General features: G+C 33.6%; 1 protein-coding gene across 2 annotated transcripts; it reads right to left on the reverse strand.

Annotated features, from left to right (window-relative positions):
* Positions 1–8972: 8972 nt before the first annotated feature.
* MAPK15_1 (Mitogen-activated protein kinase 15) lies at positions 8973–52307 on the reverse strand. Of its 2 annotated transcripts, XM_051210672.1 has the most exons (14): positions 52136–52307; positions 52004–52102; positions 51852–51972; positions 51016–51818; positions 46547–49319; positions 44335–44680; positions 35780–35837; positions 34298–34435; positions 33788–33893; positions 32749–32838; positions 31746–31851; positions 29805–30034; positions 28879–29139; positions 8973–9928 (listed from the first exon to the last, which is right to left on the reverse strand). In XM_051210672.1, the coding sequence occupies exons 6-14, from the start codon at positions 44579–44581 to the stop codon at positions 9740–9742; spliced, it is 1425 nt and encodes a 474-aa protein (XP_051070687.1). In that variant the 5' UTR covers positions 44582–44680; positions 46547–49319; positions 51016–51818; positions 51852–51972; positions 52004–52102; positions 52136–52307; the 3' UTR covers positions 8973–9739. The 2 variants fall into 2 exon arrangements, with proteins under 2 accessions (XP_051070687.1, XP_035586779.2); XM_035730601.2 differs by lacking the exon at positions 46547–49319 and having other exon boundaries at positions 51688–51818.
* Between the last annotated feature and the right edge of the window lie 6749 nt (positions 52308–59056).

The following is a 59056-nucleotide window of genomic DNA, read 5'->3' on the forward strand; positions in this document are numbered from 1 at the left end:
GCTGAAAGTTCTGGATTAGACCTCAGGTGAGGTCATGAGTGCTAATTACTGAGGTGTCCTAGGATATGATAACAATATGATGTTGACATAAAAAGTAAAGAAATCAAGGAATAAGTTGCATTCCAATCTGTCTATATGATGTTTACGAACTGTGAAAATTACGCAATAACTTTTTAGCAGTAGTTATTGGTGATAAATGTCTTGATAGGACTGGATTGTTTAGCTATATTTCTATGGTTTCGGTATTTTACTGGCTGGTACACAGTTCCAATAAAAACTATTCATAAATCATGTAGTGCATAAGTCTCGTCGCACACTACACTTATTCACTCAATTTTCATTTTAAAACAAACGACCGTCAATTATGTTAGGTAGTTAGAGGCAGTTAGGAGGAAAATCTAGACCTAAATTTCGTGCTATATAGCACTCGTCAGTAAAGTGTACCTTTAATCTCAAGAGAATAGATTCTCCCATAGGGATTCATACCCGCATCAACCAACTTCACGATTTGAGAAGTTACCACTGAACTGTTCGGGTCGTGACTGAACTCCTGTAGGACAGAAACATTCACGTTGATTGTTCATTGAGTAGTAATCAGTGTCATGTTTGTCTAGTCCCTATTTCTAGTGGTTTTTTGGTTATGCGTCATATAAATTAATTTATACTCCGAACACTGAGCACTAAGCAAACGTTAAACGATTTCCTATTGAATGTATAACGTTATAACTACAAATGTTTACTGATGTATAAACATTTACCCACCATTATTGTAATGAAGAATGTGGGTGAGCAAAAGAGAAGGATTTTCATTTTTATCCTTGAATAATTATCTAACTAAATATTCTACCCTGACTGATTAGTGTGCTCATAAATGGTGACTCTCATCCCCTGACAACATATTCCATTTGTTCATCCGTTTCTATTTCTTGTAATCAATTAGGTTAGTTCCATGAGTAAATTATTTTGACCACAACCGTTATTGTAGTAATGTCAACAGGATCATCGTGATACAAGATAAGCTGATAAGCAATAAAACATATAGGTAAAAACAATGTATATGAATTAATTGTGAATACTGAAATATTTTTAAAAAAAGGATTAGATGAAGATTTGTATTACTAATACTCTTCTTTTAATTTTGACAACTTCCAGTTTAGTACATGAAAAATTAACTCAACCAAAGAAACTTATTGATTTATTAGAAAAAAGGAAGACGTTACAGAGAAATTCTTTCGACGATATTATTTTCATGAGCTGTACAGTAGTATTCATGGCTAACATTTTTATATGCGATAGTCTTTGGTAAAACAGAAGGGTGTTACATCATGATACAAAGCTATGAAATATGGTTAAATATACCAAAGTATCTAATGTGAAAGGCTGTAAAAATAACATAGTGTTGGACTGTTCAATAAAGTAATTAACGATTATTGAAAGCTTTCGAGTAATCAGTTAAAAAGGTACCACATCATTTAGCATTGATCAAAAGTTATCGAGGAATTGAGTTATATGATATTTACAGAAGTTTTAAGAAATTATAATTTTAACTGTTTAAAAATCCCCATCAAAATCAAATAGTGTTACACAACAAATGTAAAAGACAACCAACCGCTATACAAAGAAGAAGGCGAAGAATAAGATTATTATTAGCACTTACAGTTCGTAAAATTGAGAGGGGTCCTAAGATCATTGAAGAATAGGAGAATGAACATGAATCTTGTGCACAGATAACCGAATTGAAATTTCTATAGCTTCAGGTGAGAACGAGTTCCTCTCCCAAATCTTCGAGCCAATTCTTTCACTTTAGTATATAATCTTGGTGGCATATGACTAGAATTGACGATATGTTCAAGGGCTGAACAAGTTTGTATTCGAAATCATTTATCAACTACCTAAAACAGAATGAAAATATCTTTCATTACACGAATTCGTACATAATGTCCTTACATCAAACTCTGCCTGTAGCTCTTCTAGAGTTACTGCCGGTCCCAAGCCCGGGTAAAGGAGGAGGGTTGGGTATGGGGTTAGCGACTCCATCCCGTAGAAAACTAACTCGCTAAAAAAACGCTAATCAGAAAAAATAATTCAAACCACTTAAACACTGCCCTGGGAGTTAGAGGGCTTTCATTTAGAAAAACTATGACGCCTCATGGTGAAACCCGAGTTCCTTCGAAAGCCACGAGGCCGATGCCCCTTCTAACAACCAGAGCAACAATTTTTATAGGTACATGGAACGTCCGAACAATGTGGGAGACCTGGAGGACCAGTCAAATAGCAACGGAAATGAGGAGATACAACTTGGCAGTACTGATAATCAGCGAAACTCATTGGACCCAAGCTGGAAAACAAAGGCTAAATGCGGGAGAGATGCTGTTATACTCCGGTCATGAATAGTAAAATGCTCCACACACTCAGGGAGTTGCTCTAATGCTGTCCAAAGTAGCACAAAATGCACTTGTAGGATGGGAATCTCACGGATCCAGAATCATCAAAGCATCATTCAAAACAAAGAGGGAGGGGATCACAATGAATATTATCCAGTGTTACGCACCCACCAATGATAGCAACGACGACATTAAAGATCAATTCTACGAGCGGCTGCAGTCAATCATAGAGAAATGCCCAAGAAAGGACCTCACCATTCTGATGGGAGATCTAAATGCCAAAGATGGAATAGACAACACCGGATATGAAGATAACATGGACTGGGAGAGAAAAACGGAAATGGGGAAAGATTTGCAAATCTGTGTGAGTTCAACAAATTGGTCATAGGAGGCACAATATTTCCACACAAACGTATACACAAAGCTACATGGATCTCACCGGACCACACCACAGAGAACCAGATAGATCATAATTACATCAATAAAAAGTTCCAAAGGACAACGGAAGATGTGAGAGCCAGGAGAGGTGCTGACGTAGCTTCAGATCACCACCTAGTTGTAGCCAATTTAAAACTGAAGCTAAAAAAGAACTGGACAAGTGGACAAACAGCACTACAAAGGTTCAATACAGCCTTCCTTCGAGATACTGACAAACTCAATGAATTCAAGATAGCTCTCAACAACAGGTTCCAAGCCTTACAAGATCTACTGAAAGAAGAAGAAACTAGTATGGAGGACAACTGGAAAGGCATCAAGGAAGCATTAACTTCAACGTGTCAAGAGGTTCTGGGCCTCAAGAAACATCATCATAAGGAGTGGATCTCTGTAGAGACACTGGGCAAGATCAAAGAAAGGAAGAACAAGAAGATAGCAATTAACAACAGCCGATCACGAGCAGAGAAGGTCAAAGCAAAAGCTGAGTACACAGAAGTAAACAAGCAAGTGAAGAGGGGCATTAGAGCCGACAAGCAGAAATACGTGGGAGAACTAGCAAGGACGGCGGAAAAAAACTGCGTGAGAATGAAATATGAAACAGCTTTACGATACAACGAAGAAACTAGCAGGGAAATATAATAAATCAGAGAGACCGGTCAAAGACAAAGAAGGCAAGCCAATCACTGAAATTCAACAACAGCGGAACAGATGAGTAGAGTACTTCGAGGAAATCCTGAATAGGTCGGCTCCAATGAATTCATCGGACATCGAAGCAGCACACATAGATCTTCCTATAGATGTCGACCCACCAACTACGGGAGAAATCAGAATGGCCATCCGACAAACCAAGAGTGGGAAAGCAGCAGGAATCGACGACACAGCAGTTGAAGCACTGAAGTCAGACATCGAAGTAACTAGAACCATGCATCACCTTCTATTCAAAAAGATTTGGTAGGAGGAACAAGTGCCGATGGACTGGAAAGAAGAACACCTCATCAAGACTCCAAAGAAAGGAGATCTGAGCAAATGTGAAAACTACAGAGTCATTACACTACTGTCAGTACCAGGGAAAGTCTTTAACAGAGTGTTGCTGAACCGGATGGAAGACACAGTAGACGCCCAACTTCGAGATCAACAAGCTGGATTCCGTAAGGATCGATCGTGCACAGACTAAATCGCAACACTACGGATCATCGTCGAACAATCAGTTGAGTGGAACTCATCACTGTACATCGACTTCATTGATTATGAAAAGGCATTTGACAGTATAGATCGGAGAACGTTATGGAAACTTCTTCTACACTACGGAGTTCCTGAGAAGATTGTCAACATTATCCGGAACTCATACGACGGACTACAGTGCAAGGTCGTGCATGGAGGACAGCTAACAGATGCATTCCAAGTAAGAACCGGAGTCAGACAAGACTGTCTACTCTCTCCCTTCCTCCTTCTTCTGGTGGTCGACTGGATTATGAAGACCTTGACATTTGAGGAAAAACACGGAATACAATGGACAGCTCAGAACCAATTAAACGATTTGGACTTCTCAGATGACCTTGCCCTCCTATCGCATACACACGAACAAATGCAGGCAAAGACAGCCAGTGTAGCAGCAGTCTCTGCATCAGTAGGCCTCAGCATACACAAGGAGAAAATCAAGGTTCTCATATTCAAAACGAAGAACAGCAGTCCAATCTCTCTTGATGGCGAAACTCTGGAAGATATAGAATCCTTCACATATCTGGGAAGCATAATCGGTGAACAAGGAGGTTCAGATGCAGACATAAGGGCGAGGATTGGCAAAGCAAGGGCCGCATTCCTACAGTTGAAGAGCATATGGAACTAAAAACAACTTTCAACCAATATCAAAGTGAGAATCTTCAATACGAATGTCAAAACAGTTCTACTGTATGGAGCTGAAACTTGGAGAATTACAACAACCACCATCAAGAAGGTGCAAGTATTTATACATGGTTGTCTACGCAAGATACTCAACATCTATTGGCCGGATACCATCAGCAACAGCCTTTTGTGTGAGAGAACAAACCAGCTTCCAGCTGAAGAGGAAATTAGGAAAATAGGATGGAAATGGATAGGACATACACTACGCAAATCGTCAAACTGCATCACGAGACAAGCCCTAACTTGGAATCCTGAAGGAAGGCGGAAAAGAGGAAGGCCAAAGAACACATTACGTTGAGAAATAGAAGCAGATATGAAAGGGATGAATAACAACTGGAAAGAGCTGGAAAGGATTTTCCAGGACAGGGTTGGATGGCGAATGCTGGTGAGTGGCCTATGTTCCTTCACGAGGAGTAACAGGCGTAAGTAAGTAAGTAAGTAAGTCCCTATATCAACTAAACCATTTACGTAACCACTTATTGAACTTTATAAACGGTAAAGAGATTTGATTTAGATATTTTGTATAAACATCACACTTCAGTACTGGTTTCATACATTATTTTTCACTGAATTCAGAAATCAATCTTTGTAACATACAGTATAACGTTTACTAGATGTTTATTTTAAACTATACGAATATTACTTCACTTCCCATTTATTCATTGAATTAAAGATGAAGTTTTGTTTCCTTCTAGCCTACTGTCTAGTGACCTAATTATCTTTTTTTCCTTTAAATTCTGTTAATGGCATTCACATATATCGTCAACTGTGGTAAACAAAATATATGCTACCAAAGGTCAATTGGAGTTTACCGCTATATATGGCGTTATTTGAAACAGAAGTACGATGAAAAACTCTTCAAGATAGTCAGATCGACACAAAGGATTAAATCTTAAAATTATTGAATACAGATTTCTGTGACCCGGCAAACTGTAGATTTCTTGATTGATCGAATTCAATAAAATGTTTTCCCTTTTTTCTGTTATTATTCACTTTTTCTCTACAATCACCGATAAGCTTGTGAAAATTTGAGAGGAGTTTTTCTCTGATTGATATCATTTGAAGAGCAAATAAAACCAGAGAGATATTGGGAATCCTTGTATTCTAGATAAGCACTTTTCAGTATCTGTAGTTTTATCAGGATAGAACTCAGAACTGTCACTGATCCTTCAAATGACATTAGTCGGTAATGAATGGTATTTCTAAACTGAGCTAATTTCCACAAAATCCCTTGTGTTGTAAAAAACTTCAAAAAGTTTGAAATAATGTTTCCGTATATGCTGAACAAAAATTTACACATGACATTACGTTTACAAATTATCCTATTTCGTTTGACTGCAAACCTTCACACTAGAGTGTATGTTTTTGTCTCAGTGAAATTAAAATAAATTAATTATTCATTTATTAACATACGTAAATGCTTATTTTTCATCGTGAATTCTGTAACACCTTCACTGGTTTAGTTTACATATTCACATATCTCGGGCGCCTTTGTAATGTGATCGCCAGTTTTTTTTTAATTTTTTGTTGAAACCTTAAGTGTGTAAAAACACATTTCTTATGTAATATGATCTACTAAAAATGTTTGTGACTAATTTTTGATGAAAAATTGAGGTTTGAATTATTCTGAGAAAAAATTGGTAATGTGCTTCCACCTTATTTCAAACATACACTTTTAATCGATGTTGTACTAAAAACAAGATTAGATTGGGTACATTGATTCTTCTTATAAAATGAATTAACTAGATTAAATACTAAGGATTTTTATGTCATACCATTGACAAATTTAATAGTGTCTAAAGGTTTAGATTTACTGGTTACTCATTAATCTTCCTATTTCGGCTTTGACTAAATGGAATGACTCCTTCACTTGTTATCAATTATGAGCTGAGAATTCACTGAGTTCATTCATTTCAAAGGCAGTCTTTTTTTGTACCATAGACTGACTGAAAACTGGGACCAGCTGCTTCCCCCTCTGTAGCAATAAATGTGTATGTGGGAAGAGCACACGTGAGCCCGAAACTGTTCAATGAATAATGCTTTTCAATTGTTCTCCAGTTGAAGTCAGCCTGTGACAAAATCTTTTAAATTAAACGATCTAATCATTTAGGATCCATGTTTTTTACTTCTTGCAAACTTTTTTTCCAGAATTATAAAAAATAATAGAATGTCAGGAATTAAAAATCTACTTTATTGGGTGATTAAGAAATATTTATAAACATTAGAATATATTAGTTTTAATGATTGTAATAACGTAGTTACTAAGATTAAAATTAACATTTATGATAAATTATTTTACTAGAATAGAAGAAATAGTGCGATGAATTGAAGTTTATATCCATTAACAATTGATAGTGAAATGGTTAATTACAGGTTAGTTTATTGTAGTAAACTGTTCGGAGAGAAACCAATAAACAGTAACCAAACGTAAAAGTGTACTTGCTCCAATATTATGATCAGTAAGAGATAAGTATAACGAAACAGCAATTGATGCTTTTTATATGAAATTCGTTGATAACTATGAGATACGTATAATAAAACTAATAACAGTTCATAAAGTTTCCCTTATGAGTAAATTTTTCATAAATTGATTACAACTATTCATAATATCAAGATCACTTGAGTAATGAGAAACAATAATTTTAATACAAACCACCTCGTTACCCATGTTTAAAGACTACGCTACTAATTATAGAGTGACTAACTAAATTAGTTAATAAACAAGAAAATGATATCGTTATAAAGTTTCTGACTTTTATTTCTAAATGGAACTACTTGAAATATTTCAGGGTCGATTTAGTGATAATCCGCTATTCATAAACACCATATTAGTGTAGAAAAACATCATGTCTGATTTAGGTTGACCAATTGATAGCAGTTTTAATAACTAAGTCTCTGTATTAAAACGCTTTCGTGGGTAAGAAAACTTTATTTAGTAATAATAAAATTAAGGCTTGTGAGTTTCAAAAGGAAACAGATTTCATGACTGTACAATCCCTGGAATATAGAAGGGTCTTATAAATATCTGATTACTCATTAATTGAGAGAAATTTGACAAGTTTGTCAACCAAGACTCCTTAAGCCAGACTAACATCTATGAAAGTTTTCGCGGAGAAATTGATAATAACTGCCGATCTAGGTGCTCAGTTAACGGTGATAATTCATTCGTTTCAAATATATGATGTTTGATCACCTGTTTTCATATTACTCCCACTCATGATTTCTCTAGCCTTGTTGAGGTTTAAAAAACCTAACAATGCTTTACAAAATCCAGTATATGAAAATAAATGATTGTCAACAATCATTGGTGAGGTTTTAGGTCAACGAAGTAGTATATATATAACCCTTCTGAATGTATGATTGATTTTTCAACCTTACGGGATAACTACAGTCCCTGTCAGCATATAAAAGTGTTCTGTTAAACAACGAGAGTCCTATTATTAAATATTTTGATTCCTTGAAACCAAAAGTTAATAGTTGGCCTATTCGTTTTGAATTGAAACTTTACGCGTCCATAATCCAATATCTAAACAAATTCAGGTTCTCCACAAAATATGTGATACCTTCAGGCAAATGAGCTCAGTAAGCTATGAGCAATGTACAACGTGGTAATATATTCATTGACCCAATTTGCCTCTTTTACAACAGCACAGCGAAATCAAGTTATCAAGATGGATGTCACAGTAAAAGTTACGGTGACAGGACTAGTGGTGGTAAAAAAGATTAGGCATGAAGAATATGGTTCCCAAAAAAGAATAAACAGTATAAAATGCACCTTCACCATTGCAACTGAATCTAAATCACGGCTTCAACTTTCTCTGACCATTGATTCCGATAGTCGTAAGGCCCTCAACCAGATAGTCTGCGTCTACCTGGACGGGTCAATCCAATAGTCACTGTCTTCATGGACTGATGTCATGTTTTGTTTTACCTATTTCTCACTTTCTTTCAATCAACGGATCATCGATGTAGTCGATGGATGAACATGTATAACGGATGTTTAAACCACCTCGGTTGATGAACTTTCACGATCACTTCAACCAGCACTATTCTAATCCAATGTCACTATCGACTTATTGTCTCACCAAAAACTTGGTTGATCTATTGATTTTGGTTAGAAATATAGTCTTCAAAAAAAAATTATCTACACAACCACTTAATTTTTACCACAATTTTACAAAAAACATTTTCAAAAAAAAATCATAATTGTAATTAGAAATGAGTAAAATACACATCAATAGATTAAGGACTATCTGAACTAAACTACTCAAGAGCATATGAAGTACACTTCCATGTTGAAAGAGACACGATTAACAATAGGAAGAAAAAATCTATTCCAAATTTATTTTACACATTTATTGTAAATAATAATAATAACAGCAACAGTAAACATAATGAACAGATTAGTTATATTTATTCCTCTTTATTTTACTGTCAACATAATCGTCATCGTAAACTATTTCTAGAGATATAACAACATTTAGGACTACAATGAAGTATACAAATATTGAACATAGTTGCACATTATTTATTTATCTATTAGTACTCATAAATAAAGATGGATACAACATATTCCGAATATTAAAAACTATTAGTACAATTTTCTTCATTCTAATGAAATTTATACAACTTCCTTGAATTACTATTTAGTACATGTTTAATGAATTAATGAAAATACATCGATTATCATTAGTTAGAATGAAAAGTAGATTCATAAATTGTAAAAGAAGAACCAGTTCATTGAAGTAGTAAATGTGAAAATTTCATAGAAATGATTTAAAATTTTTAAAAAATGCGAATTTTCCTTTTTCAGAAAATCACGGTAGTGGTGTTAAATTTTAATCATGGTAAAGTACACATTGCAATTTGTAAATACAATGAATGGACATTGTATTATTCATTTGCTAATGATTTATCCCTGATATGAATGTGTATATTTAATGATCTAATGAAAACATGAAGATCAAGAAGAAAAAAAAGATGTTTACAGATTTTCGCAAAAAATTTATTTTATTTCCTTAATTTGCCCATTTACGTGTATGTAATTGGTGTAGTTGAGATAAAGATATTGTACCATATGTTTGATTATAATTACTAAAAGATGGAGAGTATAATTTTGATGGTGTTATTAACGATGATGTAGACGGTGTGTTGACGATCTGTTGTTTGTTATTTGTATGACAATAATTTATTGGTTTCACTGAGTTCTAAAACACAAAAAATGCAAGAAAAATAAAAGTGGATAACTGTAAATTGTTTGATTTTTAATAAATATTATTTAAGTAAATAATGAATCGCTTATATGTAGCATATTAATACCGATTTTAATCTTTTTATCAAATGTCAGATGAATAAGACAAGTAATACATTTTGAGTGTCAGTTAACAATTGTATATTGTAATAATACCAAGTCATCATACTTTTTCGCCAAACCACTCAATACCCAGATTATTGACAAATAAAAAGGGAATAACCGAAGTCTTGAACAAAAATTAATGAAGATTAAGATCAGTATTACAACTTCGTTCTTCCCTCTACTTTTTTCCTCTTGAACTTTTAATTCTCACTATTTATCCATAGTTTTCTCCGGTTAGTTCAGATTGATCATTTTACCTAGTTAGGACGCTTCAGAATGATAAAAATAATGTAACTGATCCACTTTTGTATGCGACTTTACGTCAGTACATTCAATTATTGAGTCAATTATTTAGTCGACTTATTTATTTATTTATCACTGTTTGTCAAAATGTTTGTTACCACTATACTTTTTAAGTTAATCATACTAATATCTAGAATTACAAACTGTTTATAATAACTTCAACGCTTATGCTCACTATCTGAGACGATATTCACCAAGTAAGTTAAGAATGCAGAGGAATGACCTCTGATTATAGTAGTCACATTCTGTGATGAAATTGTTAAAATACAAGAATATGAATCATGAATTCTAAGCATAATGAGTGAATTGAAATATGTTTGATATAGAAAAGCTAAAGGAGTCGAGTTTAATTTGCGCATGAAGTATAGGTATGCTGTAGAGTTACAAAATGAGAGAAGGCACTAATTCAGTCCTTCATGATCTTCAATAGTTGATAACAGGGTACATCAAATGATGAGTTAATCAGAGTGTGTACCATGAAAATGAGACCATAAAAATAAACCACCAAAATTTGCTGACCAATGAAGAAAAAGATCAACCCCATTGTAAAATGAAACATCAATTAACAGAGAAGTAGGCAAACTTTGTCTACAATGAACTTTATTCTTTCATTATAATCAGTTATGTGATGTGTACAACCATTTTGTGTTTGCAAACACCAGTAACGCAACTATAACAAGGACAGAAATAATAATAATAGAAGTAGTATTAGTAGCGATTCTGCTTCTATCTCTATTCGCATAGTAAAATTTAGTTGGAAACTTTCACCGAAATTGAAAACAGTTTAAAATTTAGAACAGTATTACATATCTCAAGTAAAAAAAATAAACTTGCCCTATAATCAATTACTTTGACAGTGACAAAATGTTTTAAAGGTAACTGAGTATCTTTAAAGCAAAATTCCCTGAAGTATAACGATTAAAATTTTCTGTTCTAAAAATCCATCATTTTATGACTCATTATATAAGTAGAAACACTCATTTGTAATCACTAAATAAATTGGTATTGTTTTGTGATAAATGATTACTGAGCTCGATGTCAATTTTCATCACGAACTGAGATCTCTTAGGAAACCATTTTAAAAAATCAAGAAACGCTAGGTAGTCGTCTTGGAGTTCCTACCTTGTATGTACCCAGTAACTTGCCAATAATGAAAATCAGAACCTTTATTTATAATGATGAGTGTGCTAAATTTAGATCATTTAGTTGAAATTAAACGATCCATATTTTTATTTTAAGTAAGGCTGATTCATTTAGCAATCTAAAATACTTCATCTATGAAACATGAGGTGTCTGAATGTTTGTTAATCTTCTCTTTAAATATGTGAAAAAGCTTGTGGAAAGTAGTTTTGGCAGTGATTTCTTTTACAACATCTGTGTGCAATCAACCGAAAACACATACAACACACAGTTAATGTTTTGGTCTGATGATAATACAAAGGGAATTCTCAGATAAACGACACAAGAAGGATAAATAAGAACAAGTAACTGTAAACAGAGCATGTTGACGATCTCGATAGTGAAATAAGGAGATAAATTTTATCGGAAATGTATGATTTATTAGTTAGATATATTTAAAATAATCAGATCAGCGCCATCGTGTGTGTTCGAAATCAGTTTGTACTTTTACATACGATCGACCCTGGTAATACAGATTTTAATTTAATATCCAGAGGGATTTGATTAGTGTTCTTATTATCTTTATTGTTCCTAGTGTTGCCGGTTGTATAGAATAACTTTTTCATTGCTCACATAAATCTATTACGTGATCAAATTACTTGATTTACATTACTCCAATGTAGCCCACTGTCTTAATAAATCTCGTATTCTCATTATACTGTGTCAGTTTACCAAATGGGCTAATTATTTTAAACGTTAATCAAAAACTGAATGGCTTGTAGAAATTAAAAACATTACTTGTTACAAAATTTATAACTCTTCAGCTATGCATAATAAACAATTACGATTAATATCAGACTGGGGGTTTGTGGAGATTGTAATATTGTAATAGTTGAATTTATGAGTCGATTTAAACTAGAGCAGCATCGAAAACCTGGAAGCACTAGACGTGGGTTTCGTCCCAGTACCGGACTCCTCAGCAATGCGCACCCATGATCCCGCACTTGAGGCTCGAACCTAGGACCTTCGGTCTTGCGCGTGAACACTTAATCTCTAGACCACTGAGCCGGCATCTACGCCTTAAGCGAAGCAAGTTGGAAAAACCAGCATAACTTTCCGAATCTTTACTGAGATTTCGTCAGATACCAACCAAGATTTATGAAACTTTCAAAGTGAGTGAAATGACAGACGTGCTCAACTACTTCGCTGTCTATCAATATTCCAGGCGTTGACGCAGATTGGTTATGAAGCTACATTTTGCATTTAAGAGGAGAGAATCGTATCCGAAACATGCCTGCATTTTTGTTCAAGACGTTAAGAAGACGGTATTTTTCTTAGCATCTTCACCAGATAGAACCATATCATTTATCTATTATGAGTCAACAAGTATATCTTATGGCAGGGAATAAATTCCGGAGAATTCAGGCAAAGAAAACGTTATTTCAAGGAGGATATGGGCGAAAAAATTAAATAAAAATAGGGCTAATGTGTAACTATGACGAAGGATAATTCGGGTTGACAGCTCTAATGACAGTTTACTGTAAGCTCTGGCTCGATGAATAGTGTTTGATGAGAGATTCTTCACAAGGTTTATGAAGTACTTTGGTACTCCTTTCAACGACAAATATTGCCACGAAACCTCTCAGTTAACGTGTTCAAATACTGTTTTAGGGCCAAAAAAATACAACTGCAGTTATACGTCGGTAAGTATTCATGAACTCTAAAACCTGGCGAATGGTTGATCAGTCCGTTCACGCTTGCTCCTGAAATCAACGTGACTTTCTCGGAGTTGTTTCTGAGAAGCTGGTAAACGTCAGATTACTATGGAGGCTAGTGTTTTAAATACTATTTTAGTCAAACTGATTTCTCTGTGATTTATTACGAGAGGGTATTTTATTAGACGAGGTCAAATCAACGATAATGTTGGAATCTTGTATGCATATTTTGGAGACAGTATAAATTAATGGCGTCAAATTCTATCGCTTTAGCTAGTGGTATCTATTATTCGATTTGGCTTTGGGTTTGAACATTGAAAGCTTCAACATATAGCTTGGAGCGTGGTTTCAGGAGACCTAGGATGGCATTTCATGAACTCTAGTCGTTTGCACTGGTAAAATAGTAGGGGAATTCGAAGACAGAAGATGATGTTTGATGGTAGGAACAGAAGAAATATTTGTTAATGAAGATGGGATTTGATTGTGAACGAGGTGATCTCACATGCTGTTATAGGTATAAGAGCGGTTTTTACTTTCTGGCTATCTACAGCATAAAATAATAGTTTTTATTGGGACGCGAGTAAAAGGAAATGCATTAGTAGTGGTCTTAGACGCCTAAGAGTGTGACCCCAGATCCAAAGGAGTACATGACCCTTTTTCCAAGAAGTTTTAGATAAGCTATTTCCACACTTTTAAAACCTTACTAATGAAGATGGAAACCTATGGAGTAAGGTGAGGTGTGCTGTTTTTAGAGATGACTTTTTATAACCCATTCGTTTCACTGTAAGATGGTAGAATTGTTGAAGGGTCTGGTTGTCTGAGGGAAACACCTTACTACCACCACACCTCATAACACTTGGCTTTATGGCTGTAACCTCAGACCACGAGTTTGTTGTTTTTAATCTTACCGCTTTCTAGCCAACCTACTTGGGATGGTAGGACCGAATATTTCAGTCAATATAGCTCGGCCGGGTCGTCACAAAAAGCAAACTCAACCACCATGATCTAGTAGCAGCTGAAATCGAGAGCATAAAGGATAACGTATGTGTTAGAACAATTGTTTATCTTGAAATAATAAAGAAAAATTCATATTTTAAGCGTAAGATAATGACTGACATTGTTCACAACGAAAAGAAAAGCTTTAATATTAAATGTTCAACTCAGAGATCTCAACACTGCCAAAAGATTTAGGATTTTTTTTATCTTTAATCAGATATCACAAAATTTTCAAATAATCTATGTTCAGAGTTTTATGATTACTGACAGTTGATTGACTGATTTAAGTTTATGATGAAAAACAATCTTGAATTTAATTTGATTCCTTAGAAAAATAAATTTTTTTGGGATTATGTTCCACCTATACTTATCCAGAAATATATAAGAACAATTATTAATTGACATATGTTCCGTGTGTACACGTGTACAACATGTGTGTAAATATGTAAGAAGATACAAATTACGCAAGTATTTCTTAATTTAGCAACTGGATTATAAATCCCGTTAGTGTATATTAAAAAATAATAAAAAAACTAACTTAACAATCATGCATATAAACACTGCAGTAAGTTCTCAATATAACATTACATAATATGTAATAACAATTTCCTTTGCTTCTGATTCACAAAACATAACATCTGGATAAATCAAATCAGTAAACTAGTTAGTGAGTATGGATGTACGAGTACATTTCAATGAGAAAAGCTTAGGAAAAGTGATCTTTTCATCAGAATCATTATCGTCAACATAATTCCATATTTTCATACTTTATGAAGTAGAACACAGCAGGGATTCTGTTCTTCAAATATCATATATTTATGTGTAAAATTTGTTTGTTTTTTTTTATAAAAAAAATTAATCCACAGACTTTGAATGACTGTTTACATATTATGCTTGTTCTGTCGACAGTTATGATAAAATCATTAAACTATAATGTTTATCGCCCCTGTAGAACATTATTTTCATGTGTATGTATATTTAAAAGCTGTCAATTCTTTAATTTCACTCTCTCTCTTTAAGGTACAAGTTAATCAAAAGTGTGGGAGGGGTTAGCCTACAAGGGATTATTTATAAAACATTTAATGGAAAGATAAACAGCAGACAATAGTACATGTGTCTGTCTACCAATTTAACCAACCTGAAAGACACATCAAACAGGGATAGGATAGATTTGAAACACAACTATTGATTATGTAAAAATAGAATATTTTTTGGTGAAATATGCAGAAAGGAATTAATTAGACAATATATGTACTAATATATTTAGAATGAGTGATTTCGAATAACATCAAAGATGGTTTATATCAGATGGTTGACTTTTTGTGTTCTAATTTATATAGGACATATTATTAATCAAGTGGATTTTTCTACTCTTTCGATTAATGTGTGCACATGAGCTTCACGTTAGGTGTAGTATTCTTGATATAATGAAACGAGAGATAATTGTAGTATTTAGTATCATTTTACTGAACCAACAATCTGATGATATCTGAAAAAAAAACAGTTGTGGTCCCTAAATGAGTCTTTCAAAACACAGAGTAACGACGCGTATTGAAATGACGTGTTAGTTTGACACATAGTAGATTGGAAATTAAGTACATTATTATAGATATATCTAAATGGAGTTATCTTTGTTTCCTGTTTTATTCAATAAATTTGTAACTCGTGTCGTCCATCAATATAATTTTGAGGAGTAAATTCCTTCCCAAACTACCAAACTCAAAGCATGTAGTTCTCAGAATTAGACGATCAAATCATATTTGAAATATTCCGAGACCTTTGTAACTCATCTTTAAAAAAAACTAACATTAAGACTAGTCAATGTTCTTGATTGGAGTAAAAATAATGAAGTTGGTTTGAATCCAGTAACTATTTAATTATCATTGCTCAATTTCAAAGGATTTAATCTCAATGTAACGTTTCATATTTGCTAGTTGACTGATACAGATGCTGAACACTGGAAAATAACAAACTAAGTCAAGATAAATGTAACTGTTAATGCCAAACGTGTACGAGGCTAAAATATCAGATTACCTGCATAGTAGATTCAAATATGTAACAACGAACAAATACACATTGAAATCATGCTCTATTACTTGAGACCAAAGAGTTAGAACAACAATTAGGAGTTGATAATATCAGCGATTATTTCCTGATGAAAGTTCACACTCTCACTTCAGTTAGCTAGGTCTCTTGTATAAGAAATTATTTCACGAATGTAACTTCAAATTTTTCTGAGTAATCAAGGTTAAAACAAAGCATAAAATAGTTAGACATATCATCTATAAGTTAATATGTAATAAGAAGTAAACAAACACGATAACTAGTGGAAACAATACAAGATGTATGTATCATACCTACACACGATTTTGTGCGTTTGGTAATATATATATATATATATATATATATATATATATATATATATATATATATTCCATATCCTAGAAAAATATCTTACAGTTACCAAAAACTAGGACATTCAATGAAATATGAGTAATTACAAAAGAACAAAAGCACTAAGTGGAAAATTAAGTTGACAGATATTTTACTTCTAAATCATTTACATAAACAAAATGTCTATGAGTAAGTGATGAAATGATTAGAAATAGTTGTGGCTATATTGTTGAGACAACATAGCAATGTTTAATATTTTTGAGACTTGATTTTTAGAAAACGAGAGAGATTACTCGAAGAAACTCTTGAAAGCCGATCACCGAAAGCTGAATAATGTACATTTATTATGAACAACATCAGATAGGATGGATAAATCCATCAAAGTAATAGTGAGTATACACAAATTGAACTTATTTCATAGCAGGTAAGGCATATATGTATCAGTGTGAGTTTTCATTTTAAAAAAATAATCGAATGAAGGAATAATTAATTAATTTAGATCAAAATATGAAAATGCTTAACCAAATTTAAGAACTCCATGAATGATTAATGAAAGGTTAGGATATGTGAAGACAAAGTTATTCATTGGGTTTCATGTATAAAATGTCTAAAGACAAAAATATCGATAGTTTGAACGGATTCATTTAATAAACTAATAGTACATATATATATAAACTGGTAGATGTCTATGGATTTTGTTTATAGCCTTTAGAAATACACTCATAGGAGACATTTCCCTAATAATCACTGAGCAATAATTGTAAAATCAACAATTTTCTTCAAAAATACTTAAGCACAAAACATTTGAATTTTCTTTATCAATAACCCTGATGAATCAAATTAATCAGCTGCTATATGTAAGGGAAATTAAAAGTGTAAGTTATTCATAGATCTGTTGGTCATCTCTTAATTTAAAGAAAGGTCGCCTCCAACAGAGTTTTTTTATAAACAGACAAACGTAAACAATATAGAATCTGGTGTAAAGATTTAACGCTTTTTGGTGTCACAGCTCACATCAACATTGAGAAAAAGTGAGAAGGAGAAAATAATTAGAATGTAAACTCAAAGAATTAGAATGACAATAACATAAATGTGCTGGAAAATTGAATAGTAAAGACATTTCAAGATGAATGATTAACATAGTGAATGGAAAGGTGTAGGAATAATACTTGATCTAAGTTTTACATTAAGATAAGTGATGAATGGATCGGTACTTCTGAGACGGATTTCAAGCATTGTTAATTAATGTATCCAAGCATACGTTATGATTTTCACTCTGATTCCACCCAGAAAATCTGCAACTTTTCAGACAACATAGATGAACAGATAATAGTTTTACAGGTTGATACAAAGTCTGATCAAACTTAAGGTTTTCTAAACTTTGTTATACATTATCTGTCACATTGCACTGAGATCACTTGTGGTTAGGCACGACTAACAAACTTTAACCGTTTAATTCAAAGAAATCTTAACCACTTATCTTCTGTAACTGCTACCGAGTAGTAGGTCGAAAAAAGTTAATGAGTGCTCTATCAATTGATGAGATCACGGTGAATGGATTTCACAAGGGATAATTTATTGTGTGAAAAGTTGTTTTTAGATTCCGTTTTTGTTATGTCATATTTGTCATGTAGTCAAGGTTTTTAAAAGTAGATTTGAGATAATCATATCTATTATTGAAATATTTTTTAAGGGTGTAATATGAATCGAGTACATCAGGTTAGTAATAGTATTAAAACAATAATCTGGTATTCACTTTTAACTGATTTTCATAGGCTAAGTTTCAAGATACATATAGAAGTTGCCGGACGTTTGAACGCTTGATTTTTTATTTTTGCATTCAAATTTATTAATAGCTCAAGAATCATCAAAATTTGAAGATTATTAACGATCGACTATTTAGATAGCATTGCCCGTGGCCATGACTGCAGTTCAGGAAGTATATTCATTTAGCACTTACAAACTGGACATACAAGTACAACCCAGTAAGTCTAAGATTTTCCGCTTAGACTCAAACGCTGGATCTCTTACTTCAAATGCCAATTAGTTAACCTTTTAGCTGCTGGGTTATGATAGATACATTGTTAAGCGGTTACTATTTATTATTGAAGCTTGATTGATACTTTCGAGACTGGGTCAACAGGTTTGTTGGTAAGCTCAACCTTAAAATATTAAATCGTCTGTCAGATATAAAACTGGGAAAACCTGATAATTGCTGATTACCAAATTTTAACACTTTTCAATAGTATATCTTTTCATCAGACTGTTTTTTAAAAAAAAATAAATCCAAAAATTTCACAAGCATTTATAACCTTGCTTGAAAATAAATAGAGATACTATATTGTGATAATTCAGCATTTCAAAATTTACTCGTTTGACTTCAGAAACGAGTTTCATTACAAACTGATATCTACTGAAAAACTGTAGGAAACCTGTTGGCACTAGAAAAACGTTTCAATTCAGCTTAGGACAGTCCAATAGTATTTATGTAAAACTACAAAAAAACATGATTCAGTCCCTAAGTCAGAAACCAATAATACAATACAATATAGCTATCACTGATTAATCCAGAAGTAATCCAAACTTTATTTCAAGTCTATTAATCAGAAATCAGTTTGTTGACCAATGCTATTTTCATACAGCACAATTATTAAATAATTATTTATTTATGAATTACAGCCATACAAATATACAAAGATTTACATCGTAACATCACTCATAAACGTAAGTCATAAGTTACATAATATAATTCTGGAAAATAATCCAATTGTATACATCCTTATTATTATTATTTATAAATTAAATAGATTACAGGTGTAAACATTTGCACATATTAACTACAAAGAAAATAAATAGAATAACGAAAATCACATGTATGTGTGTGTATCTGTGTAGTATATGTGTGCTGTTGAAAAATAAGCACCGTAATAAGAATAGAAATGCGCGCACAAAAATAAAAATATTAGAAAAAAAGCAGGAATCAAGATACAAATTGTAGAATTGGAAGTATGGGAAAAATTTATAGGGTATCTAATAGGATGAATTTAGTAAAGAATTTAATGCAGTATAGATCCTAACAGAATATTGAAAATAAGAAAAGTGATTGGATGAACACAGTGATAATCACTGAAGGTAGATTTATTCATGTCGCTAGGGGTGGAAAGTAACATTAGTATCATTACTAGTAATATTAATGATTTGGGTGGAAAGGTAGGTCAGTAAACACCTGTTTGTTTTAAATAAAAACTACAGGTAGAGATATTAGGTATTTAATTGATTCGATGTTTAATAGGTGAACATGGAGTAAAGAATTGTGGATAATTAAATTTCTAAAGAATATTCGGGTATCTTTGTTGTGCAAATATTCTTGTTTTCCCTTATTATATTCAAACAGTTTATTAGAACCAATTTATATAAATGAGTGAATGGGTTTTGATTTAAACATAGCAATACAAATCTATGAACTACCTAGTGATGTGCGTTAAGTATCATAGCTGGTTGACTGGTGTTCGTTATGTTTATTTGCAATTTCTTGCATTTAGATAAATTTCACAACTTACGGGATAGGTAGAATTCAGTGTATCATATTTATTGTCCAAGTTCAGTGGTTTAATTTCTTTCAGGACAAGCAGAACAGAACTTCACACCACTATATCTTTCCAGCTGGCATTTAGTTATCAAGGTTAGTTATATGACTGGGAGCTTCTCTTCACCAAGTTCTAATGTAAAATATGTTTATTGACATAACACCAAATTTTTCAACATATAGTTGCAACCTTAACACTGGTATTGAATGAGTTTTGGTGATATGTGATACACTCTATTGATAGTTACTCTTTAAAATCTGCTTATTCAAATTTTCAATTGAAATGATGATTGTCCTCAGGAACGGTAAATAAGTATCCCCTAATTTATGCGCAAATAAAACAAAGTACGCATGAGGTGACTTACTCAGGAAGTGGTTTTGTACGGGATCCGTTTATTTTAAAGGAAAATCAGTTAATTGTATCATATATGTCTCAGGACCTAAATTTTCTGGATTCAATCTTCAATTTGAATGTAAGTGGAGACTAATGAAAGCTCCAAACAACTACCTAGTGGTATCTGCTTTCTTTTTTTATTTCCATTGATGTCAAATATAATGGTAAAAACAAGCTTCAGATCATATGCCTCTCTGGAAAATCCCAGAACAAACGATATTTTAATATTAGATATAGTTCAAATTTTCTCAAGCTTTTTTACCATTCATTATTCTTCATTTGACATCTTTAGAAACCTAGTTTCGCCATAGCTATACTCTGGTTTAACCTATTACAACTATTAGTAACCTTAGAAAAAAAACGAAATGTTCTTGACTATCCGGTTTCCTGTCGATGATTTTGGTTAAACTTCGACTAATCGTATGCTTTGACATGTTATTATTAGAGTAATTTCACTCGACTACTTATGATAGATTGTTTTACAATAAAAAATTAATCAAATAATTAAACTGACTAGTGGAAATCCATTTAACTGTAAAAAACAACTCGGTCTTAATGAATACCATAGAAATAAGAGTTTATGTGTACTTACTAGAAATCAGCTTTATGGTGTAACAAAGTCCATGAAGTTCTAGCATAGTGTCATAGACTGTATAATTAACCGAGTAGAAAATTCAAATCAGTAGCACCTAATACTTTGGACATTAGATTATCATCTATCCATTATTATCTGTAATTACAGCTGTCAACCGTTTTCATTACACCTAATAGTTGAGGAATTTAAATTATGGTATGAACGGCTTGGGAGTAAATATGGACTTTCCAGTTAATATCCTCATGGTAATCAATAATAACATAACCGGAAGGGGTTTTGTGGAGATTTTAGAAATTTCACTGATTGAAATCATGGGTCAATTGAAGCTAGACCACCATGGAAAACCTGGGAGCACTGGACGGCCGTCTCGTCCTAGCATGGGACTCCTCAGCAGTGCGCATCCACGATCCCACATCCTCAAGATTCAAGCCCAGGGCTTACCAATCTCGCGCCGGGCGCTTAATCAACTAGGCCACTGAGCCGGCATCCAACGGTGTTAATGTCTAACTTCAACCAATCCACAAAGTTGCGCCACCGTACACCATTGTCTTCAGTGAGTTGATTTCTCACAACAGACCTGGTTGAACTCCACTGGTAACGGCTTCTCACTAAAACTCCAGGAGTGTCTCTTGAAGTCAGTCGCTAGTGAGCAGATGATTATTATCAGAAGAGGTTTTGTGGAGATCTCTCGGGGCGCGGGATCGTGGATGCGCACTGCTGAGGAGTCCCATGCTAGGACGAAACGGCTGTCCAGTGCTTCCAGGTTTTCCACGGTGGTCTAGCTTCAATTGACCTATGATTCCAATCAGTGGAATAATAACATAACTCAAAATCTGTTGCGAAGGTAGTAAATTATAATCGGATTATCAAATTCTTTTTCACTAGTCTAAAGGTATTCTGTTCGTCACCAGACCTGATGAATTCTGGCTTTATTCCTGATGCGATTACAGTTGCAGAAATAACTAAAACCTAGTTTTTTTGTAAATTCTATTACGAGATTGTTAAAAGACTGTATTTTTTTCCAATGAATAACAGTAGTTATACTGGTGTCATTTTCAATTATTTGAATATACTTTCAAGGAAATTGATTTACATCACATTCTGGTAACTTGATCTTATTTATTCTTTTCATTTATCAAAGTTCATTTTGTCAATATTTTTAATTTAGTAAAATATAGAGTAAATTAAAAGTGGTGCGTGCTTAAAGTACTGTATAAAGTTGTAAATCTCTTTCCTTTTTTTCTTTTACAAAAAATATCATGTATACTCTGCTAACAACAGTACACTTTCATTTATATGTATACGCATACGTATCATGCATAAACATAGTCATTATTTCGAATTACATTCATACTAAATACTACAACTGAATTTTGTGCAAGCGCGATCATTCGTTCGCATGCGTGCACACAAAACTAAATAGACACAGATGTGTGAAAGTTTACCAACGTTTTTTTTCTTCAGATTCTACTCGAAAGTGCGACAAATCGAATAGCAAAAAGTATTAATCTAAAATAGTATAGACAAATTAGAGAAAATAAAAGAAGAATAACAATTCTTAACAAGGTAAGTAAGAATAATATATATGAAAGGGGAAGGAGACAAATGTTTAATTAAATTATCTGCAAAGTCGGAGAAAAAAAGAGAGATAATGTTTACAAACACTTTTTCAAAAGTTTTATATCACGAATAAAAATCGTACAATTACGTGACAATTATTTACCAGTTTGAACTGACAAATAATAAATAATAATATGTTTAGAAAGAGAAAGATTTGTCATTATTCCCAAGTGTTCGGTTTCTGATAACTTATTTGAATGATCCATCAATCAATCCTTACTTGTTTTTTTGCAGTTTTAGATCGAATATTCATATATGACATAGGTAAACAAGTAAACATATTGAGGGGTGAATAAAATAGAATTTTTTTTTGGAAAATCGTAACTTACAGGAAAAAAGATAAATTTTAAATAAAAATATCTTAGGAAGAATAATTGTAGTTGGCTACTGAAGAATCACTAAAAATTTGACGGAGTTTTTATTCTCTGGGCTGGATGGTTTAATCGTTGAGTTTTCGTCATACTTTCGAGAAGAACGTTTTGAAGATGATGTTGTACAGAAGGATAAGGAAAACTCAATGATTAAGCCATTCAGCCTTGAGAACGAAACACCACTAAAGTTATTCACCTGAGCTACAGTTTATTGCACCTCATGGGAACTTTGGGTAAATACATTAACAGCATTTACTCTTGATCGTTAAGTACAAGAGAAATTTTTCCTCATAACAAAAAATATCACGGTGAACTAAATCTTATAAAAATGAAAGGAAAGTGAGTGACATAATACTATGACCAAGACAACTGAATGTTATTCACTTCTTCATATTAGTAATGGTAAAACTGTAATATAATGTGGGTACAAACCAAATATCATTGGGAACCAAGCATTTAAAATGTTTATCCAAACATCGCTTTATTGAATGATAAATCACTGTTCATAAGTGGCATGTAAAACGTATAATCCTCAAAATTTCCAGTGCTAATGTGAAATTTGTAGAATAATCACTTCAGAAGTGATAATAACAATTAACAATGAGCATTTTATTTCAGTCAGTCAACATCGAGTTTAGACTAGAAGACTGGACGATAAGACCTCCATAGAAAAAATAAATCATGGTTCCGGATTGTGTTTCTCATAGTCTCGAAAGAGAGACTAAAATAACCTCTCAGTGCCTCTTGATTCTTAGTGAATTTTCACCTTATGTCAAGTTAAGAGAAAAATTACATCATTTAGTTTGTCGTTCATATATAATACAGGTGCAAACGTGCATAAGCCCAAGTTGTTTTACTACATCAGTATACTAAATGAAAATAACAGGATATGCATCACATAATTAGGGGTATGAATATGCTTATAATAGAAAAATATACTTCAAAAAGAGAGAGTAAAATAGGGGAATTTAGAAGTAGGAAACACTATTAGGAAAAACGATAAAGGACGAATCCATAGAAAAATTTGAAAAATAGTGTGCCATTCAATATCTGAAACCACTAAGGTTAGAAACGATAGAGACAAAGTTTTGACAGTGAATTTTTGTTATTTATAATGGTCATTAATACAAAATCCGCCTGCAAACTGACAAGAACTTCCAAATTACCCTAGATATTAGATTCCTCATTGGTTTATTTATGTAGCAAAATGGATTGTTGTTTAGTAATCAGTATTATGGAAATGGTTTGCTCAATTTATTAAATAATTTATTTTCGACTTCATACATTCACATAATTAACGACGAAAGGAATTAATACCACTTTTATTCAGCAGAGATCTAAATTGTTTATCTGAAAGATCATAGATAAGCTGCCAACTTGAGCTACCTTAATGTGTATAATTCAATTCACATATTTTTGTAGAAAAGTTTATATTGGCTTCACAAAGTGTGAAGCTTTTGAATGGATTTCTGAGCTCCACCCTCCTTAGCTATCTAAGTTGAACAGAAATCGGTCACTAGCTCAATCCTTGAACGTTTGGTTACCTCTAGTAGCATACCTCTACCTTTATATTTTAATATAGGCTGTGATATGTCAAAGTCAACTACAAATACTATTATTTAGGTTCAGTAAATAACTTCATCGAGCGAAAATTCTATTCTCTGAACAGTCTTTCGTTTGTTTAATTCACTTAGGTGTTATAATTTTAAAATTTATCAGGCAACACTGTTCATTTTTAAAGAATCAATAAAACTTTGGCTTTTTAATGCTATACGTAAAGTTCAGTAAATTACTATAGGATCCTGTTCTCTTCTTTATTAATGCTAGTCATAGCTATTGTGAAATTACTGATTATATTACTGTACGAGGTGGTGACTACATCTAGTGGTTCTGTTATTATTCAAAACCATGTTGAAGTTGCTAATAAACTGTTAACAAATTTCATAGTACACCTCGCCAGAAAAGCTTCCAAATATTGATAAACTAAAGCAGTTATATGATACATGGTAGTTGTTTAAAACTTATCGTTTAGGAGTCACGGTCTTGTGCTGACAGATGGTCACTAAAAAATATCGGAAACATTTGAGGGACTGATAATAGCCGTTGGTTCGAAACCCCACTACTTGGTGTCGCAATTAGAAATCATTTATTCTCTAAGATTCAGATATTCATCCTAATTGATCGTTGTATATTAGACGACTTTATATTGTCTAGTTTTACGTATTGATCCACTTCCAATGATCATGTTTGCAGTATGATGGATAAATTAAATGATTTGATCTGCTGCTTCACTTAGTTTAGAGTGGTGAACGCCTTCAAGATAGTTATTGAGTCTCAGACGTAACAAAACTTAGGTCCACGACTTCCTTCTGACTACTCTCAACCACAAAACATCAAAAAGGCGTGCCTAAATGTCTAGTCACTTTGTCTGTTGACCAAAATTTAAGCTTGATCTGAGAGACTTCGGTAGTAGGCAGTACAGATTTGATCATTTCAAAATCATCAATAAATGTCGTGTTGTCTAGATTCATTTCAAGAGTGATACAGGGAAAGTATGAAGGTTTTTAGCTAAACAATCATTATGTGGTTACAAACAATCAATGAATGTCAGCTAACAGTTTTATAAAATATGTCTATTCATAACGTTTTTTTGTGAAAAATAATTTACAGAAGTTACTCAGATAGTTGCAAATATCACTGATGAAGTTGAATAATATCCACTTGAGTTCTTAAACTATTTATAAACTTCTGTGAGGTTACCGATAAACCCTGATGATTACAAACTAATTTAAAATTTAGGTTTTAGACTTTCTATTAATTGGCACTCACTATTATATACATTCACTGCCTGCTCCAAAACAATACACGTAAAATAATGCTTTGTTCTACATGTAATAATATAATCTATAAATAGTAGGTTATTTTCATTTGTTTAGTTAATTGCCTAGGTTTTTAAGATAAAATCACATCTATTTAGTTGCCTTGCTGCATAATTATTTCTTCAGAAATGTTTGTAAGTATGGATATACTTATTCCTTCTGATAAGGTGATAATGTTACAAGACTCTAATTTGTTTTTTTCTAAAATCTGAAACACAACCTTCCCATTATTATTGCTTATTCTGACTGAAATCAAACAACTATCCATATTTCCCTGCTATTCCCTACTCTGATAATACACACATATATGTGTATATGTAAGCGTGTTTGGAAATAATGTGTACCACCGGTTATTAAATGAACAGTATTGGTTTAAGCACAGTTCAAAATGTAACACTATTTGCAACATATGGTAAATAGTAGTTATTTTATTTGCGTCCGTTCACTAATAGCTAATTGATTCGTTATGAATAAAACATGGCAGTGTTGTTGACTATGATAACGGTGTTGGTAAAGAAAAATAATTATTCTATTCCTTTGGAAATTAAGGCAAATTGTAATTTGTATGAATATTAAATAGTTACATTTGTGTCTATTCGATATATATATATATATATATATATATATATATACTTGTAGTTGTTAATATATTAATTTGTAGAATAAAATAATGCATGATACACAAGACATAGGCCATTGAAAGTTCACATAAACTAATTCAAGTTATGTACCGAATTGTTTTACCCCAATTAGATATTAGATATTCTTCGTTTACGTGAAGTATAATGGACTAGTGTTATAGACATCAGTCAATTACCTTTCCCTTTTTAGGTACTGATGAATCATTATAATTCATTGTCTTTCTTAGATTTCGGTGTTCACAGAAATATATGTGGCTTACTTCAGGGTGCAATTTAGATTTCTGAGATTTTAAATAGTTATTAACCGTCATCATTTTTAATATCAATTATTAAGAGCTAAATTATTAGATTTTCAAAAAAATGGTTACTGTTGTCTATAAGTTTTATGATGAGGGTTTATTTACAATGTTATTTTGTAACGCTTCCAAGTGTACATTGACTAAACACTTTGTATTAACAAATGTTGTATTGTCTCATTCTGGTCGAATCCTGTTTATTTGGGGCCCAAATAATGTGTTAGTAAAGACCCTAGTTACAACATTTTGTCATACAGTTTCAAATCCTGTTGGTATATTCAGCTTTTTGAAGGGCAGGAATAAGTCTAGATTAGGATTGCCAACTGGTACAAAACTTCGGTTTATGATTTCCTGCTAACTACCTTCAATCATGTCTATGAAAACGACCCATTTGGATATCACAAAAAATAAATTTATTAACAACTAAAAAACTTTGTGTAGACTATTTTACACAGCTTTTATGTCAGTACTCTTGGTGGATGTCTGTAGGAAAGTGGGATTAATTTAAATCGTGTAATAAACAAGCTTTCGAAGTAGACTTTTAAAAAATCGCAACAGAATACTGCGATCGTGGATGCGCACTGCTGAGGAGTCCCATACTAGGACGAAACGGCCGTCCAGTGCTTCCAGGTTTTCAATGGTGGTCTAGCTTCAACTGACTCATGAGTTCAATCTGTGAGAATACTGCATTATCAGGTTGTATGCGCTGATGTTTCATAATGAACACGAAATTTAATAGCTGACATTTCGATGCTTTAGTTAAATTATGATTCAATGTGATTAATGATCAGGTATTTTGAATATAATCTACTGATACCTTTAATAATCCTAAATGTATGTCATCCAATCATTATTCATATAGTGACGAATTATCAATATCAATTGAAAGACGTTAAATATATAATTAAATTTACGTAACGTTGAGTAACGTAGGAAATTTAACCACTCTTCATTATTTCACCGTATAATTTCTATTTGTTTCATGGACAGAAATAACTACCTCCTCACAGTTATTATGAGTCAGTAACACAGTTTATCAGCGAAGCTCAATCAGTTATAAAATAACAAAGATGATCCGTTCCATTAGTACTGGGAAAAGTTCACCATAATAACAGTTAGAAGTAAGATTTGTGGTCTATTTTTGTAAACGTAAAACAGTGTAAACAGTAAGTTTGACAACACAGAACAGAACATTCCGAAACAGATCAACCATTTTTATAATTTAAGAGTAATATATATTTTCCAGACTGCATCTACTGCAAACCAGAGATTACTGATCCGCTGTACCATTCTAGTATGGAAACCTTCAGGAGCGTGGATCCGTAGGCCTACTAAGGATCGAACCCAGAGCCCTTGGGTTACATTGAGAACTGTTAGATTTAAGACCACTGACCCAGTATCTAGTAGCTAACGTTGACATTGAAAGACGGTTGAGTAATACTACGAATATATTTAAGTCAAAGATGCTAACCAATAGGTGCCGGGCTAACGGTCTAGTGGTTAAAAGCCCTTCGTGATACCTGAACGTCCTTTGTTCAATCTCCGACGGGGCATTAGATAGGCAATGCTGAGCAGTCTTGTATTACGAAGAAATAAATTACTAGTACTTCCCGGTTCTCATTAGATTAGTACGTGATGTAGTCCACAAAATCCAACAGTCTACACAAGCACCTACAGTAATCAGTAATATCTTTATTTAATTGATATATTTCTAGCATAAATTTCAGTTATGAGCATGTCGTGTATAGAACTACTGAGAAATACGTACCAGGAAACTCAGTATTAGACGTCAAAGATGGATCACTGGATACTTTACATTTCATTTTATACTACTTATTATATTGACAGTAGTTAAAAATAATTGTCCATATAAGTAAAGGAAATGAACTTACGTGCTGAGAATTTCTTCCGAAATTTGTATTCCTGTTTCCCCGAAGGATAATTGGGTTATTTGCCTCCTTACTCATACTGGTTTTCATAATCTGAGTGTTATTTTGGCTCTCTGAGTTTAAAGAAAATTCATGTTTATATTTTTGTGAACTGACAGATGAGGTAGGTATCGTTACTCGTCTACGTAATTCGCCAGATATGTTATTGTTCGTTAGATTGGAGTTTGTGCTCGCCTTAATTATAGAAACAGATGTGGATTTTGGCTACACGTGACAAAAAAGCCATTGAAAAGCGGAGTAAGTTTAGGCATTGCTATTTATTAATATTACCTTTCTATTACTGAAAAGAGTTTCAATAAACATAAAAGTTGTATACAACATTCTCGGGTTTGTTTGTCCAAAACCGGTATTCACTTAATAAAAAAGAAACACATATTCTGTATTTAAGTCTTTTTTCATATCATTTCTTTAGAATGGCACTGTTTTAGCAAAACATAGCTAGACAGATCATGTCGGTGAATGAATTGAGAGAAAAACGCTGTCTTGCGAGCTACTAAATTACGTTTAGTTAAATTGATCATTACCGAATTATTGTGTCAAAATCTTGTAAAGTTGGTTGTAGCTAAATAATATAGTTTCCCTTAAAAACCATCATCACTTGAAGAGAGAGTAAAAGCTGAAGGTTATGTATATGTAGCTTTGGACTTATGGGATTTTCATGAACATATTGCTAAAGAATCATTTGATGAATTGCATATAAAAACAAATAAAAACAATCTAATGAATTAACTTTGACGTCACCATCAATCTCGAATATCGTCCCATGAATTAAAGAGAAAATAATGCCAAATGAATACTAATTTCAATTGATTCATAACATTAATGAAGAATCAGAATGCTCATACACAATATAGAAAATTTGAAATCACCTGATTATATACACTGGATTGAGAAGTGTGTTCATTTTCTAATGTACTGTTGCTGTGTAAATGTTTTATATGATTCACCGGTGATGAGATTGATACATTGTGGTTAATATTTGTGCTACCTTGATTTCGCGAATTATATGAATCTGACAGAGATTTCGTCTCATTTAAATCAGAGCGACATTGATATTGATTTACTGTTTCAGTTGGTTTATATTGTTGGTTGGTATTACCTGATATAAAAATGTAGTCATGAAACATAAAACTTTGAATAGAAGTAAATGAAGACAAGAAATACTAATAACTTGATTAGGTTACAGAGAATTATTGTTATTGGTTAGTTTGACACTGTAAATCCAGCTTAATTGAATTCTATGAGATATTATCTACTTTATTTATTTATTTATTTATTTATTCATTTATTTATTTATTCATTTATTTATTTATTTATTCAGATAATGACTACGCAGTGTTTCCATTAATGATATTAGTTAAGATTTCATCGAGTTGATGAATAACTTCCTCATTTCTATTTTGATTAATTCAATTATTCCAAGTGGTTCTGCAATACTTTTCAACCACAAAACATATGTTAAAATATTCTTCAATTGGAATATAATGGTTCTTGGTTAAAAATAATAATAATCTAGGAAATATTACTTGACACTAGTTTTGATTATAAATCAGTTTGATGACAGGTTTAATGGATATATCTATTATATAGCAATTTATAATAGCAACTTGCTGATCATTTCACTGCATTTAAAGTAGATCTAAAAGAATTAGCTGAAGGTTGACGATTCAGTAACTTCACCGTTAAAAGCAGAGTTACCTCCATTAGTATGTTTATAAGCAAGTTACTACAACTGAATAGGGCAAACTACCTTAGTGACTGCCAGTTCTTACCTTAGGTAATGGTTCTATACAAGCCCTTTAATGAAAAAAAGTGTTTTAAATACGACGTAATATTTGTTAAAGACTCCGTTCAAAGTCAGGTATCAATTAATCGGCATAAATTCCGCCTTTGGGTTAGATAAGTCTGTATAAGGAATCAGGAATATAACTACATCTTCAGGTATGGTGAAAGATGAACATTTGCTCAATACATTACGAAACAAACTTGAAGCACTTCTGGTTTTAATCGCTTTACTGTTCTTGAGTTTCAAAAATTATTGGTCCTTGCAAATGCGTATATTACTAAGAAAAAGGAATAGACTTAATCCACACCTCAATTGCAAAATATTATTTTTATTTGTTGTGCTGTTCTGAGTGTAATTACATGAGACATTTATATGGTTGTATGTACCATTATGCAAAATACTATGTCAGCTTGATCGAACGAACCTCTTACTTTTAGGTTGTGGCTTTCGAAGTTCATTTCAGATCGATACACCAATGCTCCAATTCATGTTCTTCATATAAAGGTATTTGGCCAAACAATCTTTGAAATGTAGAAAGTTTTCAAATCACATAGCATATAGTTCATTTACTATAAAAGTAATTTTAATAACCCACTGTTTAGTGAACAACTTGAGTAAGGTATTCGCCAGCATTTCTACCAGTTTTCATGCTGATGACGGCTTAGTATATTTGAAATAGGAGGACTAATGACGGTATACTATAAATTTCAGAAGAAATTTACGATAAACAATCTCTGTATATATTATGCCCTTACAGTAAAGTTGATTGATAGGTAAAAGGCTCAGCTATAATATTTCTGACTGATTAATCAAACAAATGAAATCCCTGTCTTGTGATTTCCAAGATTTACCATCGGGTTAACAGCGTACCAATAGAGCTTGCCAAAAATTTACAAAGTTTAGATTTCAGTATCTCTTGCTAAACTTAATATACCATTCAGAAACAATTAATATAAATCAATTAAATTTAATTCCAGCAAAATAGTTTCTAATCCTGTTTTTTTTAAAAAAAAACAAAACTCACTTAGTTTTGGATCGTGACAGCCAACTCTATTGATATTTTGATTAATCAGATCGGTTTTGGATTTGTTTTCAGAAGTATTTTCATGATTCAATTCTTTCTTTGAAGCCTAACCAGAGAGTGAAGAATATCAGATTATTTGAAAATTTGCAAAGTATCATGTACAAAATAAAATATAACATGACAATAATGTTGTTCTTATAATTTTAATGTTTTCAAACCTTGAGTAATTATTTATAGGGAATTTAGACTCAGTTTTCTGGTTATTTCCATAAAACAATTCAAGTTTATATAAACAAAATAAATGGATGAGTCATTTTTTAAAGAACTAGAATTACTATACAGGGATTGCCTATTCATCTCTGCTAATCGTACCATAAAATTTGCAAAGGTATTTTCTGGTGAGATCTGCATCAAGTGAATATGTTTTTCGTTGATTAGACCGAAGAAAACCATTGAAAATAAAATAAAAGTGAATAGCTGTTATGTTCCGGATTGGACAGGCACTATTGATGAGTTAGAAATTATGTAACTAGAAAATATTTAGCAATTATAAGCTATTATCTGTTTGAAGTATTAGCGATCTGGTCCATAGTTTATTAGGCTTTATCTGTATAAATTTTAAAATAGCTCGTTCTTCAAGTTCTTCGTTCCTCTATTAAAACTAACTGCTGATATTAATTAAATGTCAGTACTTCTAATGATCAAATCCAGTATTTAAGAGAACGCTTTTATTATCGTCTTTAAGGATTATATAACATGCTCACAGTATTATTAACTAAAAATTTTCATGAGATCACCATGGAAAACCTGGAAGCACTGGATGGCCGTTTCGTCCTAGTATGGGACTCCTCAGCAGTGCGCATCCACGATCCCGTTCGCAGGATTCTGACTCAGGACCTTCGGTCTTACGCAAGAACGCCTAACCTCCAGACCACTGAGCTAATTGTAAGAATAGAAAGGCAACTCGCTTGAGAAAACATTCGGAACCAAAAAACGAACGAACCAATGAATTTCCAGTTGTTTTGTTTTCATTCAGTTCAACTGAACGCAGCATTTTACGCATTTTATGTTGAGCTTTCTTTTCCACTATAATCTACAGAAAATAGAATCGTATTTGAAAAATAAAACTGATTACTAATCTTAACACATAACATAACACATGACTGATTTATCGTCGTTCGGATTACTAAATTTTCTAATGGGCAATTTACCGAATTCATTCATTAGTTGGTTATGCCCAATAAAAATTACAGCTATTAGAAATGAAATCAGTAGAAATGTAAACAAGGATCAGAAGGTTGTAAATATAATGTTAATTCTGATTGCCTCAAGACTCATTATTAGAAATTTCTTTCACGTCGTTTATAAATAACCAAATATTCTCAAATAAAATTACATCGATAAACATTGATAGCATTTGTGATAATAAACGAGAAGAAAAATACCTTAAGGTAAGGAAACAATTAAGAGAAGTCTAGATAATGCGGTTCGATACAATGTAGGTAAGGTTTGAATAATTGACAAATTGTTGTTTTAGGTCTGAATGTAAAATAACTGTAACTGAGTAGATTAAATTCATTTCAACTGGATTCACTTATGTCGTTTAGCCTTCAAGCACCACTGTAACGATATTAATAGCGGGAAATATCTTTTATTTTCCGCATAATGATTATTTTACCATTGGTAGTATGTCTTCACAAACAAATCTGAAGCTTTTTAGTAATAATACCATTTCGAAATCAACTAGATAATACTGAAATTCCATGCTTACTATAAAAACCTCTAAAGCGTTGATTAGGACTCAATTAGCTCAAATTCTCGGTTTAAACACCCAAGTACACAGTTTTTCTTTCATTTGACACAATTTTGATAAGTGATTATTTTGTGACAACTACAGATGGTAATTTAAACAGAAAACAGTTACTCATAAGTATTTCTGAGTACTGTAAAATGTACAACAAATTTTCGATCCAATAAATTAAAAACTCCATGTTAATTATTATTACAGAATAAAGATAAAGAATAATCGTTGTTTGAATTACCTCATATAACTTTTGACGATAATCTGATACGCTTAATTGTTTGTCATCTCTTAGAATTGGAGTAACTGGATGTTTCAATACGATTTCAGATGAAGGATCACGAAAGCTGTTTGATGAAGTTGCATATGTGCAAACATATGTATGGAGAGAGAGAGAGAGAGAGAGAGCATGAAACAAATGAACATTGAATCATCTAATTTGTACATTAATATTTTATAATTTTTACTACTGGAAAACCACTTAAAATTAGGTAGTACCAAACAGATGTTTTATCTTAGTTGGTTTTCACTATAGTCAAATGAAATAAATCAATCTAAACTTTGAATCCTTCCAAATTACATGGATGAATTTAAAAAAATATATAACCCATAGTCTGAAACATTTGGGGGCTATATTACAAAGTCAGATCTGGAACTTTCAAACCTATTAAAAAACAGAGATATAGTAAATTTTTAAAGAATATCAATTAGATGAAGTAGTCAAGAGAATTAATCAATGCCTGATACTTACTTTTCCACGTAACTATGATTTAATGCTTGTTCAACAGTGAAGCGTTTCTCTGGGTTCAACTGAATCATATTTTCAAGTAAATTTAAAGCTTGTTCTTCTGTATTATTTGAAAATAACGTACGTAAGCGACGATATGGTCTATAAAAGAAAACAAAGCAAGAGAAAAATTGTAAACAAATAATAATAATCAATTTACATTTATTATGTATTATGTATTATTACTGATGGTGCCGAAAGCTTCCCTTAAACACGTCTAACTTTTATCATTAATCCCTTGTCTTAAGAAACCTCTCATTTTGCCCTTGTGTTACCAAATTTTCCTGTTGCATAAATATCGTAATTTCGTTAATATACAGGCCTAATAATACTTCACAACGAGAATCAAGTTATTACAAACCATATGTTCGAAAGACAGTTCAATAGCATTTACACTCAATATTCAATAGAGAACAGTTAAAGTTAGAATAAACAGTTAATACCTGATTGATTACATTTTCAAAAAAAACTAATAAACATTATAAGCAAAGATGGATAGTGGTTAGCAGTGGAATCCAGGATGCACGAGCGAGTGACTATCAGGACTCAGTAGCTAAGTGGATAACGCGATGACGTTTGAAGCGAACGGTACTGGGTTCGAGTCCCAGAGTGAACATCAACTCAGATGCAGGTACATCCAGCTGACGAGTCCCAAATAGGACGAAATGCGCGTCCTGGATTCCACTACTAGCCACTATCCACCTTTACTTATAATGCTTGTAAATTAAGGCAAGATCGAGGAAATACTCACTGTATGCACATATACCAATAAAAGACTGATCAATTTCAGTCATAACCATTAATGGGAAGGTTCAAGTAAAACAATACCAAGTGAACTAAACTAATAAACACTTTTTATCAATGGCTTTTTCGGCTATTGACAAGTAATTTAAAACGTTTTATCTCTATAAAACCTGTAACTTTCCAAAGCGAATTACTTAAGATAGAAAAAAAATTAGTCTGTTATATTTTTGCGGTAAATTTGTAGCTCATTGTTAAAAACATTTAATTTAACACCACTAAGTTATAACTTCAAGAACAACACTTGTTTGTCGACATTAATCATCTATTATTGTTCATCATAGTTGTCATCAATAGCTTGGTACACAACCGTATTTTTGCGAAGAATCGTTTTTAAAAGCAATTCTTTGGGTTTTATTTGACGATGAAAAATCATACTCCATTGAAAGATATTTCAAGTACTTGAATTTATCAGTGGTACATTAAAAATACTTAGGGGTTATGAAAAAATTACCTCAAAGAAGATGAGAAAAACATCTATACCATGAGCTGCGAATATTTGTCAGAATATCATAATATAGTGACTGCTCGGAAAATTTCCGTTAAACTGAATCAATAAAGAACATAACTAGTTTACAATGATAATTTTTGGAAGGAAAATGATATCTTATTCAACTTAGTGACACTATGCTATTATTAGCTTACTTCTGTAAAGCTTTATCCAACACTGATCTACCGTAGTCTGAATGAAGGCATTCAATGTCTGTAAAATAAAAGAGTAGAGATAACTACTTACTTAACGTATCACATAAAAGCAAAAACCAATTAAGTATAATAATAATGGTCATATATTAGAAAAAATGCAAGCCAAATACAGGCAATATGGTTAAAAATATATCAGAATTATTTCTCTCTCCCTTTGATACTATCGATAACATTAATTGGAAAATATGTTACGAGTTATTTGCCAAAATACACTAAATATTCTTCCAACTATGAAATAATCACTGGTATATCTCGATGTTTCACGAAGAAATTTGTTCATTTTAATTACCAGTGGAACATTACTTCCTTCCTTCCTTCCTTCCTTCCTTCCTTCTTACTTACTTACTTACTTACTTACTTACTTACTTACTTACTTACTTACTTACTTACTTACTTACTTACTTACTTACTTACTTACTTACTTCACTTCACTCACTCACTCACTACTCACTACCACTCACTCACTCACTCACTCACTCACCACCACTCACTCACTCACTCACTCACTCACTCACTCACTCACTCACTCACTCACTCACTCACTCACTCACTCACTCACTCACTCACTCACTCACTCACTCACTCACTCACTCACTCACTCACTCACTCACCACTCACTCACTCACTCACTCACTCACTCACTCACTCACTCACTCACTCACTCACTCACTCACTCACTCACTCACTCACTCACTCACTCACTCACTCACTCACTCACTCACTCACTCACTCACTCACTTCACTCACTCACTTACTTACTTACTTACTTACTTACTTACTTACTTACTTACTTACTTACTTACTTACTTACTTACTTACTTACTTACTTACTTACTTACGCCTGTTACTCCTCGTGAAGGAACATAGGCCACTCACCAGCATTCGCCATCCAACCCTGTCCTGGAAAATCCTTTCCAGCTCTTTCCAGTTGTTATTCATCCCTTTCATATCTGCTTCTATTTCTCAACGTAATGTGTTCTTTGGCCTTCCTCTTTTCCGCCTTCCTTCAGGATTCCAAGTTAGGGCTTGTCTCGTGATGCAGTTTGACGATTTGCGTAGTGTATGTCCTATCCATTTCCATCCTATTTTCCTAATTTCCTCTTCAGCTGGAAGCTGGTTTGTTCTCTCACACAAAAGGCTGTTGCTGATGGTATCCGGCCAATAGATGTTGAGTATCTTGCGTAGACAACCATGTATAAATACTTGCACCTTCTTGATGGTGGTTGTTGTAATTCTCCAAGTTTCAGCTCCATACAGTAGAACTGTTTTGACATTCGTATTGAAGATTCTCACTTTGATATTGGTTGAAAGTTGTTTTTAGTTCCATATGCTCTTCAACTGTAGGAATGCGGCCCTTGCTTTGCCAATCCTCGCCCTTATGTCTGCATCTGAACCTCCTTGTTCACCGATTATGCTTCCCAGATATGTGAAGGATTCTATATCTTCCAGAGTTTCGCCATCAAGAGAGATTGGACTGCTGTTCTTCGTTTTGAATATGAGAACCTTGATTTTCTCCTTGTGTATGCTGAGGCCTACTGATGCAGAGACTGCTGCTACACTGGCTGTCTTTGCCTGCATTTGTTCGTGTGTATGCGATAGGAGGGCAAGGTCATCTGAGAAGTCCAAATCGTTTAATTGGTTCTGAGCTGTCCATTGTATTCCGTGTTTTTCCTCAAATGTCAAGGTCTTCATAATCCAGTCGACCACCAGAAGAAGGAGGAAGGGAGAGAGTAGACAGCCTTGTCTGACTCCGGTTCTTACTTGGAATGTATCTGTCAGCTGTCCTCCATGCACGACCTTGCACTGTAGTCCGTCATATGAGTAGTTGCACATTCATAAATGTTGATTTTCTCAAATTCTTTTATTTGTTGCACTAGATGACGTACAGTTACTCATTGTTTTACTGAGATACTTGAATTACATCATTTGGATAAGATTTTATCAGAACAGGATATCTCAATTCCAATTATAAATTGAATGTTGATAAATAAATTATGTTAGCAACTTTTCGGTGAATAGTAACGTGCTCTCTCATTCCTACTATTGGTCACCTTCTATTTAATCAAAGTTAACCGATAATCGACAAGATTTACTTGAGACTTCACTCAGTTAGTCAGTCAGCTACAACGTAGGACCAGGCAAATAAACGCATCGCTATAAGTTGCCATACCTCATTAGCACAACAAGATGAACACCATATTCATAGAAGCATTACTTCAATGGTAGTAAAAGAACATTCCATATAAGGATATGATACAGGGAGAAAGAATAAGTTCTTAGAAAGAAAGGTACAAAGTAATTTTAATCTCATGGTTTAAGGGAAAGCTTATGAAGAGATAATTCTGCTTCGAAGAATTGGAAACATCTAACCACAATCTGAGAACTCATCGACTACGAATGTGTCATGAACAGTCCATCGTAGAATCGCATCTTAAAATTATATTATAGTTTTCATGGAAAGAATGTGAGTACCACTGTGAGTCGTACACCATAATATTAGTTACTACGATGTGATTCAAGAAAGTTTCCTAGATTAACATTTATTGTTGATGTAGCATTTTGTAATAGGTGGGACTCCACCAAGATTAAACACCAAGTTCCCATCTGAATTGTCGTTCGATGACTAAATGTTCTACAGAATCTGGTCCAACAACGAGTAAGCTGTGAAATCAGTTTATGGAAAACTTCAGTAATTTATATCAACAGTAGAAAACCTTTAGTCAAGTGATTTATTTCAACTGGTTTTTGACATATAATATCAAATTAAACAAATTGTTCTTGTCAAACGTTTGCGAACTGGTCATTAGTTCGAGTTTTGAAGCCGATACAATTTTTTCCAATCTTCAATAATATGTAAGTAAAGACGTTGACCACATTGTCTATTATATTATGACTGTTGATACAATTTATACAAGGGTTGTAAAAGATTACGTAAACGTATTTAATTATCTTTACTTCAACAAGTTTTAGTTAGTTAGATCATTACTAACTGGATAGAAAATGGATAATATCCCCTAAATTATCAGGTTTTGAAATCGGAATTAAGATACAAAGCGTTAGTCAAAAGTACTGACAAAATTCTTGAAACAATAGGAGTGGGATTGTTAATATTAGAATGACTAACATATAATGTTAACTTGAACAAGCTTATACGGTAAATGAAAATGTGGAATTAATTATTATCAGAATAAATATGGGTAACATAGGATGAGATAAATAATAATATAATTACAATTCAGATCGAATATTTGGTAGAAGACTATATAATGTATGAAGTTATATGAATTCAGTAAGGAATAATAATACTGTTGATGTATGGATGATACTTTCATCATCAGCACTGAAAGAACATGACAGCTTGAGGTTCTGAGGCAATTTAATGGAGTACACCTACCTATTAAGTTTACATCTAAAGAAGAAATTGGAGGTAGGATAACCTTTGAGGATTTTCTACTAGAGGAGAGTGTTGATAGGTTAATAAAAAGGAATTTAAACAGGTAAAGTACCTGAACGAGGTATCACACATGTATCATTGGCCCCGTATTTCTACAACACAAAAGAAACCTGATAAAAACTCACAGTCATAGAATACATACCATATATTGTACGGATATAGTTGGATAAAAACTAAACGCCCTTAGGGAAAATGGATACCGTGCGAACTTTATAAATAAATATATGCCCAGGCTAGAATAGGAGAGCAACAAACACCAAATAAGAAATCTCCGTTCATTCGCCTATGGTTCAGAGGTAATGCAGCCAGTGAAACACTAATCTAGATATTACATAGAGCTATCCAGGGAACATTCAGCACCGGAAAATTCGGATAACCTTTTTTACGCTCCTAATGGAGACACTGAGGCTAAAAGATGAATTAATTAGGATGCCCAGCTCGTTATGTATTTATCAGTTCGACTACCCCTGTGGATAATTTATTTTGGCCAAAGTTCCAGAAATTTACTTTTTTGTATTCGTGAACACCTCCAAACGTGGCTAAACAAAGATGTAGTGAAGTCAGTATGCGGTTTAATACCAGACCATTTAGTGCAAACTGGTCATGGTGCCAGCGTAAGTCAATCATTCTCAATAATTTATCCCATTAGTAATTTCCTGTCAACGTCTATCTTAATTAAAGTCCTTCAAACGGTGGAGGTGATAGCCATTTAAATTATAAAACAAGAACTATGCGTGCACATGAAACATATTTAGCCCCTTCTCTTACCTTGGCCAACACCAGGGCCAATGAATCAAAACTAATATTAATTATAGAATGACCTAAATTGACCAATTTACGCAAGGCCTTTCTTAGTTTTGTCTCTTCATAGTTTTAGTTATGAAATGATCTAAGCTAGACCACCACTCGAAACCTGGAAACAATAGACGGCCATTCTGTCCTAATAGGGGACTCATTAATAGTGCGCGTCCACGACCCTGGACACTGTAAAACTTCGCTTCTAGATCGAGCTGGTATACAACGGTGCTAGTGTCTTATTTTTTTATTCACATAACTTACTACTGGTTCAACATCCCTATCAATCTTTTGAACACATGATTAATTTATTTATTATCAGAAGGCGTTTTGTGGAGATTCTAGTAATTTCAATAGTTGAAATCATGAGTCAATTGAAGCTAGACCACCATGGAAAACCTGGAGGCACTGGAAGGCCGTCTCGTTCTAGTATGGGACTCCTCAGCAGTGCGCATCCACGATCCCGCCCCCCGCAGGATTCGAACCCAGGACCTATCGGTCTCGCGCGCGAGCGCTTAACCATGATTTCAACTATTAATTTAGTTATCTCTTACCTCACTTTATTATTTCTTACTGAATTCATATAACTTCATACATTACATAGTCTTTTATCAAATATTCGATTTGAATTGTAATTATATTATTATTTATCTCATCCTATGTTACCCATATTTATTCTGATAATAATTAATTCCACATTTTCATTTACCGTATAAGCTTATACAAGTTATCACTGCATATTAGTCATTTGGACATTAAAAATTTTGGTTCATTTTAAGAAATAATCTTAAATTCACATGTTATGATTATAAACAATGTATTTGAGTTAAACGCAATTACTTTGGGGATCATTAACTTGAATTTATAACATTAAAACCTGAAGACAATTCATTAAAAAAGAATGTTCTTCGTTCATATGTCAGTGTTTTAGTGTGATGGGAATTCTTAAGCAGCTAACAATGTGATTTTCAAAAAGCTTGTGAGAATAAGAAAACAATTGACAATCTGGTTTTTATGGATGATATTTGTCACAGATTAACGTCGATTCAGTAAAAACGATGGAATACTAGCCATAAGTTTTCTTCTAGAATGGTACTACTCATCATTGAGTAACCAAATTTAAAGTTAAGATTCGATACCACTGGTTAGTAATCCAGTGTCCCAAAAGTCAAGCTGTCAGCTGGTAGGACAAAAAAACCAGTCCAATCTACCCTGGTTATCAGTGGTACCCAACTGAGTTGTCTCTGTGATAAGTCTCATCCACAACATATTGAACTAATCTCAACTAAAACCCATCAACGATTTTATTCTTAGTTCATTTCAGTCTGTGACTAAAATATACAAACAAATTAATCGACATAATGACTAAAACGGAAGTTTGTTACCATGGTGTTAAGGGTTAGGTATTTTTCTTTTGAGCTAAAAATGAGAGATAAGTGATCACATTACTTATATAAATTTAGGACATTTGTAAAGTTAAACAACGCCTTTATCCTAACTAATTTATTGAGTTTCCGTGATAGAATTTCTTTCTTTCATTGTTATGATTTCCATAAATTTAAGTTGTAATGATTCTGTGTATTTTATTTACTATTTTACGAGTGGTTGTAAAAATAATGCTCAACGTTATTAAAGCATTTTCATAAGACAGTATTCTATTTCCATGAATTATGTCAAAAGTATCAACGACTTAGTCTTATTATTTATCCTTTCCAAGTATCCGTTGACTATAGAAGTTTTCGAAGTGTAGTTTGCATACAATGGAACCACTGAATCTGTGTTACAGAAGTTAGGTGTAGAATACTAAATAGAAATAACATGTCAACGAATGACGATGTAATTTTTTTTCAGCTCAGATATTGTAAACTCACTGTACTGTGCCGACTAACATAATATAGTTTGAGGAAAAAGTAGGAGTGACTAAATTAAATTAAACCGTCATTCTATGAACTCATTTATTTTATGACAGATTCGTGTAATGACTTGATCCATAATCCGTAGCAGTGGATCAGATTCATTTATTTATCATTTTCCACTAGCTGACTAGCTTAGAATTTGGTTTAGGATGCCACTGATATTATTATTTCAACCCCATAGTTTCTCACCCTGTTCAACCCCACTCTCATTCTGGTGATACTGAGCGTAAGAATATATATATATATATATTTATATATCGGTAGATACTGATAGACATAAAGTAGTGAGTTGTATAATTCTTTTTTCTAAGCAGTCGGAGAGGATCTCTTCAATAATACATTGAGTCACTTACCTTCATAGAAATATTCGAGGGTTAAACACTTTCTTTGTTTCATTTTTTTGTCTATACAGCATTTTTGATATTTCAATTCAGTTGTCTTTAGGTTCATTTGAAACAAACCTTGAATTTTGTTTTTATTGTTGGTGACTTTCTTCGTTTACTTATTATGTTCATTTTTTGAGGGTTTATCAATTAGAAGTATTCAATATATTCGTAAATTCTAATTATTTAGCTATCAGATTTTTGGGAAAATATTTGATTTAAAAACAGATTTCATCGTAAACTTTGAGAGCTCAAGGATTTTATAGTTAATATTACGGGATGATCTTAGTTGAATAACCATTATTATCCAAAATGGGTTAGATAGCTGTTTCGTCCTGATAAGGAACAACTTAGCTGTGTAACCGTGACCCCAATATCAGGGGTCGAACCCAGGACGTTCAGTTTCTCGTACGAGTGCTTAACCTCTATACTTCCTAGCCAGCATTTTGTGAGTTATATATTTAGCCTCAGTTTAGCTATAATATCGTGGAACCATCTTCCAATGTATCTTGTGAGTACCTATCTCAGGATTGTTGGATTCCACAAGGCGATTGGTAGTCATCTAGTACTAATTTGGTACACTAGTTATCCCTTATGAAACCAAACTTAAAAACGTATCACATTTAACGGTTACTGATAATCTACTTTACTGGGAATTAGGGATCAGCAAATTTCAACTTTGCAATACATAAATACTTTCGTCTTGTAGCATTGAGATTTATGTGTCTCATCACTCTACGTTTTACTAAAGAGACTGTATTTCGTTCATCTTATAATTGACATTTAGTAAAGGAATTAGTGCTCAGAATGAGTTTCTACATCTTGGAGCAAATATCTCTTACTTATTCCAAGGTGTGCTTTGAAATAGTAAATGATTAAAAGTAGATTGACTGGTATTTGATACATGTAAATTATTATACATAAAATTAACCAAAAGAATTGATTTTTCTATGCGAATAAAATGATATCCTTAATAAAAGAATCTTATTTAATTCCAACAGATTTCTGATCTCATAGGGACTCATTAAAGCAGACTTTCATGCGTTTGACTAGAAAATTAAGAAATTCTTAGAATGAATAATATTCAGTGTTCAGACTCTAGGAGAGTATGTCACGTAGAATTACTGTATTTTGAAACAAGATTTGTGTACATTAACTGATAAAGATAATTAACAAACAACAAATATGGTGACATAAATTACAAACCATAAGCCAAAATTCTTTATCTTCACTCAAGGTTTTAAGGCATATGATCACCCATTATTTAACTCACTATGCAATTTTGACCGAAGTAAATGGAAACTGAGAATAGCCTGAGGGTGGTCAAAGATAGATTGTATAATTATTAAAAGTTGGTTTTGGTTTTCAAAAAAACGGCAAGCGTTTTAACCGTGATATAATAGTTAGTGGGACCATTGGGGGGAGTGCTTTGGTGAACTTGCATGAAAACCATAGAATCAGCACAGCTCCACTCTCGCTTTTTCTGGCTTCTAAAAAAATTTGTTTAAGATATATCTGTTTTCGCATGGGATCTCGCTCGATTTCTCCACTGTGTAGTTAAGATCTGGAAGCATTCAAAACGATATATCGTTTAACACATCTATGTGACTATCGATCCGCTATTAAAAACATCGCTAGTGACAAGGGTTGTGTTCTCATAATTTTAAATTGAATATCAGCTAAATTTGGAGATATAACTACTAGAATATTCTATTCGAAACGCGTTTAAACTTTGATGGTCAAAGTATGTTTCTCACAAACTGATATATAATTTGACGATGAACACAAATGGAAAATACGTTTTGATGAAAAGTTTTCTCTTGAATAAATATCTGGATAATCTATTTTCTCTTACTAATTTATGACGTCCAATTAAAAAGTAGTTATTTTACATTCATATTAACCTAATCAAATTTTAGTTTGGAAAGCTGATATTGAAGGACTAACCTTGTATTGTCGGTCTTTCCATAACCGATATGATTCTCTCAATTTGATTGATTGTCGATGTACCGGGAAATAATGCTTTGCCAAGTAACATTTCGCCTAATATGCACCCTAAGCTCCATATATCTACATATTTTGTATAACGATTTGAAGCTAGCAGAATTTCTGGTGCCCGATACCATCTCGTAGCTACATATTCGGTTAGCACAGGATTGTCATAATCATCATCTCCATCTATAAATGATTCCATAGATGTTGTACGATTTTCTAGAGTATTTGTCAATGAACGTGTCAAGCCGAAATCACATAGTTTCACCAAACAGTCTGAGTTTAACAGAACATTAGATGGCTATAAATGTAAACGAAAAATAAAATAAAATAAGCAGTATCAGGATAAATCTTATCACTGACTGGAAATAACAGGATACCCACAGAGTTCTGACTACTTGTTTTATCTTCAGCTCAGAAAAATGTCCACAAACTACTTGTCAAAATTTGATTAATGGAATATCCTCAACAGATGGTGATCAGTCAGTGTTAGAACGTTTTACCTTATTACACATAATGATAAAATATATGATGAATAATTTATTTTTGGAGATTATTTAGTCAATAAAATTTGTTCTAAAATGTTTAAAACTTGAGTACTTCATTGTGATATCCTAATTTACTTTTAGTTATTTAAATAAAAATAGAATAAAATGGTATATTCGAAACGTCTCACTAGGAAAAGAAGTGAGAAAATGATATCATAGTCAATAGTTCAGGTTTAGACATTCGTTTCCGAATAAAACAGAAAGTCGCTTTTATAATGGAAACAAGAAAATTGCACCAGAGAGCAAGAATTAAGTAAGAATAGAAAATTTAATATACATAATTCAGAATTAGATATAAAATAAATTCCTTATTATCAACAACTTCATTTATCGGTCAAATGAGGTTGAGGATAACTCAAATCATCACTTGCGTAAGTTTACGCAAAACTAAATACTGAAATACTACTGTTGATCGTTCTTTTAGTTTGAATGCATCTCATAATTTTCCTTTAAAATAGTAAAATTTATGATAGACTAGATGTAAAGGTATCATTAGATAATAGTATGACAGCTAAAACTCAGATACAAACAGGTTTCTGTAACTTAAAATCAATTTAAATAAATTAAACCTCACTGATCTAAAAATTTAGACGATAACTATAACGATGGTACACTATGAAAACTGAATATCCATAAAATCTGGTCTGAAAGCTAAGATATAATTAAATCAAATGGATGAGCAGTTTTAGGGAAAAATACATATCTTCCCACTCTGATGAACAAACTGGCATTTATAATTTTGTTTAATATTTGAAAATCTTTAACATAATATAACCACAACATAACTTATACTGTGCAGTTACGAGCAAATCTTTTTAAAAGAACTTATAAGTAAAATTATATAATTACATTAATGGGTATAAGTAGATATTTCATTTTGCGACAAGAAATAGTATTAAAATAGTCATAAACAGTTAGTGTTAGATGATCGAAAAAACGCTAGATAATAAGTAGTTCTGTATCATAAACTGATTTTGTTAAATAATCTTAATTAATGGATCGAGTTTTATACCCCAGATTTAGAAGTAACTTCTTTGGGGGCAATAAACATATCTTGCGAAAGAGTAAGAGAAAATAGATGGATACTTTCCCGATGATAATTTAGTTTTCACTTATGGTTTCCCGAATAAGACTGATTTACAATGGGAACCATTTTTGACAATTCGCGAAATTTCCCGGTTGTTATATATTCGTTTTACTTATTACAGTTTTCAATTCTACGTCCCCTTTGTTTAATTTTAACAGGCGTCACAATTTATCTGGCTTAAAGATGTGTGAAGAAATTAGACCTCCTAAATCATTTCCTATCTATACTTTCTTTATTGGTCATGAATTACGTCGTCGGACCAAAATTCCATCTGGTATTACAGATAATGAATTGGTAAAGTTACTCGTATCCTTTTTCCCGAATATACTCTTACGCTATCCAGTCAGAAACTAGAATGTCGCCCAACCATAAAGATTCACACTTTTCCTATCGTATACTTGAACACTTAAATTTGTGAGTATGCGAATCCGGCTACAGCTTTATAGCTCATTCTACCTAATTTGGAAGAGAAAGTGGAATATCATGATCACATTTTACAGATTCAGACTATTATGAAGATTTTTTAACTCACCCCATAGCCATTCTACAGTAAATGCAGGTCCCAAGCCCGAATAAAGTAGGAGGGTCTGGCATGGGGTCAGCCACTTCGCTCCATAGAAGACAACATTACTAAAACACTCTAACCAGAAAACATAATTCAAACCATTTGAAGTCTATCCTGGCAGTTGAAGAATCTTCATTTAGGAGAATCATGACGTCTCGTGGTGAAAGCTGATATTCCTCTGGATTCACGAGACCGATATCTCTCCTAACGACCAAGCAACAATTAATATAGATACATGGGATGTCCGGACAATCTTGGAGACCGGGAGGACCAATCAAACAGCCACAGAAATGAAGAGATACAACTTGGCGGTTCTCGGAATAAGTGAAACCCATTGGACCCATGCTGGATAGAAAAGATTAGCTTTGAGAGAAGTGTTATTGTACTCTGGTCACCAAGAAGAAAATGCTCCACACACGGAGTTGCTCTGATGCTGTCCAAAGAAGCACGTAAAGCACTCATAGGATGGGAATATCATCATTCCAGGATCATCAAGGCACCATTCAAAACAAAGGAGGGGATCACAATGAATGTTATCCAGTGTTATGCACCCACAAATGATAGCAGTGACGACGATAAAGATCCGTTTTACGAGGCTTCAGTCGATCATGGCGAAGTGCTCAGGAAAGGATCTAATCACCCTGGTGGGAGATCTAAACACCAAATTCGGAATGGAAAACACCGAATATGAAGATATCATGGGACGACATGGACTAGGAGAAAGAGACGAGAATAATGAGATTTGCAAATCTATGTCTATTCAACAAAATGGTTATAGGCGGCACAATATTCTTCCATAAAGGCATACACAAATCTACATGGGTCTCACTGGATCACACTAAAGAGAATCAGATCGATCATATCTGTTTCAATAAAAGCAGCATTACAAACGTTTAGTATAGCCTTGCTTTAATATACTGACAAACTCAACGAATTCAAGATAGCTCTCAATAACAGGCTCCAAGCCTTACAAGGCCGAATCAAATAAGAAGAAACTACTATGAAGAACGACCGGAAGGCATCATTATGACCATTAGATAAATCATGTGGGCAAGCAGCAAAACCATATAACACAACACACGAAACACGTAAGACACAGAGGTAACTTCTAAGATGCTTCATGTTCTGTTAAGACGAATTTGGGAGGAAGAGCAATCACCATCAGACTGGAACGAAAGATAAATCATCAGGATACCAAAGAAAGGAGATCTTAGTAAGTGTGGGAACTACAGGGGGACCACACTACTGTAGGTACCAGGAGAGGTTTTGATTAGTGTGCTGCTGAACTGGATGAAAGATTCAGCAGACAACCAGCTTTAAGATCGAGAGGCTGGATGAATTGGTCGCATACCGATTAAATCGTGACACTACAAGTGATTGTTGAGGTCGTCACTATTCATCGAATTATTTGACTATAACAAAATATTCACAGAATAGATATAAGGACCTTATCGAATCTCTTTTGACACTATGTCGTACCTGAGAATATCATCATCATCATCATACAGAATTCATATAGAATTCATTCACTGCAGAGCGGTGCATGGAAGTCAGCTCATAGATCCATTCTAAGTGTAGACCGGTGTCAGATAAGGATGTTTTCTTTCTCCCTTTCTCTTTATTCCGGCGGCTGACTGGAGTTCGAAAACCTCCATATCTCAGGCAAAGCACGAAACACAATAGACAACTTGGATGCCGCTAGACGATCCGGACTTCGCAGATGACCTAACTCCCCTGTCCCATACACAGCAAAAATGCAGGTGAACACAGCCAGTGCAGTATCAACCTCTACAGCAGTAGACCTTAACATACACAAGGGAAAAGGCAACACTCTGAGTGAACAAGAATGTAAATATTCAGATTGTTTCATAAATTTCTCTAAGGTAAACAAACTTTCCTTTTTCAAAGTTGGAAAGATATTAGGGAGAAAATGTCAATTATTCGACGATTCCATCAGTCCAAAATACTTTACAAAATATATTTTTACTGTTAGTTTATACATATACATATTATTGATGTGGGAGGGTATTGAAGGTTTTAAAGAATAAATAAATAAATAACTTTTAACGTATGAAGAATAAACCGTTTCATGATACGTTCAATGTGAAGAATAACTGGGTCAGTAAAAGGAATGTTGGGTGACAAAATTTAAATAAAAAAATTGGCTTTTGGGTGTGTTCAATTGTAAAGAGGGAATACTTACCCAAACACATACAAACCTTAGTTTTTCACAGTACATATATAAACATAAATAAAATAATGGAAATAATAGAATCTTTAGCAGGGTCATACAAAAAATTGTACACAGTGATAAACAATGGAATGTAATGTAAATAAATATAATAAAGAGTGAGAAACGAAATAAGATTGCTATCAAAAACGATTTATCAATAAAAATGGTAAAATAGAACTTCATACAAATAAAGGTATTAATATCATCACAGGAAATTAAAGCTGACAAACACAGAGTGGCAAATAAAATGTGAGACAGAGGAAAACGAGTAAACAGCGTTGGAGTGGTGAGAAATTTGTAAATTATAGAAAAAAGTTGAACCAGTAAGATTAGCTTGTCCTTTTATTTCTTACGACCTAAATATCTAATTGTAAAACCAACACGTAATACAGCCTACAAAGACAATAATCGAAACTAAAGTTTAGTATTATATTTCGGTCCGGTTGGCTCGAAGTTACATTGAATGCAAACAACTCCAGCATTAGGAACCGTTACGGATTGAAGTAACTGCACAATTTAATTAAATAATTAAAGAAATACGAAGTGCTAATTATATCAAAATAGTAAAAACAATCAGTTATAGTCTCATATCATTAATTATTTACTATCAGCTATTTGCTTCTAGATTGTATTGTATGAAAACATATGGACTTTATTAGTACCTAATAATAACCATCGTGAAGAAGCCCAAATAACAAGAAAAAAATCTTATTTATTGATGTGAGTGTGTTCAGTCTTTTGTAAACATTTTTCAAATTTAATTGGTTTAGTATTGCCTCTTTCTATAATGCCGCGGAGTGCAAAAGCTAACAACGGCCTGTTATAATGTAGGGCATCACTTTCGATCTACAAATATCACACAGTAATATAAACAGAGCTAACCAACGCTTGATACGCGTGGGAACTGTTAACAACCAAACTCAACAATTTTTTGACAGGTTTCTTATTGCGGGAAGTATCTTGAATGATGTTGTTTAGAGGCATCTGTCTAAATACCAGGACGTATAAGCAATAAGTTGACTTAGTTGAATAAACAAATTTTTTCCATGTTTCATCAGTATAAATTGAGAGGTTTATTTTTTTCAGCAGTCAGGATTCACGGTCAATCGATAACCAGATTTACAAAGCATCTTCGCTGTTTTCAAACTTTTTGCGCTCAACTTAGTAGCACAATGTTCTAATTCCATGTGAGTCAGTTTTATTATACTTTCAAGTGAATTTCATCTACACATTTAGACATATACAAGAATGTATCTCACATGATTCTTGACTAACTCATTATGGTGTTTGAGAAATAATAAAAAAACGAGTTGTAAACAATTGTATTTTCTGAACTAGAAAGTTAAATCAAATTAAACATAGTTGCAACCTTCTGTCTGAAATGAAATCATTCCTAGATGAAATATAAGGTAGATTATTTGAATATCATATAGTTAACGTTTATATCTCACTTGTTGACCATATATATCACGATGAGTCGCTTTGAGGCTTGTAATAAAGCATCGAAGTTTATCATTTATTGTCAAGTCTTACAACCTGGCTGAGCTAAGAGCTTTTGTATAGGCGGTTTATTTTAATTTATTAGGCGAAGATATGTTCGAGCGACTTGCTTTAAGGTTTATATAAGAGACATAAACTACTACCTAATCAGTCGAGTTTTTGTTTTAATTATTTTTTAGAGAATAAAAGTAAATTCGTAGAAATTAAGCATCACCAGTGCCTTGTGTAAAAAGATTAATGGAAACAAGTAGCTTTGGCTTAACCTCTTAAAAAGAAACTGTTATCAGTGTTTTTAAACATTTGGGCAGAACTATTTCAAATCTAAATTTCAAGTAACTTTAAGCATATGGTAAAGATTGTAACAGATAATGCCTGGATCACAGTATTTTAGTCCTTTTCCAATGCAAACGATTTTGATCCATGTCTTTCAAGGTCTCTAACCATCGGCTGCTATCATCTCGCGGATCCCAACCAAGTGGTCTACATCTACCAACATGGCTCAGTTCAATAAATAAATATGACTGATCCGCTAAGGTATAATGGGCCATTTATTCAAAAATGACAATCAAGAGTTACAGTTTTTTAGCCAATATTTCTGACATATGGAGAAAGTCACTTGGCAACCAAACGGTGAGTTTATATTTCAAATATAAGTGGGACTTGCTGAAAAAAAGAGACAAAACAAAATGTTGTTTGCTTTTACCTTATACTGGTCGCATTCCGTCCCTTAGCTGTGAGATGAAAAAGTGCATTCTAAAATTCCGTGCATTAAGCAATGACTTTTAAAGAAATTATGTCATATTTCTCCGTTATGCCTGTCTTAATGTATATGTTTGAAAAAGTTGATCCCAACATTTTGAAAATTCCTACAAAATTAATTTGCATTTGTACTAAAACGAGACTACAAGTCACATAGTTTTTTTAACAAAAATACATAAAAAACAGCTTCGTAAAAAGTTAAGAAGCAAAAGTGGGTTTCAGTAGTACATAAGAGTATCAGACACTGTATGAGACACATGAACTTTTATCTTCACTCCTGAGAAGGGAGAGAAAAAAGTTCATTTTATTCAGTGGGATCAAAAGGTCCGATTTGCTAAAATGAGACTAATGACAACTTCAACAACTCAGTACATTTATTTGAGAAGAAAATAGTTGTTCAGTTGGTAAAAGTAATAATAAGGGACATCCATGTTAAAAATAAACGTTCTACATATGTCTATTTCACAGTATATCCAAATAACAACGATTCTTACTGTTTTAAAAGTGAAGTTCGATGAGAAAGTGATATGTGTCAGTAAATAAAATGGCGACAAAAGCAGTGTTGGGTGCCTTTATAAAGCGATCCCACAGAATAAATATCATGAGAATGTTTTACCTTTAAATCACGGTGTATTACATTCCCGGAATGAATATATTTAACTGCTCGTAACAACTGGTACAAAATGAACCTTTTATGAACATCTTTCAGAATATTTCCTTTTTTGATGCAGTTATTTAAGTCAGTTTCTATTTTTCATCAAAAATGAAAGTTTTAATTACCCATGTATTCAAAAACTAAGTAAATATCTTTGTCGTTCTCCGCCTTTATAACATTTAAAAGACGGATGATATTTGGGTGATTGGAAAATTGCTGTAGAAATGATATTTCTCGAAACGTCCTCTGAACGACTGGTTAAGATGGTGCTTTATACCTGAGCATCTGTTTGATTCCTGAAAGCATCAAATATCTTTTTGAGTGCTAATTTTTTGTGTGTTTTCTTATTCACCGCTTTCCAAACTATCCCATAAGCCTGTGGATAGTAAGAAAATTATATGCCACAAACCCCTTTTCCTATACGTCTCTCAATCGTGTAATTTTTTAAAATAACTGGTTCTACTTCTAGTTGTATCATTTTCTTGCATTTTGATAAAGCGGGAACTCCGTGTAGTCAATAGAAACAAGTTAAAACAACAGTATCATATATTGTTACGACATTTCGGTTCACTTCCTTTGTCGTGTTTATGTCCTTCAGGTTATTAACCTCAGACCGCGAGGCTAGTCATTTCAGAAAACTGAATGAATACCTGTCGACAGAATACCTGCACAATAGTAATTTGTTTCGTCTGATCAGTCTTATTATTTACAGAGTTAAAGAGTCAGGTGCAGAAACAAAAAGCTGTCAGGCAGATTCTTTCAAAATCCAGTGTCTTTTTAACAAGTGAATGTAAACATCTGGTTACACTGTGCTTGCTTCAAGTTGTTTCGGTACATGCTGGGGTCATTCGCAGTGTCTAACGGGCAGTAGTATTTCCGCTCGTCTCTTCTATTTCTAGTCAGTCTGGTTATTTGGACTGTGTAAGAATTCGAAATTGGGGCTATTATTCATGAGTATAACACTCGCTTTGAAAAATATCTAGGTGTAGTCCACACTGATCTTCAGGCACCTTGTAGGTAATGGTCCTAGGTTGTGGTTTGTGAAGATAAATGGGAAGGGACTTTTACTACAAACGTAACTCTGTTCCTACACGTGAATCTAAATGTTTTTATGTGACAATTTCACGAGTCATATTATCACACTGACCACAACCTCCTTTTCATTTGTTATGAGGACTGTAGCAGTAAATAAACCCCCAAAATAAATAGCTCTGTAAGTTATCGACATTGGATTCTGACCATATTAGTTTTAATGGAATCACCTAGGTGAAGGCGCCCGGTCATGCATCCGCACCAGATCACGAGTAGGAACGTCGTGCTCATCAATTCCCGCAATCGCTAGTCAGATTAGATCGAACGATCCTCGATATACTGATAGCCTATCAAATATATCTTCGAACCTCCTCGCTTCTGTCTTTTGATTTCACTTGGTGGGTACGATTCATATTGGAAGGTGTTACTGGTTAAAGCTTTGTCAAAGTCCGAATACCTGTGGCATCTTCGGGACCTTTCAGAAGTCGAGTGAATCCTCTTATATTTCCATATGTCTCTATATCCTCACGTATTCAGAGCAGATTAGGACCATTGGGTTATTTCTACTAAGAAAGTTATGAATGAAAATTTCGAAGAGAAGTGGTTTTACAATGGTTTCGTGTGAAATGACCTGTTTCAAAACAATTCATCTTCCATTCACTCTATTTACCTTGATGCAGAATACCCGGTTTCCCAGAAAAACAACGGGAGTAGGTGAGTGAAACTTGTCTTAGTAACTTTTACTATAGAAAATTATTGTAGTAACGAGTTGAGAGCTTTCTCGATGTTGAGGAATATTACACAGACCGGTATCTTTGATCACAGTAGATTGTTCAACTAAACGCTTGTTGTCTGCTTTTTCTGGGTCTGTGTTGGACTTCATGAAGTTTACTGTCTGCGTCCACGTATACCCGCATCTAGTTATTGCACGTAAATTCCATAATGCGACCGGTCTGTTACAAGTTGTTTCCTTCCCTTCTTCTCTTCTGAAGACTGAATAAAAAAAGTCTGTGTCCATTATCTTGGAAGTTGCTGAAATTTCGGTTGGTGGCTAGATATGTCAGATATCGGTGTTATGACAGGCAAGACTATAGGTATGAGTAGTTTACACGCACTCATGATTTTACTGGGCGCAAAAGCCTTGGTTTTCTCAGTTCTAACCCAAGAGATTCATAGATATTCCCCAGATCGTTATCTGGTGGCAGAGTGGAAGTGTGTTTCATGCTTGTAGGTTTCTGGTTTCATTGCGTGACCGAATTAGAATCAGAGACTTCTGTTGCTGCTAGATTGATAATTTCGTCACCGTAAAGCCACTAAAGTTTACAGGTCTGTTTGTTTGTAAGCTTCCATCTGTAAATGAAATCATGGCTTGTGTTTTAGCTCCCAACTTGGTCTGAAAATACCTATTGTCATTTCATACCTTATATTGCTCCTGTTTCTTAGTGTTAAGTAGAAGATCTTATCTGAATTTTATAAGGAAACTTTTCACTTACCCGAGGCTCTTTTTGTACAGAGGTGTTCTGCTCCTCACTTCAGCCTGGTTGTTATCTGCTCGGGCACGTGGTTATCTTGATACACAACATAATCCCCACATAAAATAAGGAAGTTATTAATTCTCACTTCCAGGTATTATTTTTTCTAGCAGCAGTTTACTGGCTACCTTTGTATCCTTTGTCTACCACAGACGTTTTCACTATGGATTCCTGGAAATATCCTACACGTTATCTCATTAGTTATCCTCATTAGACGTTATACGTTCTGTAGATCTTCATCAATGCTTAAGATATTCTCTTTTAGCCATGTGGTCTCTAATATGTAGCAAATGTAGGGAAAATCCTCGTCTTTCTGGAATATATTGTTTCTGATCATTTTAAAGACGGCTGTGCTGTGGCTACTATCTACATTAGTATCCGAACATGAACATATGTAACCAGAAGCTGACGATTTGATAGAAGGTGATCTGAGTTTGAAGATTTCCCCTTTTCCCCTAATCACATAACATCGCTTAAATGATGGTTTTGACGACCTGTTTTTGAGACGAACGCCCTACTCTGTGATATCCACAGACGCAGTATTGGGTTTTCGTGCCACGAGTATCTGATCAGATCACAGGTATGGTTGTGGTGATCACAGCCGGAGTACATTTTCCAGTTGGGTGGAAGTGCCTGTGGAAGGGTGTTATGTTCCTAAAATCATTTAATTGATGCCTTTCGAGATAAAACAAAGTTAGGAAGACTTCGGCAAATGGACTGTTTGAGCAGTAAGTTGTATTATGATAGTGAATGCATGTCACCATTTGACTACCTGTTTAATGTTCACTATCACGTATGAATATTGTCATGCCTTTCATCTCCACCTCATTATTCGTGGTACTATAGTGTTATTGGTTCCTAACTATAAGATTATCGAAGCCAAACATATAATAGCTGAGAAGATTGACATTTAAAATGTAACATTTGGAGGAGGTCGGTAATTGTGAGGGCGAGAACTATGATCCCAATTTACATGGCTCAACCATTCAGGCGTGGTCACTCTATATAAAACCTATTGCATATTGTGCTGAGTATACTGCTCTATACCCATCCATATTGCGTTCATCAGAAATATTTAATACTGTACTGCTGATCCTTATGTAGGACGAGTCAGTGTAGACAATGGCGTAAGATCTCATAGGTTAGGTTTTCACACCATGTAGCATTTACAATTTTTGGGTTAGGTCTGTTTTTACGGTAGCAAATGTAAACATACTAATACCTAAGTAGACTGTAATTCTACGACTTGAGTGACGAGCTAGGTTTTATTTAGAACAACAATCTTTAGTTCAACTTAGAAACACGTTTTTCCTATTACCCATATTTTCCCTTTATATACCTTTAGGTTGCTTACTGACTGTCGCATTTCCCTGTGTTATTTTATGGGAGGATCTGTTTACGAGGTTGTAAACAGACTACAGTCTGGAGCAGGCTGTCCAGTTCTGTGTGAACTGTTTAATATCACTTATTTTCTCATCAATCGAGCTGAGTTGGTAAATGTAAGATCCATTTTGAATGTTTTGTGTGTGAAAATCCCTCCATGTATACACTTGCAGTTTGTTCCTATTTATTCCTTCAGTTGTACATTTTGTTAGTCTTTTTGATTCCGTTTGGGTTGGTAATATTTGTATTTTATTATAGTTTTTATTTTTCATACGCCTTCACTAAGTTTCCGTGTTTCTTCCTGAACTGCATTTATGTTGTTTTACTTGGTTTTTAGCCTTGTCAGCAGCCATATTGGTTCGTTCCCTCTTTTGATTGTGTTGCTTGTATTGACTGGAATTATGCTTTTTTGATTGTTAATTGAAGCACTGTTCCAGAATTGGAATTGTTATAAAGCAACCAAGTATTATTTTTTGAACGAATCTGTGCGTGATCTATCCAGACAGGATAGAATAACATTTATTTGTGGTGATTGGTACTTTTCTTGCATCCTTTATCAACTTTCTTATTTATTGTAGTTTAGATTTGATCAATTGAACAATTATTGGTTGGATAGCTGAGTGGTTATATTTGTTTAGGTAATAATGTACACTTAAATTTATGATAAATTATAGAACCGTCATCTTACCCAATTACTTTGTTTTGGTTTCAACCGGGCAAGAGCGCGTATCTAACTCACCTGGACAGCAATTCTTCAGTTCAAACCCTAGTTTGGATCTTACAACTTAGGTGTATTGTCGAGTTTGACTAGACTTGAATGAGTTTCTTGGGTTGCTCAGCTTTTTGTATACATTAGCTTCCTCTGAACAATTACCTAGGCACTCAGATACGCAACCGACTATCATACTCGTCAGTTCTTCAGTATTACTGATGATTTGCTTGCGGCAACTCTTACAGATTATATTGCGATACGTTTACATCCGATGTCCGATTACTATTTGACTGACATCAGTAGGGTTTTGTATTCCGACACAAGAATCACCTCTTCTTTACGGCGTTTTATGAACTTAGGACTTATTCCATTGAGTTCTGCAGATTTTCTTGTTTTGTGTGTATTTTATAAAGCAAAGATGTCGAACACTGTAATGGTTACAATGCCCAGAGTTGGTACTGGAGGATGTGTTTGCTCCCGAGGGAAGGGAGCATTTACAGCCCATGACCATTTTGCAATGATAGATAGCAACCGAAGAGGTCTAGATTGATTTATGTTCGATTCCGTTTTCTGCACACTTATTATAAAAGCGTTTAACAGGGTGACTGTAAGATCCGTTTTGAATGTTTGGTGTATGTGAAAATCCCTCCATGTATACACTTGCACTTTGTTCCAATTGATCCCTTCAGTTGTACATTGTTAGTCTTTGGATTACATTTGGATTGTTAATATTTGTATTTCGTATCATAGTTTTTATTTTTCTTACGCCCTCACTAAGTTTTTGTGTTTCTTCCCGAACCGCGTCTATGTTGTTTTACTTGATACTTGTTCTTGGCGGCAGCCATATTGATTTGCTCCTCCTTTTGTGCGTATTCTATCCAGTCAGGATAGAATAGCGTTCATTTGTGGTGACTGGTAATTTTTCCCGCATCTTTTATCAACTTTATTTATTGCAATTTAGATTTGATTGGCTGATGAATTATAGAACCGTCACTTACCCGATTACTTGCTTTGGTTTTGACGGGCAAGGGCGCGTGTCTAACCTACCTGAACGGCTATTCTTTAGTCCAAATCGTTGTTTGAATTCTACAGTGTCACCAGTGATATCTTAGTGGATTAGTCGGCTCAGTAGGCTTATAATTAACCTGGTTTTATACTTAGACGATTTCCGAGCATACAGATTTTTTCTCTGCAAGCTTCAATAAAAGATAACCAGTCTATCACTGTGGTCAGCCTAGGATTTCTCAAATGTAGTTTAGGAATTTCGCATTCCCTTTATGATATCTTATCGTTTCCTGTATGCACTTATGACTTGTATCCATTCCTCAGTTTTTAATGGAGTTGCAATCTGATCTCCATAATCCTCACATCAATATCCTGAACATTTGACTAGGATTTGGACGATCAGGTCTTGTTTTTAGCTGCCTGTCTAAAAAAGAGCTATATAGTGTTGTGACTGGACTCGCTGAGCGTGTCTGAATTGATTCTATTTAAAGGATGTGAATAGAAAGAGAACTAATTTAGCATCTGGTTGCTTGTGTTTTTACTTCAGGCAGACCTCTTTGCAGGTGATTCCTCATGTTTCGTCTTGGGTGGGTCAGGTGAACTTGAGCTTTTTTGAGGTGACCACGTCAGTAATAGTTTCCAGCTACATTCACCAATTCGGAAGCTTTTCATGATAAGCTGATCGCCTCCAAGTAATGCCGATTGAATAGCCACATTCATTCGGGTGCAACATACCTTTCAGAAGCTGAGTGCTAGGTTGAAAAGAACTTCATAGTACAATTTTCCTGCCGTTTTTCGTACCACTGTCCACAGAATATTGACAGAAGGGAGTTGAAAACACTTTTTAAGACCTTATTTTAATTATTAATAGATCTTTAAACAACTGAGAGAAAAAAAGCATTTAGATCGGCGATATTCGTTGAAGGGCTCACCACTTTAGTAGTGGCCCGTTTGATCTGACTCCATTTAGAGCGTATGGATGTTTGTTATCGCCAGTTCTCGTATATCATCGTCGACTTAAATTGCGTTATCCAATAACGGAATTAAATAAGTCGAATAACGAGAATTGACTTGAGAATACATGTATTTCGTACATGAAGCGAATGAAGCATAGCAAAGCAAAATGACACGTATGGAAGATGGCTGGGAAGCCAACTCCATTTTATTCAAGCGTTACTCAATATTTATATGCAGACAAAATAAACTACAGACATGTGATGAGTCATGGGACATGAAGTGTACACACATATACGCTCACGTGAAAACAGTCAAGGCTAATAAGCGAATAATTAACAAGGTCAAACATGACTCAAGTAGAACGAATAGAATGGAATGTCCGGAAACTAGAATAAGATATATTATGGGCTAAAACTAATGACTAACACAAAAAGCATGCAGAGTCAAAACTGACAATAGAAAAGTATGGTAACGAAGTCGAAAACTAACCACGAATCACTTCGCCTAAAGCGGAAATAAACAAAAGACGTGCTTTTAAGAAAACGATCCTTTTCTCATTTATGCTCTAATTAATCCAGCTAAAATGAAACAATCAGTGCTACAAAAATGCATTTGGTAAAATCAAGTAAAATATTATTTTGAAATAGCGGCCCCAATGAAGTGGAAGCAGCAAAATGGGAGAAGTACAACTGTAGGCAAACATCGCCAG

The sequence above is a fragment of the Schistosoma haematobium genome, chromosome ZW (assembly GCF_000699445.3).
Source record: "Schistosoma haematobium chromosome ZW, whole genome shotgun sequence".
NCBI lineage: Eukaryota > Metazoa > Platyhelminthes > Trematoda > Strigeidida > Schistosomatidae > Schistosoma > Schistosoma haematobium.

What these genes read in the sequence shown, in the direction of transcription:
- MAPK15_1 (XM_035730601.2), bottom strand. Translation starts at nt 52,204, where the DNA reads ATGATACAACTAGAAGTAGAACCAGTTATTTTAAAAAATTACACGATT. An exon ending in TAATACACCGTGATTTAAAG is followed by an intron (nt 44,681 to 51,687) that starts GTAAAACATTCT and finishes TTACATTTATAG; the next exon opens with CCATCTAATGTTCTGTTAAA. An exon ending in ATCGTCAAAAGTTATATGAG is followed by an intron (nt 32,839 to 33,787) that starts GTAATTCAAACA and finishes TATTTTCTGTAG; the next exon opens with ATTATAGTGGAAAAGAAAGC.